The following is a 62,307-nucleotide window of genomic DNA, read 5'->3' on the forward strand; positions in this document are numbered from 1 at the left end:
AACCTAACCCTAACCCTAACCCTAACCCTAACCCTAACCCTAACCTCTACCTCAACCTTAACCTTTACCTTCACCTTCACCTTAACCCTAATGCTAACCCTAACCCTAACCCTAACCCTAACCTCTACCTCAACCTTAACCTTAACCTTAACCTTCACCTTAACCCTAATGCTAACCCTAACCCTAGCCCCTAACTCTAACCTCAAACCTAACCCTAACCATAACCCTAACCCTACCCTAATCCAAACCTCGACTTCTACCCTAACCCTTACCCTAACCTCAACCTCAACCTCAACCCTAAACCTAGTCCTAACACTAACCTCTACCCTAACGCTAACACTAACCTAAACCCTAACCCTAACCTCAACCTCAACCCTAAACCTAGTCCTAACATTAACCTCTACCCTAACCCAAACCTAAATCCAAACCCTAACCCGAAACCGAACCTCTACCTTAACCTTGTGAATTTTTTTTTTAAAGTGATTGAATGCCATTGTTGATCATTGTTATTCTTTTTACTTGGAAGAAATGGTTTTATCTGTGCTCATTTGGTAAAGTCCTACCCTCTCGGCCAAAGTGGAGGTAACCATCTGCATTTCACTGTCAGTTGTTGACCACCCAAAATCATCATTTTAAAATTCATTTCTGCTCCCCTCTTGACTTCTAACTAAACTGCCCCTTCCTGAAGACAATGTAGGATGACAAGTTTATACAGAAATATGAAATCAAGGTAGTGGTTGCAAGGTAGTGGTTGCAATTCTACGCTCACTTAGCACTGAATTAAATGGGACTGGTATCTAAGTAGCCATTGTTAGGTTACAATGTGGTAGCACCCTGAAACTGTCTTTATTTACAGTGGTGCCCCGCAAGACGAATGCCTCGCAAGACGGAAAACCCGCTAGACGAAAGGGTTTTCCGTTTTGGAGGTGCTTCGCAAAACGAATTTGCTATGGGCTTGCTTCGCAAGACGAAAATGTCTTGCGATTCCTGGGGTTTTTTTTCCCCTCCCCTTTTCCCCCAGCCCCTAAGCCGCTTAACAGCTGATCCACTAAGACGCTAATCCCTTAATAGCCGCTAATCCCTTAATAGCCGCTGTCAGAGCTGGCTCCTGGTCCCAGCTCACAAAGGACCAACGCTAGCCGGTAGTAAAGTATCAAAGTCTTTATTGAAGAATAGTTTCCATTTCCAAGCCTCAGCGTCCCAGCTCTACGTCTGGAGTCTAGACCGGCGAAGCTCCGTCTGAGTCTCCGCCCCCTGTACACCAGTTTAAGACTCTAATCTTACTCCACCTCTTCCTTCTCTCTCTCTTCCTCTGGGTCCTACTACCCCCCGGGGTCTCCTCCCTCCTGGACTCTTCCGACGCAGACGTTGACCCCTCTGACTCCTCCCCCTCTCTTCGGCGGGCTTTAGGACCTGGCTCCCTACCCGGGCTGCCCACCGTGCCGCCCTCCTGTACATTTGAACTTGGCGCGCGCGCGCGTTTAACTTTCCTGATGACCGTTTCCTCGCTCCCTGACGAGGGTGTGGTCACTCCTGCCTCACGTTCTCCCGCTGCCCGCGCGCCACCTGATCCCGATGCCTGGGACTCCTCCCCCCTACTGCACTCTGGGGGGGACGCTGGTCCGGATTTCCAGCTGCTACTCTCTGAGTCCCCTCTGGCCCCTTCTTCCCGAGGTGTCCCCCTGGGCACTCCCCTTGCCCTGACTATGGGGGCCCCTTTCTGTGAATCCTCCGAGTCACTGGAGAGACTCAGAGACCTCGGATTGCTGTCATCGCTGACATTTCCTTCAGACTCCTCCCCCTCGCTCTCCATTTCCTCCCTCTCCTGTGACTCTGCTCCTGAACCCCTGACATCCATCCCCCCCTCGAAGCCCCCCCTTCCCCCCTCCCCCTCCTCCGGCGGGGGTGCTGGGTGCTCCGTCGTTGTGGGGGTGAATGGCGGATACAGTTCGTCCCCCGTGGCGTGCATCCAGCCGGATAAGTCCGGCTCGTCCTCCTTGTCTTCGCCGACCTCGATCTCCTCTGCTTCCATCTCCGTGCCGCCATGCTCGAACCCAACGTCCTCCCCCAACACGTCCATGTCCATCTCGCCCTCGGTCCCCTCTGGGTCCGTTGCCTGCCAAGGACCCCCCAGCCACCTCCTGCTCCACCGCTCCTCTCCTCGATCGTCCCACCAAAACGAGCGGTCTGAGGCAAACCCCGAGGGCGAGCCCTCCGGGGAACGTGTTTCTATTGCCGGTTCCTCGTCCGAGGTGAACCCCTGGAATGTGCTGGTTGAAAGCGTGGGTGTGAAAAGCCAGTCGTCGAAATACTCGGCTGGCATGGGCCTGTGTGGGAACAAGGCATGAAACTCCTCCTTGAGAAGAGGCTCGTTCAGGGCATAGTCCGGCACCCAACGGTTGGCGCTGGCCGGGGTACCTTCACTGGCGAGAAAATATTCTACTCCCTCTTCCCCCCATCTCGAGTCTAAAATCTCTGTGACCTGGTTGATGGGCTCCCTTCTTGGCGACTCCCTCCTTGGGGGGGTCTCCCTATACGGGTCTGGTGCCGTGCCCTGCGCCTGAAATCGGTGAGGTGCTTTGTAGGGCGTGAGCACCGACCTATGGAATACTGGGTGCATTCTGGATCCCTCCGGAAGTGTCAACCGGAAGGCCACCGGATTGATCTGTGCCTCAACTTGGTAAGGTCCTAGCTGCTTATGTCCGAGTTTCTTCTTCGCTAATGATCTGGTCGGCACTGCGTGGGCCGCTAACCACACCCAGTCTCCCACCTGTATGTCCTCCCCGACCCTTCTGTGCTTGTCAGCCTGCAGTTTGTATGCGTGCTTTGCAAGCTCTAACTGCCTCCTAAGCTGTTCGTGAACCTCCTGCAATTCTGCCGCTAAGACTTCCGCTGCCTGTGGCTCCCCCTCCCCCAGTCTCTCTAATCCCGGGAAGGTTCTGGGATGCCTCCCGTTGTTGGCGAAGAACGGTGTCACCCCCGTGGACACGTGCTTCGTGTTGTTGTAGGCGAACTCAGCGAGCGGCAGGTAGTCCACCCATGTTGTCGGCTGCTGATTTGCATAGCATCTCAGGTACTGCTGCATGATGGCGTTGACGCGCTCCGCTTGTCCGTTGGTCTGCGGGTGTCTCGCCGACGCTAGGTTGATCTTGACGTTCAGGAAACCCATCAGCTTCTGCCAGAAGTTCGAAATGAACTGGCGCCCCCTGTCGGACAAGATAGACCGTGGCAGACCGTGCACCCTGAAGACGTGGTCTATGAACAGTTTGGCGGTCTGTTCTGCCGTGGCCACCTTCGCGCATGGAATGAAGTGGGCCATTTTAGTGAACATGTCCACCACCACTAGCACTGCCGTTTTACCCCTTGAGCTGGGTAAATCCGTGACAAAGTCCAGGGCCACCCTCTCCCACGGTTCGCTCGGGGTCTGCAGCGGTTCGAGCAGTCCCGCCGGAGGTTTGTGCACTGACTTGGCCCTTTGGCAGGTGTCGCACCTCGAGACGTACTCCGCGACTTCCCCCCTCATCTTGGGCCACCAAAAATCTCTGGCAACTAGTTCTGCCGTCTTCTCCTTGCCAAAGTGCCCGGCGGTGGGAGCGTCGTGCAACTGCTGCAGTACTTTCGCACGGAGGTCGTCTCCCGGCACATAGAGTGCTCCTCTGCGGATGAGCAATCCGTCCCGTATTTGGAACTCGTCGTCCTTCACCGTGCCCTTGTGCACCTCCTCCATCTTGGCTTGTGCGAAGGGGTCCTCCTGCAGTGCTCGACGGACCGCCTCCAGGTCCACGGTTGCTGAAGCGCACGCCCATGCTTTCGGAGCGAAAATGTGCTTGGCCGCTGCTGGTGCCGCCTCTTCGAGGTATTGCGGCTTTCTGGACAGTGCATCTGCCATGATGTTGTTGTCGCCTGGGATGTACTCTATCCTGAAGTCGAAATCCGCAAAGAACTCCGCCCATCTGATGTGCCGCTGGTTCAGGAACCTTGCCGTGCGCCAGTACTCCAGGTTCTTATGATCCGTGCGAACCTGCACTGTGTGTTTGGCTCCGATGAGGAAGTGCCGCCACGCCTTGAATGCTGCATGAATGGCCAGCAACTCCCTGTCCCAGATGGTGTAGTTCTGCTCTGACTTGCTGAGCTTCCTAGAGTAGAAGGCACACGGTCTCCAGTCCCCCTGCGGGTCCTGCTGCAACAGTACTGCGCCCACTGCTCTGTCTGAGGCGTCCGTTTCAACTCTCATCGGTCTGCCGGGATTCACATGTAGTAGCTGCTCTTCGGACGAGAAGAGACGCTTAAGGTTCTGGAAGGACTGCTCCGCTTGCTCCGTCCAGATGAATTTCTTCTTCTTGGAGCTGAGCGTGTCGGTAATGGCCGCTGTCTGCATCGCGAACCCCTTGATGAACTTGCGGTAAAAGTTGGCGAAACCCACAAACCGCTGGACCTCCTTCCGATTGCGCGGGCTCTTCCAGTCCAACACTGCGCGAACCTTGGCGCTGTCCATGGCGAGCCCCTTGTCCGACAACTTGTAGCCCAGGAAATCCACCTCCTTCCTGTCGAACTGGCACTTCTCCAGCTTGGCGTACAGCCGATGCTCCTGCAGTCTCTGCAGAACCTCCTTGACGTCTCTCTCGTGGGTCTCCTCTGATTCTGAGAATATCAGGATGTCGTCCAAGAAGCAGACGCATTTCTTGTAGAGGAGACCCGCCAGGACGTGATGCATGAAGGCTTGAAAACAGTGAGAGCCATTTTGTAATCCAAAAGGCATAACTCTGTATTCATAAGTGCCCAGGGGCGTGAACATGGCAGTCTTCCACTCGTCTCCCTCCCGTATGCGAATCAGGTTGTACGCCCCTCGCAGATCCAACTTAGTGAAAACGCGTCCCTTCCTCACCGTTGCGAGCAGGTCATCTATTTTGGGCATGGGAAAGGCCGTGGGCTTGGTCTTGGAATTTAAGAGCCTGAAATCAACTACAAGCCTCTTTTGGGGCGTGTCCTTTTTCTTCACAAAGAATACCGGACTGCCCCCCACTGCCTTCGACTCCCGGATGAAACCGCGCTTCAAGTTGAGGTCTATGAACTCCCTGAGTTCCTGCAGCTCGTCTTCAGACATGGAATACAGTTTCCCGGTTGGCAGCGTCGCCCCTGGCAGGAGGTCAATCTTGCAGTCATAGGGCCTGTGGGGAGGCAGCTTGTCTGCTTCCTTCTCGCAGAAAACCTCCAAAAACGCTGCGTACTTGCGTGGCACTGCTTGCAGCGTGCCTAATTGTAGCTGCGGGTCTTCCCCTCCCTCTTCCGGGCTAGGAAGGATGCAATGTTCCGCACAATAGGAGGAGCCGAAGGTCAGTTGGCGCTGGTACCACGCCAGTGCTGGGCTATGCCTGTGCAGCCAACTCATGCCCAAGACTACCGGCGTGTCTGACAGGTGGGTGACATTGAAGCTGATGACTTCTTGGTGATTTCCAATCTGCATCACCATTGGCTGCGTTTGTTGCACCACCTGCCCCCCTAACAAGTCTCTGCCATCCACCGTGACAACTTTCAGGGGCAGCGTGGCTGGTAGTAGCGGTATATTGTGCTGCTGAATGAAATCCAGTCCTATAAAGTCGGCGTTGCTGCCGGAGTCAATGGTGATCGGCACTTCCAGAGTGCGTCCATTGGGCAGCTGGAGAGACGCTGTAAGCTGCACCACTGGTTTGGGTGGGAGGGGGTCTGTGGGCTGCAAAATTGCTGGGGATTGCTTCATTGACTTGTCTGGCTGGACCCCAGTGCCTCTTCCTCCAGCCAGACTCCGTCGTTTAACTGTTGCGGTGTTCTCTGTTGAGTTGTCTCTGTGACTGTTGCCGAGGCTGCAGTGTGCTTGTGGAGCCTCTGGGGACACTCTTTCGCCATGTGCTGAGCACTGTCGCAGATGTAGCACTTCCTGTTCCCTCTAGGAGGCTTCGTTTTGACTGCTCCCGGGGTTAGGGCTCTGGTAGCTGACTGAGCCCTGGCACCTCCGATCTCCATCTGTTCTTCTCCCCCTCCCTGCGAGGGTGTGGAGTGCGCACGCGCTGCTTCTTTGGGAGAGAAGGGAGGTGCTCTGGCTGGTGCCCTTCCCCAACGTCCTTCTTCTCTGTTCCAAGGACGTTCCTCCAGATGCACCCCGATTTCCAGCGCCCTCTGGACTACTTGCTGGGTGCTCCTTGGTCTCTCCCCCCTTCCAATCTCCGCTTTTACATCTGCATTCAAGCCCTCCCAAAAGAGGTCTCTCACTGGCGCAGAATCTTTTTCCCATCCCAGTGCATGAACTAGTCCGAAAAAGCGTGCATGGTACTGCCTCACACTGGCTCTGCCTTGTTTAAGTCCGTGTATGTCTCTCCTGGCAATATCGATGTCTATCTTTGATAAAAAACACGAATCCATTGCTTTAATGAAAGCCTTCGCATCTTGGAGCGCCGGATCATTATCTCTCCATAAATTCCTCAGTCACGTTTTGGCCTCCCCATGCAAATGGGACAAGATAAACCCCACTTTCTCTCTCTCATCTCTAAAGCCTTTTCCTAGCAGATCCAGCGCAAACAGCAGGTCTGCTCTGAAGTTGGGGTACTGCTGTAAACTCCCGTCGAAATGAGATACAAGGCTGCCTCCCCTTCTCCCCAAGCCAATGCCCTCTGCTTTGGGTCCCGGTTGCCCCTGTTTAGAAAGCACGTCCAACCTGACTTGGAGATCCCGGCAGGCGTTAACCATTTCCTCCTCCCTTTTCCTGGATGCAAGTACCTCCGTGCTGAGTTGTGTCACAGCTTCTTGCAGGGCTGCTAGTTGCTCTTCCGTAGTCATCTTGCCTGAGTTTTGTGAGCTCTGGAAGCACCCCTCCTCTGCCCTCGCTGCGTCGACTCACGTGGCGAGGTTCTTGGTGCCAAAACTTTTGGAGACGGAGCTTACTGTCAGAGCTGGCTCCTGGTCCCAGCTCACAAAGGACCAACGCTAGCCGGTAGTAAAGTATCAAAGTCTTTATTGAAGAATAGTTTCCATTTCCAAGCCTCAGCGTCCCAGCTCTACGTCTGGAGTCTAGACCGGCGAAGCTCCGTCTGAGTCTCCGCCCCCTGTACACCAGTTTAAGACTCTAATCTTACTCCACCTCTTCCTTCTCTCTCTCTTCCTCTGGGTCCTACTACCCCCCGGGGTCTCCTCCCTCCTGGACTCTTCCGACGCAGACGTTGACCCCTCTGACTCCTCCCCCTCTCTTCGGCGGGCTTTAGGACCTGGCTCCCTACCCGGGCTGCCCACCGTGCCGCCCTCCTGTACATTTGAACTTGGCGCGCGCGCGCGTTTAACTTTCCTGATGACCGTTTCCTCGCTCCCTGACGAGGGTGTGGTCACTCCTGCCTCACGTTCTCCCGCTGCCTGCGCGCCACCTGATCCCGATGCCTGGGACTCCTCCCCCCTACTGCACTCTGGGGGGGACGCTGGTCCGGATTTCCAGCTGCTACTCTCTGAGTCCCCTCTGGCCCCTTCTTCCCGAGGTGTCCCCCTGGGCACTCCCCTTGCCCTGACTATGGGGGCCCCTTTCTGTGAATCCTCCGAGTCACTGGAGAGACTCAGAGACCTCGGATTGCTGTCATCGCTGACATTTCCTTCGGACTCCTCCCCCTCGCTCTCCATTTCCTCCCTCTCCTGTGACTCTGCTCCTGAACCCCTGACAGCCGCTAATAGCCGCTAAACCGCTAATGGGCTTGCTTCGCAAGACGAAAAAAACCGCAAGACGAAGAGACTCGCGGAACGGATTCTTTTCGTCTTGCGAGGCACCACTGTATTTTGGTGTAATAAAAGCATTGGCTTTCTTTGTCTCATTATGTTTTCCCTGTTTCCTTAAGCAAAGGGAAATTCCAGGGACAGCACTAAAGTGTTTGGTTTTCTTTGGATGAGAGCACCAGAGACTTACAGTGTCTTCGTCATATTTGCTTTATTTACAAACATGCAAATGGAGCATTAAGGGAAGCAAACAGCAGGCTTGCCTGCAGCTGATCCTGGGGGAGCCCAGGGCACAACTCCTTCTTTTCCCACTTTCAGCCAATTATTGCAAGAAACACAGCTCTCTTCTCTCCATCTGTCTTTCCTTTCTCTCCAGCAAACTACAAACTCATAATCCCCCCTCCAAAAACACACACAACCTGCACAGCATTGTTCTGAGATACCAGCCCTGCAGGTAGAACATCTGCAGCCATTACTGTGTGCTCAAATCTCACAGACATGTTAATCTGGTCTGTGACCGTTTAATAAAATTTGAGATTGAATCTCACAGACATCTTGCCTCTGAGCAAGGCCCAAGACCCCGTTCCCCAGTCAGTGCTCAGGCTATGAAATTAGCAAGCCCTATGGAGTGTTGGGTGGCCACTTCCACCTCAACAATAAAAGGACTGGAATCCGGCCCACACGCCGATTTAAACCAGCCCCCGTGGCAGTATATGTCCTGGGGTAAAATCCTAAAAAAAGCTCAAAAACTTTGGGGTAAAATTATTTAAAAACTTCAATCCTAAAAAACAACAACTTTGGTCAACCCTTACGTATGTTCAATTCATCAAATCTAGCCCTCTTTGAAAAAAGTTTGGGCACCCTGGGTTAGGGTGAGGGTTGGTGTTGAGTTTAGGGTTAGAGTTAGGGATATGGTTAGGGTTGAGGTTAGGGTTAGCGTTGGGGTTAGGGTTGAGGTTACAGTTAGTGTTTGGGTTGATCTTAGGGTTAAGGTTAGGGTTAAGGGTAGTGTGAGTATTAGGGCTGAAGTTACAGTTAGGGTTAGGGCTGGCCTTAAGTTTAGCGTTAGAGTTAGGGTTAGGGTTGAGATTATGGTTAGTGTTAAGGTTGAGTCTATGGTTAGAGTTAGAGTTAGAGTTAGAGTTGGTAGAGTTTTAGAGTTAGAGTTAGGGTTGAGCTTAGGGTTAGGGCTAGGGCTAGGGCTAAGGGTGAGGTTGAGGTTGAGGGTAGGGTTCGGGATCGGGTTAGAGTTAGGGTTTGGGTTAATGTTAGGGTTAGGATGAGGGTTAGGGTTAGGGTTGAGGTTGGGGTTAGGGTTAGGGTTTGATTTGAGGTTAGGGCTAGGGTTTGGGTTTGGGTTTGGGTTTGGGTTTGGGTTCGGGCTAGGGCTGGGGCTAGGGTTAGGGTTAGGGTTAGGGTTGAGGTTAGGGTAGAGGTTAGGGTTATGGTGAGGGTTAGGGTTAGGGTTAGGTTAAGGCTAAGGCTAAGGCTAAGACTAAGTTTAGGGTTAAGGTAGAGGTTAGGGTTAGGGTTAGGGTTAGGGTTAGGCTTAGGCTTAGGGTTTGTGTTTAGGTTAGCGTTAGGTTTGAGGTTAGAGTTAGGGGTTAGGGTTAGGGTTAAGTTTAAGGTTAGGGTTAGGGTTAGGGAAGAGGTTAGGGTAGAAGTCGAGGTTTGGATTCGGATAGGGATAGGTTTAGGTTTAGGTTAGGAAATGTCAAAGAAAACAACATGTAAAAAATACATTAATTACATATAATCTGTAGGGTTCTAGACCCCTCTGTGATTATTGGATTGAATTAGCTTCAAGAACAGATAAAAAGAAGTCCATGGTAACACATATTTGAACAATGGAACTCACTCCCACAGAAGGCTGTGACGGCCACTGGATGGCTTTAGGAGAGGACTGGGGAGGCTATCAATGCATAGCTGTCAACTTACAGATTTGAAAATAAAGGACCAGCAGCCTCGAAAATAAGGGATTAGCAGCCAAAATAAGGGATTTTGCTCCACTTATACATAAATCCGGCACTGATGGGGCCATACTGCTTTTGCTGCCACTGACTGTGTTTTTCAGGGGGTTGGACTAGATGATCCTAAGGGTCTACAACTCCGACCAAAGAAGAGTGGCAGACAAAACTGATGAACAACAAAGCTTACAGGCAGAATTAGAAACCAGGAAGAGGACCTGTTTAATAAAGAATGGGGAAAGTTTATAATTTAGTTGAAAAGCTATTGTAAAGAGTTACATACCTACATTGGTAGGATTGACAGAAAACTTGTAGTAAAAATTTGAACTATGGATGGACAAATGATTTATGAAAATAGAGTTATGAAAGGGATGCAGAGGGGGAAATCACTACATTAAGATGCTGCACTGGCTGGAGGTATGCTAAGCAGCACGTTGGGGCTGCCGTCGTCCTGGTGCGAGGAGTTCCATCGGAGAGTAGGAGGGAGGGACAGAGACTCTTGCCCACGCCACCCGCGTGCCCGGCATGAGGGGTTTGCGGCGTCCGCTGAAGCACCGCCCTTCTGCGTCCCTCCCCATCCCCTCCTCTTCCTCCTCCCTCAGACCGCCTCCTCAGCTGCCGCTGCCACCTCCGGATTCCCCTGGCAGCGCGGCGGAAGTCTCGCAAGAGGGGGCTGCCGGCCCGTCCGCTGCCACCCGTCTCCTCACTACGCGCCCCTGAGGGGGGAAAGGGAGAGATGGAGATGCGGCAGTTCGTGTGCATGCTCTCTCGAAGAGGAGGAGCCCGAGCCGCTACTTCCCTCCCAAGCTGGGAGAGCATGAAACCCGGGAAATTTAAGGGACATCGTCAATCCGGGACAGCAGCGGGAAACAGCGCTGGGATAAGGGAGTTTCCCGCCAAATAAGGGACGGTTGACAGCTATGTATCAATGGCTAGGACCCATGAGGTATATCATCTGCCACCAGAGCTGGAAACAGCAATGCTTCTGAGTGCCAGTCACCGGAAAGCACCGGAAGGGAGAGGACTCTTGTGCTCGGATCCTGCTTGCGGGTATCTTATCTGGCTGGCCACTGTGAGAACAGGATGCTGGACTAGATGGGCCATGGGCCGGATCCAGCAGGCTCTTCTTATGTTCTTAAGGAATTCTCTTCCTGGACACATGGGCGGAGCTTCAAGCTCCGTCGGGGGGGGGGAGAGCAGGTGGGGGCGTGGCGCGCATCCTGGGGGTGTGGCATGCCGCCTGCGGGGGCGGTGCGCTCCCCCCGCACCCCTGTTCCTCCGCCAGTGCCTGGACATATGAATGGAGGGAATATCCATACCTATGTCTGCTGATAGCAGAACTCTCAGATGTTTTTATTGCCAGTGCAAGCACATTGAATAGATTATATGTTCTCTTCTTTAAAGGTAAGGATTTCCATTATGATTTTCTTTTTTTTATCATTTTGTATAGGGTTTTTGATAATTTTATAATATAAAACATTACCATTTCAAACATTAAAATACAAGGTTCTTTTGAACCTTCGGACTTCCTTTCCTCCCTCCATGGGTTCCATGTTTGAGTTTAAATTTGCTGCATCTTTTACCATTATCCATCTATTATATAACTATAATTAGCATAAATAATTCCACATTACAAGTGTCAAGTGTCAATTCCTGCCAAAGATCTTAACTTTTTACTGTGGTCTTTTAAATAAATTACAAATTTGCTCCAGTCTTTAGAAAATACTCAATCTTCCTGGTTTTGGATGTTCCCCATCAGTTTCGCCATCTCTGCCTACTCCACCAGTTTCATCTGCCATTCTTCTTTCGTTGGTACCTCTCCTTCCTTCCATCTCTGGGCTAGTAGCATTCTCACTGCCGATGTTGCAGACATGATTTTCTTCTGAGATGTGTTTAAACAGCACTTGTAAAAGATCCTTGAGTGACCTAAATATTTATAGTTGCTTTGCCTTCCCCATGACATTATTATGAACATTTGTTATTTACAAGTCAGGGAAAGTGGCTTCCTTGATCTTCTGATCTTGTTTTCCCCATTTATGCTCCTTCAATGCCTCTGGTCTTATCATCTGCGCTGTGTGGGAAACAGTAATTTGTGATGACATTATCTAAGTGCCCTGCAGGCAAAAAGGGAGAAGAAAAGTTTCAAATCAGCAACTTGAAAGAAGAAAAAACAAAACAAAACAAGGAAAGGAAAAGAGAAATAGTTTAGGATAATGATGGAGTTTAATTCCTGAGTCATTACAGCATCTGAGAATGGAGACATAATCGGCCTCCATTAGAAATGGCAAATGCTGCTTGTTTGTGGGGCTGTAATAAGTTGTGACAGGAAGGGAATTATTATGCAGGTTATTTCAATGTTCATAGCCACCCGGCCACATTGTCCTTCGCAGCCCCTCTGCCTTGTTGGGATGCAGGAAAGGAGTTGCTCTTCGCAAAGAGAGAGACAAAAAGTCACCTGACATTCCATAAACTATTGAGTGCTAGCCTCTCCTTCTGATGTGGAAACCCGAGTTAATGAATTTGAATGGACAAATAATATAGATTAACACAAGTCAAATAGGGAGGCTGGTAAGTGATCTTTTATTGTGTTTTTAATGTCCTGATGGAAGCTGCCCAGAGTGGCTGGAGAGGCCCAGACAGATGGGCAGGGTATAAGTAATAAATTATTATTATTATTATTATTATTATTATTATTATTATTATTATTATTGACAAGCTGCAATTGAATGTTCTAGACAGTGATTCCCAATTAGCTAAGTAATGCTGCCCCCCTGTTTTTCGAAAGCCAAGCCAAGGACTCCCTACTTTTGAAGACTGTGATGTCTCTGTGGTAGCTTTTGTTCTGTGAAGGGTGCCACAGACCCCCCGGGGGGGGGTTATGTGGGCCCCCTGGAGTCTGTGGATCACCAGTAGGGATCCTCTGTTCTACAGAATGTGATTGCCTTAACTTTAGACTCTCCCAGATAAGCCACTTTGGAAGATGTAGGGAAGTGACCTGGAAGCAAATCACATTGAACACACCTCTGCATTAGCACATAGAGCATTTTAAAAGGTGGACTCGGGGCTGCCCATCACAATACAGAACACCGCAAGACACTCTGGATAAGTGCTTGCCAGAAGTCGATGGATGAAAGGAAGCAGAAATCATGTCAGTTTTGAGATTCAGACATGACTTATTCAGGAGCAAAGCGGACATTTGATCTGCAATTTGGGGCTGTGCTGAAAAAGTGCAGTGGGGCACAGAGATGGGGGCAGAATGGGAAGGCACCAGCACTTCAAGCAAAGGCTGCCAACTCTTAACTTGCCACCTTTGGGTCCCAGAAGTGCTGGGAAAGATTCACTACTTTTGGGGGATTGTGAGTTGTCTCCTGGGTAGATTTGTCAGATTGGCCCTCTGTACACCTGGTTGTCTATTAAGCCAAATGGGGCACTGCTCCCTGCCCCCCCCCCACAAGTTTTGTCGGCTTTCACCAGCCCCCGCCTGCCTGCCTTCTTACCTACCACCAATTCAGGGGGCAGCCCTTTCTCTCCTTCTCCTTAGTCTTAGCGTTGCCCCAATAAAACTCAGCATGGAAGAGGATGGGGACAAACCTAGAAGGGTCAGCTCTGCCTGTCTTTGGCTCCAGCACAACCAGTCACTGGCTCTGGCACCACCTACTGTTGGCCTCCCTTTGGCCCACTGCTACGGTACCTCCATTATATAGTGCATGGGTTGCCAACCTTCTTAGGCTTGTGGGCACATTAGGATATTTGAGTGAAGATGTTGGGTGACTTCTCTTTGCCTCCCTGGATCAGCCCCCGGCCTGGAAAAGGAGAGAATACATGCATACACATTTCCCTTTCCCAAGGAATCTGAGTACATGTTAGATCCAACAGAATGAACCTGAGCCTTGAAAAGCACATGGAGCTGAAAGAGGAAGTGGAAAAGAGGCCACTCTTCCAACTTCCGTTTCCAAGGAGGCAGAAGGTAGCCACCCTCACAACCTTATGAGCTGGGAGGCAATGAGTGGCTTTGTGGGTGCCGAGTGAAGGCCTGTAGGACCATGTTCCCCACATCTGCCCCCCTTGGGCAAATGACTAAGATTATGCCCGCTTTGCAAATGCAGTAATGCGCTCTCTGTTACATTTCAGCTCTCATTGCTGCTGCTCTCTGCAATGGGTTCAGAAGCGTCTTAGCATTTGGTTATCATGTTATTGATTATCTATCTCTCCATCATAAATACTAATCATTCTAATCTTCATGCGGTCAGCTCTGTTGCTTTCATTCAGGCAAAGTCAAAGAAGAGCGGCAACAGCAGTCTTGGGAAATCTCATGATTTGCAGAACTACAAAAACTCTTTAGGAGAGGAAACCCTCAAGTGGGAGGGGGAAACCTGCCAAATGTAGCCAAATGTGCACTGAACAGGCTTAGCGGCCACCGAATGTTGACGGAGGAAGAAGGAATGGAATGGAGTTTCCTGGAGGAGGGTTGTGACCATTCCACGCTGCAACATTTTGTTGAAGGTCCCTCTGATCCGTCTACACACACACACACACACACACACACACACTTCATTTATTGCTTTGACTCCAGGTTAGCTTTTCCAGAAACTAGAATCTAATTAATGCAATCTAATTAAGTAACTCCAGCTCCTTTCCATTTCTATTGTGGTATTAAAGGCTCTGCAGAGCTGGCTGGTGAAAGACCACGCAGCGAAGCTGAGTCAGCATTGATTCCTTCTACCTCACAGCCTTGTGTGATTCCAACGTTCATTTTCAGCATTTTAAATATCCATTTCTGTAAGTACAGAAATGGATTGTTCCATGATCCAGCATTCTTGCACGTGAGCGATTGGAATTTGGAGGGCCTTAACAGTGCAATGCATCTTTCTGCATTAACAAATTACATAAGGCCTGCTCTCTTGATTATTTCCAAATAAGAGCGCTTCCCAGATTCCCTAGAGAATCTTCCCCGGGCTGAGCTGACCAGAGACTTCGGGCTGCCACCTGCTGGTCCAGCTGGAGAATTTCTCACAATTTTCTGAGAACTTTTCCAATAATTTTCTTTTCTTGCCAGGGATGGATATGTGGTCACAGGGGATGCATATATATATATATATATATATATATATATATATATATATATGGTTTTCAGGCTAACATTTTACAGTCATATATCCAACATACAACATAGAAACAAGATTCCAGAGAATCTCTTGAACTTCCTCTTCCCCTTTGTGGGTCCTATTGTTAATAATTTCCTCCTGCATCTTTTATAATAATCCAAATCCTTTACATCTCCATTGTATCCAAAATTCACCATTAAACTACAAGTGCTATTCCAATCCTACTAACGACTTTAACTGTTTACAATGGTTTTTAAGTTATAAATTTTCCCCATTCCTTATTAAAACTTTGTTCTTCCTGATTTCTGATTCTTCCAGTCATTTTAGCCATTTTAGCATAATCCATCAACTTGATCTGCCATTCTTCTCTGGTCGGGACTTTATCTTCTTTCCATCTCTGGGCCAGTAACATCCGCACAGCTGTGGTCGCATACATAAATAGTCTTTTCTGCTCCCTTGGGATTTCAGCACCTAGAATTCCTAAAAGGAAGGCTTTGGGGGGGGGGGTTAGAAAAGGTTATTTTAAACATTTTTTTTCCAACTCATTATATATCATTTCCCAAAATTCTTTTACTACCTTACATTTCCACCACATATGATAAAAGGTTCCTTCTTTTTCCTTACATTTCCAGCATACATTTGACCCTGTTTTATACATTTTTGCTAATTTGCTTGGAGTTAAATACCAACATCACATCATTTTCATATAGTTTTCTTTCAACGTGTAACATGCTGTGAATTTTAAATCCCAATTCCGTAACTTCGCGCATGCTGTAAGTTGTATAATATACCCAAAATCTCTCGCCCAGTGTATCATGATTTGAGAAATTCTTATATATTTTAGCTTTATCATGCAGCAAGATTCTCCTGGGGAGGGGGATATTTTCCTAATGTGTGTTCCCAGCTCCTGCCCTGAAGTATGATCGGAATGGCTGATAGGTTTGCATTTACTGTCTGCACTGAGAAGGATGGAGCCACTCAGAAACGGTTGCACCCTAGAGAAAGTCACCCGCTGCTTTCCCAGATTTTTCTAGTCCTAAGCACCTGCTGCTGTGCTTTTTATTGATTTATCTCTTCCCTGTTTGAGTGTTTTGTTCTGGGTGCATTCTGCCATGCTGGATTCATCAAACTAAACCTAAAATCTAGTGTCTCTCCTCCTCCTCCACCTAAAAACCTTCCTGGCTTTGCAAGGGGTTGGACTAGATGACCCTTGGGAATCCCCTCCAACTACAATTCTATTACCATATTTCTTTCTGGGGTAGCATCCACACTAGCTGTTGTTTCCTGGAAACACAAACTTTTGTTCTTTCACTTTTTCTGCAGAAGAATCCAGATCTGCTCATAAAACAACCTATCATTCCAGATCCAGCCCTGGCCCTCTTGTCTATTTAAAGAGGAGGCTGGAATGACTGGATACATAAAAGCTTTGGGCACCAAATGCCTTGTGGCTGCACATATTGAAATCACTAAAAATTGGAAAGGGGCAACAGTGTTTATTCTGGCGACACTGGTACAATAGATTGTGGCAACTAGCTTGGGAAGACAAGCATCCTCTGACACTTAATATGTTAATATCTTCATTTGCTATGCAACTGAAAGTCACCAAGATTGTAGGCCTTTGTCTTCATCATTTTGGAGGGATGTCTTTTCTTACAAGTCTGGGCTGGATCGCTCTCTCTCTCTCTCTCTCTCTCTCCAAGTGGTGAGAAACATCAGTGGTTCTAGGCTTTCCCAGAGTTCACTTTTCTTGGAATGATGCTCAGCAGAGACTGTGGTGCCTTTAGAATAGATAGTTTTACTTATGCACAGCCTGAACATAAGATGCAGGTGCTCACAGCATTAATGCCCCAACAGATCTTCCTCCTTCATTCATCACAAGTTTGGATCTAGCACAGAGCAAGCAGGTCTCTGTGTCTCCAGCTTTCCATTCTGCTTTTCAGCTCTCTCTCACACACAGCTCTGGCTTTTGTTCTCCTGCCTTGCAGCTAGGTGAAGGGGCTGGAGGAAAGCCCACCCCTTAGCCTGGAGGGCCTCATCCCATAGTTGTACCTCTTGCAGCATGGCTCCTTCCTTGGGGTCCTGAGGAAGACACCTAAGTGGCCAACTCAGGTCACTGTCTTATGAATAAACTTGTCTGACAAGCTCAGCAATAGAATCCTTTATGAGACTCTAACTCTCATGGGTCTAAAACCCCAAGAATTAGAAGAGACTTGGGGCAGCATCCCAACTGACCCCGCCCCCCAACATACAACAGTATGGAGTATGGAATACTTTAATAATAACAATAGTAACAAACAATATAACACCATAAAACATATTATAGGGCAGATGAGATGAAAATGCCTGGGAAGCCCCCTGACACATGTATAATAGAGGGAGACATCAATATCCTTCTGGCTTTTAGGTGCATAATAACACTGAGCTGAAAATTGGTGGTGGGCTCAGTTCTCTGGAGTGGGCTGAGCAAGCAAAGCTTCCTAATGTCCTAAAGCTGGTGAGGAATTATCCATTTTTAAATACAGATGGCTCTCCTCTCTCAGCATAGCTGAAAGACAGGCTGTTAAAGATTCATCTGATTTTATCAGGTTTTTATTCCATCTTTGCCCTTTGGTTCCCCTGCCTGACTTGCATCTCTGTCCCTGGCTGCTTCCAGTCTGCCACACATGGGCCTAGCCAGAATTTATGTTGTGGGGGGCAGAGCCTCTGTTAGTTAACTATTTTTATTGATTTACGTGATGGGAAGCAGCTGCCCCCCCCAGCCCCCCTGGCTACATCGATGCTGCCACATACAAGGGCATTTCAGGTCACACAATTGTCATTGATTGGGGAAGTCTTGCATGACAAACCTAGTTTGTCTCCCCCCCCCCACAAAAATCAGACCTTTTTGAGATAAGGAAAGGGAAGGGGAAAGTAAAGTCATCTGACCCTTCCGCAAACCAATCAAAATGAATGCATTATCTAATCTCCCTGCAAACAAATCAGGATGAATGCTAGAAGAACCCTCTGTGAAAAGCATGAGGGAATGAGGGTCCCCCCTCCGAACCCCCTCCCTTTGGTGATCCACATGACTCTCTAGCAGCTTGTGTTTATTTTTTATATATATATAATATTTTTATTAAGACTTTTACATAGAAAGAAAAAGAAAAGAAAAATACAAAAATACAAAAAGAAAAAGAAAAACAGATAAAAACAATTCCATTTTCGTAATATTTATTGCATTTGCTTATTTCCCAGACTTCCCCATACCTCCCTTCACTGTATTCCAATCCAAATGATTAATCAGCAAATCCCTTCCCTCTATCTTATCTTAATCTTTATCTTAATATCTTAATGTATTAAACCTTTAGTTTTGCATCTTTTAACTTTCAAATTTTCCATACTCCTTCACCGCATTATTACTAATAACCTTTTAACCTTCATCCGATGTCATTCTAACATTCATTAATTTTATAATATTTCTGTAAATAGTCTTTAAATTTCTTCCAATCGTCTTCCACCGTCTCCTCTCCCTGGTCTCTGATTCTGCCAGTCATTTTTGCCAATTCCATGTAGTCCATCACCTTCATCTGCCATTCTTCCAGAGTGGGTAGTTCTTGCGTCTTCCAATACTGCGTGATGAGTGTGCTTGCTGCTGTTGTGGCATACATAAAGAAAGTTCTATCCTTCTTTAACACTAATTGGCCGACCATGCCCAGGAGAAAGGCCTCTGGTTTCTTCGGGAAGGTGTATTTAAACACCTTTTTCATTTCATTATAGATCATTTCCCAGAAGGTCTTAATCCTTGGGCACGTCCACCAAAGGTGAAAGAATGTACCTTCCGTTTCTTTACATTTCCAGCATTTATTATCGGGCAAATGATAAATTTTTGCTAGCTTGACTGGTGTCATGTACCACCTATATATCATTTTCATAATATTCTCTCTTAGGGCATTACATGCCGTAAATTTCATACCAGTGGTCCATAACTGTTCTCAGTCAGCCATCATTATGTTGTGTCCAACATCTTGTGCCCATTTAATCATAGCGGATTTTACTGTTTCATCCTGAGTATTCCATTTCAACAGCAAGTTATACATTCTTGACAGAATCTTAGTATTGGGTTCTAATAGTTCTGTTTCCAATTTTGATTTTTCCACCTAGAAGCCAATTTTTCTATCCAGTTTGTATGCCTCCATTATTTGATAATAATGAAGCCAATCTCGCACTTTGTTTTTTAGTTTTTCAAAACTCTGCAATTTTAATTTGTCTCCTTCCTGTTCCAAAATTTCCCAATATTTCGGCCAGTTGGCCTCCATATTGAGCTTTTTTAGGGCTTTCACTTCCATTGGTGACAACTACCTTGGGGTTTTGTTTTCTAGTAGGTCTTTATACCTTATCCAAACATTAAACAATGCTTTCCTGACAATATGGTTTTTAAACATTCTATGCACTTTAACCTTTTCATACCATAGATATGCATGCCAACCAAAAACATTATTGAATCCTTCTAGATCTAAAATGTCTGCGTTTTCAAGGAGCAGCCATTCTTTCAACCAGCAGAAAGCTGCTGATTCATAGTAAAGTTTTAGGTCTGGCAGGGCAAAGCCTCCTCTTTCCTTTGCATCGGTTAATATTTTAAATTTTATTCTTGGCTTTTTGCCCTGCCAGACAAATCTGGAGATGTCTTTCTGCCACTTCTTGAAACAATCCATTTTGTCAATAATTTGCAATGTCTGAAACAAAAACAACATTCTAGGCAATACATTCATTTTTATCACAGCAATACGACCTAGCAGTGAAAGCTTCAAATTAGACCAAATTTCTAAATCTTTTTTCACCTCCGTCCAACATTTATCATAATTGTCTTTAAATAAGTTCCCATTCTTAGCTGTCATATTAATCCCCAGGTACTTCACTTTCTTAACTACTATCAAGCCTGTCTCATTCTGAAACCTCTCTTTCTCAGTTTCTGTTAAATTCTTTTCCAAAACCTTTGTTTTTAACTTATTCAATTTGAATCCTGCTACTTGACCAAACTCCTGAATCAGTTTTAAAACTCTTCTTGTACTAGATTCTGGCTCCTGTAATGTCAAAACTAGGTCATCTGCAAATGCTCTTAGTTTGTATTGTTTGGCTCCAACCTGTATCCCTTTAACCAATTGGTCCTTTCTAATCATATTCAACAGAACCTCCAGGACCGATATAAAAAGCAATGGGGAAATTGGGCAACCTTGTCGTGTTCCTTTTTCTATTCTGAACTCCTCCGTCACATTATTGACAATTAGTCTAGCTTTTTGTTCAGAATAAATTGCACCTATACCATTTTCAAATTCTTGTCCTACCCCCATCCCCTGGAGATTCTTCTTCATAACTCCAAGAAATATTGTCAAAGGCTTTCTCCGCGTCCACAAAAATCAAAACAGCTTTAGTATTAATTTTCTCTTGTAGTAGTTCCAAAATATCAATTACATTTCTCACATTGTCAGATAAATGCCTACCCGGGAGAAAGCCTGCTTGGTCCTTATGAATCTCCTCTACTAAAACTTTCTTTAATCTTCTAGCCAAAATGTCTGCAAAGATTTTATAATCCACATTAAGGAGTGACTAGCAGCTTGTATTTAGAAAGGTAGTTGTTGCTGTTAATAAATGTATTTACATAGCCGCCAAGCGTCCCTTTTTTGGAGGGACAGTCCCTTATTCCAGCGCCATGTCCCGCTGCTGTCCCTTATTGATGGATGTCCCTTAAATGTCCCTTAAATGATGTCCCTTAAATTTCAAAGGAAGCAGCTCTTTCCCTGCCAGCCAGGGAGGAGGGAGGCTCCAACTGTGTTGCTTTGCTGTGTTGCTCACCCAATAAGAAGTCTAAGAACGACTGGGAGCTTGCATGCCTTGTGCTGATCAAATCGGCTGCATTGCCTGGGGACTCGCCTTTGCTCAGCGCTTCCCAGCAGAGAGGTGACGGTGGTTTTCCTTGAGGCTTTGTTTGGCTGCTGGCTGGGCTTTCTGCTTTGGCTCAGAGGGGCTCAGAAGTTGAACATACCTGTGCTAAGTGCTCAGATCGGAGTCGGATGGATACGTCATCGACGGCCCACTCACCCTTGCCGGCGAAAAGGTCTGTATGGAGTGGGGGCACATGGTGAGGGAAAAGGAAAGGAGATCTTGTGGGGGGGCTTTTGAATTTGTTTTGGAGGCTGCTTCGATTGACTTATGGGGGGAGAGGAGCTGGTTGACTAAAATGGTGGGTGACTGGCGATCTCGTGGCGAGGGGGGAGGCTGTGTGTGTGTGGCTAGTTAATGCAAGCTGAGGGGGGGGGTTGAATGCTGGACGGCATTTTGTTGTATGTGCTGCTGCAAACTTTGCAGTGCAAAGCCAGGCCGGGGAGCCATCTTAAGTTGAGGCTGCATAGGCCTTGTGGTGCATGTGATTCAGATTCTATTCAGTTGAACCTCTGGTTACAAAGTTGATTGGACAGTGTTCTCGAAGCTACCAGCATGAGTTTGACCAGACTGCAGGAGGACAGGAAGACTGGAGTGCCTGAAACAGGTGAGGCTGCAGGTCCCTTATTTTGGCTGCTGGTCCCTTATTTTCAAGACTGCTGGTCCCTTATTTTCAAGACTGCTGGTCCCTTATTTTCAAATCTATAAGTTGACAGCTATGGGTCAATTTATATTCCAGCTTTCTCCAAAGCTGAGATTCAAGGCTGCTTCCAATATTTAAAAACATAATTGTAAAGTACAAAGCAATAAAAACAATAGTTGAAATATACCAAAAGAAAAATTAGAACCAGCCCTTAATATCCCATTAATGCCCTGATTGCAACCCAGAATAGAAAGGTCTCAGCCTGCCAGATATAGGATAACAAAGAAGGAGCCAATCTAACCTCTCTTGGGGGGAAATTCCACAATATAAGAGAAGACACAGAAGAGCCTCCCTCTTGGGTCACCACCAACTGTGCTTCTGATTTGATGGGGATAGGGACTAGATTTAAAGCACAGTTGTGAGTGCGTTCTTAAAGCACTGCGTTTTGTCTTAATGTTACTCTCTTTGAAGCTTGGCTGTCACAGATATGAAACTCTATCCTTATGGACAAACTAACAGCCTTGCAATGAGAACACCCACTGGAAAATACACCACAAACCTTTATGAACGTGGCGTCCTTTTACTGTATACACACAAACTATTGAGCCCGGCTTCCACCCGCCATCATCCCATGGAACAGGGGGGAATGGCATTTTCATCTGACTGCTGAACCATATTTTTCTTGTGATGGCTCTGTACGCCAACTTGCTGTGGTTAATATTGTTTTCTCTCTTTCTTTTTCTTTTTCTTTTGTTGGTTTTTTATATCCATTTCGGCTATAACTGAAGAATTAAATATAAATTAGAAAAAAAGAGAAAAGTTACACTTGTCAAATTTCACGCTGCTGTGATACAGCCAAGTTAAAAGCACAGGAGGCTCTACAGGAAGCTATTGGTTCTAATATTATGAAAGACATCATTTTTAAAATGCATCCCTTCTCCCTGCAATTCTCCCCACCCATAATTACTTCCTAAATGCTATTAGGCTGCTTAATCAGATGCTCCCATTAGGAAGCAGAGACGTGATCCACTTTGCAGTCAGGCCAGGGTGAGCACCTCCAGAAGCTGATGGCCAATAATGGCAAGATAACAGCTGTCAAATTTCCCTTTCTGCATTTCCTCCTTATCTAGTTATTTCTTTCTCTTGGCTGCCCCAGCCCACACTTTGTGGTAGAACACAACGCCCTGGGAGGAAGAAACCCAGGCTCCCTTAAATTCTGAGAAAATTGTCTCCTTTTCAGCAAGGGAAAAGGTGCGCCAAATCTCTAGTCTTGAATCCCGGTAGAATCAGGGTCTGGTTCTGCTAAGGAGAAAAAGAACTTTGTGGCCTCAGCCTCTTTTCCACACCACAAGAGTAAGCCCAGATGCCAGTGTTTTTATAAATGGGGGGTTTTGATCCCATTTGCTGGGGGAAGAGGAGAAAACATTGCTTCTATTTGTGGCCCTCTGTCAGGTGTGGGAAACCTGACATTCTAGGCTTTGCAACACGCCTGCATGGTCCATTGCCATGCTAGCCAGTTGACAGGCTCCCAGCAGCAGATCAACGTGCTGAATTATCCCAAACATTTTAAATCATGACTGTAAACTTAGCTGGAACAAATTGCTAATAGCAACTTCCTCACCAAAGATTTGGGCTTTCTGAGGCCCCTGTTCATTTCTCTCACCTGTGCTCAAATGGATACAAAAGGTACACCTGCTCCTGGGAAGCGTCTGGGATGCAGTCACTTATTGGGCTGATAAACCAACGTAGGTTCCACGGCTGCCACTAGCAAGTACAAGCGGAGCCTTCTTTGTGTTGACACTGTGAAATGGCTTCCCCAAAGACAGCGGGTGGCTCCCATCTTTCAGACAGTAAATTAAAGCACTTTCATTTGCCTGGGCCTTTGGTGAGCAGCAATTAACTAATCAAGCACTTAGAATCATAGAATTGTGGAGTTGGAAGGGACCCCAAGGTCATTTAGTCCAACCCCCTGCAATGCAGAAATATCTGATAAAGCATCCAACCTCCAAGGAAGGAGAATCCGCAACTTCCTGAGGGAGACCATTCCACTGTTGAATAGCTCTTACTGTTAATCCCCCCCCCCGATGTTTAGTCAGAATCGCCTTTCTTGTAACTTTAAGCCATTGATTCAAGTCCTAACCTCCAGAGCAGCGGAAAGCAAGCTTGCTCCATCTTCCATGAGACAGCCCTTGAGATACTTGACAATGGCTCTCATATTTCCTCTCAGTCTTCTCTTTTCAGGTTAAACATACCCAGCTCCATCAACCGTTCTTCATAAGCCTTGGTTTCCAGACTCTTGATCACCTTGGTCTCTCTCCTCTGCACATCTTCCAGCTCGTCAACATCCTTCATAAATTGTGCTGCCCAGAAGTGGACACAGAATTCCAGGTGTGGTCTGATCCAGGCAAAATAGTGGGACTATGACCTCCCTTGAACTGGACACTATACTTCTGTTAATGTAGTCCAGAATAGCCTTCACTTCTTTGCTCCTGCATCACACTGTTGATTCATGTTAAGCTAAGCCTGTGGTCCACCAAGACCCCAAGATCCTTTTCACGTGTACTGCTAGTAAGCCAGGTATCTCTCATCTTACATTTTCATGCTTAACCTTGCTAAGCTTTGGTGAAAACTCATCTAGTCTCCCTGCAAACTAATCAGGATGAATCTACAATATACTGTATTTTGGAAAGTGGTATGTCTTTTTCTCCATTTGTTTGCTATGCATTCAGGTACCTCTCAGGATATCATTGCCAAGCTTGGCCCAAGCATTCCTGAGGTGGGAGCAGTGGTCGTCATTGGCATTTGGATGCAGACACCATTTTGATTCACAATGGCAGACCAAAATGTGAATTTAGCACGACTTCACCCATTTTTTGGCAATAGGTTCATCCGCCTCTTGTGATATTGTCCCAAAACTTGGCAGAAACTTCCAAAGCTTTATTACTGTTTGGACACGGCATCAAGATAGTGGACCAAAACATGACTTCACCCATTTTATAGCTTAAGTTCATCTGCTTCTTGAGATACTGTTATCAACTTTGACACGAGGGTTCACAAGGTGAAGGCAGTAGACTTTGTCACCATTTGGACTCTGGGCACCATTTTGAAACAAGATGTAGACTGAATATGACTTTGGCATGATTTCACCCAATTTTTGGTGTGACATGTCTGAACTCACAAATTACCCTATCCATTCAAAAATCACTTTTCTTTTTGTTTGTTTCAAAAAATCCCTGGATGGCACAGGGCACTCCCCACTCAAGAGGCCATCTGGAATCACTGGACGGCTCCAGTTTCCTCCTTCCAAATGAAACAACCTTGGAGGGTGCTGTGCTTCTAGAATTCCCAATACTCTAAGAGCTGGGGTGAGCATAACAGCATCTGTCCATTTGTGGACACGCATTTGTGGACACTTGCTGACAAGTTGCTGGAGCCAGTTTAACTCTGTGCAGTGCCAGTAATAAGAGCTGACAACGTGTGAAGTGTCAGAATTTGTGCCAGGCTAAGTGCTGGGCAGGAGGCAGAGGGCCAAGTATCAAAGCCCAGAGGTAAGAGGTAAAGCGCCCTTGCCAGGAATATGGAAGGCCAAAATGCCATTTAAGCACAGGGTTGTGGCTAACTAAGAGGAAGACTAAGAGGAAGAACTCAGTTTTGTATTTCAGAACCAATTACCGATTTAGGAAGGTGGAGAGAGAGAAAAGGGATTCTGTGGACCTAGCTAAGCATCTTCCTCTGCGGTTGTTTCTTCTCCAGGCTGGACCAACCTGGCATCTACAACATTTTCTCATAGATTTTGTTTTCCATAGCGCTGACCATCTTTGTTGTCCTCCTCAAAATTCATTCCAATTTGCCCATGTGGTTTTTAGAACTGTGACACTCTCAACAGGACATAGTTCTCCAGAAGAGAGCGGACTAGTGCAAAATAAAGTGGAAATCTTATTTTTATGTGATGTAGAAACTATTGTTCCTGCAATGCATCCCAGAATCCCGTCAGGACTTTTTGCAGCTCCATCACAGATCATGCTGCTGACTTATGTTCAGCCTGTGATCAGCAGCAAGCCTCCTCACATGTGCAAATACCATGCTGGGTATCCCCCCCCCCATCTGTTAATCTGGACCCTGCTAGGTCTCAGGAACAGTCACAGCCATCAAATGACAAAGCAGCCATGACAGTCCAAGAAGGATCACAAGTCCAGCTGTGTACTACATTTGTGCAGGCTGCTTGGAACTTTTTGCTGACTCTCAGTAACAGCCAAGAGAAACATCGGCACCTTTGATAATGAAAACTAAGGATAAACAGAATATCCTACCATCAGATAAATGAGTTACTTAAAAAAAACCATGAAGATCAACAACTTTATGATGGATGTTGAATTCCTAATCCAGGGACTCTGATCTGTTTAATTCTGAATTTTAAATTGTTGTAATCCACCCTGGGAGGTGCTCGTGAAGAGCAGGCAATAAATTATTATTAAATTAATAATAGTAACAACAACAACGATGATGTATGAATTTAAACTATAATTAGACCGCCAAAGAAACATCATCCAATATCTATACAATCATTTTTTTGTAAAATTTTTGCATGAAGATATTTTGTTTAGTCATTTACTATGCATTTTCACTGTCATTTTGTCGCTGATTTTTATGTGGTGTATTTAGCTTAACAATAAATTGCCCAGATAAATAAATAATGCAGAAATGTGCATAGACTATTGCTGCTATTCATTTATCTTTACAATTCCCCTCAGCCCAGCTTCTACCTGGGCTACCATTAGTTGTAAGATCTCTTTGAGGCTCCAATACTTTGGCCACCTCATGAGAAGAGAAGACTCACTGGAAAAGACCCTGATGTTGGGAAAGATGGAGGGCACAAGGAGAAGAGGACGACAGAGGACGAGATGGTGGGACAGTGTTCTCGAAGCTACCAGCATGAGTTTGACCAAACTGTGGGAGGTAGTGGAAGACAGAAGTGCCTGGCGTGCTCTGGTCCAGGGGGTCACGAAGAGTCGGACACGACTGAACGACTAAACAACAACAACTCTCTTGCATTTTCCTGCTTGCAGCTACCCAAAGGTTTGCACCAAGAGCAATTCCACACAGCCCTTCTCTCCCTCCCCCCCTCCCCTCTCTCTCTCTCTCTCTCTCTTTCTCTCTCTCTGCTCAAGGGCAGCCCCAGCAGCCTGGCACATAATAAATGAAGGCTGTCCTTCCTCATCAGTGCAGCAAGCCTGGAAAGTGCATTTTGGGGGAAATCATTGCAGGCTTTCAGTTGTCTGCATCTGGGCTGCAGAACTGTACTATTTTGGAGCGGCAGCCCTGCGTGAGCTGTAGAAGCTAAAAAACCCTTCATGCTTGTGATGGCATGGGGAGTGGGGACAAGGCTTTAAAAACAGGAATGAATTCAACCCAGCTTGCGTTTAACCTACACAATTAATACCTTTCGAGACAATGACAGAAATGAAATGCAGCCATCTTTCAAAATGTGATACAGATCTCCAGGTGGGTAATATGTGCCAAAATGCATTTAAAAACTGACCTGAAAATGTGGAGAATTGTGTTTAGGAATTGTGTCTCTTTTCCTGTTTTTTTCAATAAAACCTAAGAAGACCACCTGGATCAGGCCATTGGCCCATGTGGGCCAGTTTTCACAGTGACCAGATCCCCCAGAACCAGGGGGCGGCAAGCTTCACCACGCCTGGGCCAGTTCACTCCGGTGACGATCCCACGCCCGCCATTTCTGGCATCTGCATCTGCACAGATGCAATATTCAGCACCCTGGAAGTGAGTCCCTGTGCCACACTGTGCTGATTTAGCGCAGCGCGCGGGGACTCGCCAAGCGGGCGGCTCGGTTGGCGGGGCGGCTCGTGGGGGGCAGCCGGTTAAACAACCCCTGTGGGCCACTTGTGGCCCATGGGCCTTAGGCTGCCAACCCCCGCCCAGGACTTTGCCCTTCCGTAGTTTCCAGTGTTTCTGGAAGCATTTCTGCTTCCAAGTGTGGAGGCAGAGCAGAGCCCCTGTGGCCAGGAGAGAGGCAGCACTTCTGAAATGTGGGAAACGTAATCCTCCATGTGGTCAGAGCCCCTGACGCTTCCAGTAATTGTGTACGTTTTGATCAAGAAACAAGCCGCAATCAAGAGGAGCTGCCTATTTTAGTTCAACTTGTAAAGGAAATAACTTAAAGGGCCGAAACCTGTTTTTAGGCAGGGGAGGGAACAGTATCAGAAAGAATTTCTGCTCCACAGAAGCTGCTAAGTACAAGCCTTGTTGTGCAGTGACCCCTGGAGCCAGCAGGCTCTGCGCTAGAAGCTGCTTTTAACCTCCCTGGCCCCCAGTCGATGGCTGCAGAGGGCTCAGGCGTCAAAAGGAATTTAAGCAACCCAGAAATCCAGGCAGGCTTGAAATAAACCCTTAAAATGTAACAAACCTGCCTTTTGTTTTTATTCTGCAAATGAAAAATGACATCCTCCCTCTCCTCCCTCTGGTGTCCTAGATGAGCAGCTGGTTAATCACATGGGGTTAATGAAAACCAAGGATTTCTTAACATGCTCAGCTGTTGACACCAAATCCTCAGAACTTCTGCTTGAATTATTTAGAATGCATGAGGTGTTCATTTATTTCAATGGGTCTCCTCTGAGTAGGACTAGCATTAAAACCAGCATTGGATGTAACAGTATGATTCTTTGATGGGGAGAGTAACAGGAAACATATTGTGTGGAGCTGGTGTAGTCCAAACCAGGTTGGCTTCCTCTGCTCTATATACGCTGTTCAATGATGCTGTTTTGCTACCAACACCTTTGTGGAAACCTGTATTAGCAGTTAAGGTTCAGCAGACAACATAACCAATGTGAAACGTATCAGGAGAGACTGAAGCCACAGAAAGCCAGTCTCAAGGGATCTAAGATGTCCAACATTTCAGGGATTCTCTAGCTGAGATTCCTGCATTGCAAGGGGTTGGACTAGATGACCCTTGGGTCCCTTCCAACTCTGTGATTCTATGATTCTTTGAACACTTACTGAGCATCCACAAAAGCTAAAGAGAGATGGGGCAGCCAGCCAACACCTTCTCAGGTTGGGCTTGAGCTGTTGTTATGCGTTTTCTAAGCAGGAGGAAATGTGTTCTTCATCAGTCCAATCCAGAGAGCAAAGAAGAGGAGGTTATGCTGGTAAATAAAACCCTGATGCAGTCAAGAGCTCAATATGCACCAGAGAATTCAATTTAGAGAGCAAGACTATCAGTCTTGGGCCATCAGGAAGGCTTGGGCACAGCACACTAAGGCAGGACTGACAGCCTGAATTAAGCCAAGCACTAGCCAGATGTCAGCTTCCTCCAACAGATAATTCAATTCAGTCCTATCAAAATCAGGCCCTCAGGGTCTGGTATTTATGTTTGTCTTTGGAACTCATTTGGAAAACTTCAAGGAAAAGAGGTCTTCGAATCCAGTGCTGCTCAGACCTGTGAATTTACCTTCTGGCTCTGATGCATGAAAAAAGAGCCTTCACATTTTTTCAAATTATGTGACTTTGGTAAAGGCGAATGGGTCCTTCAGAGGCTACAGACTTGATGACTGTTCACTTGTTGAACTGGATTTGTGTGTGTGGAGGGGTGGAGAGAAGGGGATTGTGCCTGCTGTCCCATTCCTGATGTGATCAGCTCCCGCCCGGGAACCAATGTCCCCACTGTGGAAGGACGTGTGGGTCCAGAATTGGCCTCCACAGTCACTTACGGACTCATTGTTAAAACCGTGTTTATGGAAGACAATCTTACTCGGCTACGAGTGATCGCTAAAAAAGAAGAAGAGTTCTGGACTATAACTCCCACCAGCCCCAACCAGCATGACCAATGGTCAGGAATGCTGGGAGTTGCAGTCCAAAACATCTGGAATGCACCTGTTCCTGGCTCTCCTTCTTGGGTGCAGAACTCAAACCACCATTGAAGGCTTTGAAAGTTTTATTGATGAAATCAGTACACTGTCCCCACATGGGTCTACAGGTTACAAGCAGGTAAAGCACAGCATAATGCCAAGATACCTGGCTGGGCCTAGCTAAGACATTGATCTGACCTTTGACATGTGTGCTGTGCTCTCCTTTTGCAGCGTGGGGTGGGCATGGCTTATTCCCATGGCCAATGTCCCAACCCTCAGGATGGGGAAGCCAACGGGAACTCCTCCACAGAAGGGGGACATGCATGGTCTGCTCACTAGAACATAACAACATCAGAAAAGCCTGCTGGATCAGGCCAATGGCCCATCTCACAGTGGCTATCAAGATGCCCCAAGGGGAAACCAGGGAGCAGGATTCCAGCCCAAGAGTCCAACTGCGGATTCTGAGCAGTCATTGTGACCAGTAGCCATCCATGGCCCTCTCCTCCATGGATTTGTCTAATTGTCTTTTAAAGCCATCTTGGTTGGTGGCCATTCCTGCCTCCAGGCAGATCCATAGTTTAACTCTGCGCTGTGTGAAGAAGGGCTTTCTTTTTTTCCTGCATCTCCCAACATTCAGCTTCACTGGATGTCCACAAGTTGTTAGGAAGAACAACTTTTCTCTATCCACTTTCTCAGTGCCAGACATCATGTTATAATCTTCTATCGTGTCACATCATACTCACCTTTTCTCTAAACTGTCACCCCCATCCTTCTCCTTGTTGAAAAATCCTGGGGATCCTTTGGATTTCAGTTTGGTAACTTTAAATATGACCTTTGAGGAGAGATTCCCACCTTTAAAACTTGCTACCAGCATCTTAAACCAGGGATGGGCAACCCTTTTCAGCCAGGGGGTTGCATTCCCTTTTGGATGGGGCCAGAGGCAAAAGTGAACAAAGCAGTTATTTTTAACAAAATGGGTATACCACCTGATTGCAAGAAAACCACTAACTGGATTACAAAGGTAGGCTAGGTTCTACACTCCTCTGCATTTGCCATCCAGACAAGAAAAGGTATTGTCAGAGATCAATGACACCTCCTAGCTAGGCAAAAACAGTCTCAGAGGGAGTTAAGCAAGGACAGGGAGCAGGGAAGCCAGTCCTAGAAAGCCAAATTGTGTCCCTGGGCCAGAGGTTCCCAATCCCTGTGTTAAACATTAGGCAGTCTAAAGTTGTATTTTAACACATTTGGCTTGGCTCTGATTTTGTAGGTGCCCCCATGTTTGGCAAGAAATATCAGCTGGGCAATTGGAGAAAGCAACAACCACTCCTTGATAGGAGAACATAAGAAGAACCTGCAGGATGAGGCCCATGGCCCATCGAGTCCAGCATCCTGTTCTCACAGTAGCCAATCAGATGCTCCAATGGGAAACCCACCAGCAGGATCCAAGCACAAGAGCCTTCTCCCTTCCTGTGCTTTCCAGCATCTGGCACTTAGAAGCATTTACTGCCTCCAACTGTGGAAGCAGAGCAGAGTCATCGTGGTTTCCACCTTCAGTAGCCCTCCTCTGTCCGTTTGTCTACTTCTCCTTCAAAGCCGTTTCGGCTGGTGGCTATCACTGCTCCCTGTGGGACCAACGAGCAGATAGTAGTTTGAAAACCCCTGTTTTCCTGATTGACCATCAGAAGCCTATTTGGGGAACGGCAGAGGAAAGTTCCTGTCATTTCATATTAGCTGACATCAGGACAGCGTGGGCACCCAGAAGAAATGCCGTGTGTTGTGTGGCCTTGAAAGAGGCAGCAAAAGCCCTTCAGATTGTTTAGACTTGAAAACAGCCTTGCATCCTCATGGTTTTAGAGTGTTTGGTGGATTTCAAACTAAACAACCACCAGACTAGACAATGTTCTAGTCATTTGCTGTGCCCTGCTGCTCCCACCTGACTCAGGTGAACCACCTGCCCCTATTTGCCAGGGACAACCACCGTTTCCTGCCGCCTGTCCTGGGGAAATGACAGTCCCTATTTTAGTTTTGAGGAGATGTCACATTATTTTTTTGTCAGTGTGAGTTTTTATTCATTTATTTATTTCTTAAAATTCATATGCCACTTGATTGTAAAGAAAAAAACCCAAAGTGGTTTACAAAAAGAATAAAACAATAAAATTATTGGTAAGAAGAATTAAAACAGCCATTAAAAATATTCAAAAAATTAAAACCAGCAATAAACTTAGAACATATCTCCATTCTAGATATCTGGGTAGGCTTATATAAGCAAAAATATTTTTAGCAGACACCGAAAAGAGTTCAAGTGATACCTGGATTTTAGGACTTTACCTGGGCCTATGTACCTAGACTACACAGAGAGGGAGAAGACCCTCTGGGTACAAGTCTGTTTATCCCGCAAACAGCTGCTGAGTTGGGTTAAGTTCTAATATTAGCCATCTATAGCCTTGGGCAAGAAGGGGCCCCATTAGCCATCTGCTAGGCTCATCCTCTGCTCAAGTCCGTAAACCTCTTCCATTAAGTTAGTATTTACATTAAAAGCCATGTGGGCCTGGATAGGAGGTCCGTGTGCACGTAGAAGAGTAGTTAGTAATTTGATAATTATTATTTGCATAGGTAACATTTGCTATCTATAGAAATGCATAGTAAGGATTTAATCTGCCACCTAAAAGGTAGATCTGCATCTGGCAAACGCTGATCAAGCGATATTCCTGTGTTGTGTCAAGAATACAGTGCGCTAGGGGAGGGGTCAGGTGAAGAATCATAGAATCATAGAATCATAGAGTTGGAAGAGACCACAAGGGCCATCGAGTCCAACCCCCTGGCAAGCAGGAAACACCATCAGAGCACTCCTGACATATGGTTGTCAAGCCTCTGCTTAAAGTCCAAAGAAGGAGACTCCACCACAAGCCTGTCTGGAATTATTTTGGGGTGCAAGTGCACACATAAGAGACCTGCTGGCTTATCTCAGCTGATTAGATGAAAAGCACTAAATTGCTTAAGTGACTAGAACATGATTAAATCAGGAAACCAAGCCATAGAAGGGGACTGTTAAGCTCTGTTTGTGCTGATTTTATACATTTCCACCAACTGGAGGGAACTGACTGGTGGGACATTGTTGTACAACAGTATAAAATGTGTCTTGTATTTCTAACAGGCACTCAGGCTGGATCTACGTAGATCTAGAAAAACGCTAAGAAAAACCGGTTACAGTATATAGCTCTCAATGCAAATTTCCATTGATTGCTGTACAGCACCCCCTGGTGTCATATTTTTATAACACATTTTTAACATTATAATTGACCTGTGTAGCTCAGTCTTTGCAAAGAGATCCCACTGAGTCATCTTGATATTGCAACATCAAAATAAACTGCTTTTTCAATTCCTTCCTTCCTTCCTTCCTTCCTTCCTTCCTTCCTTCCTTCCTTCCTTTTGCCTTCTCATTAATGGCTAAAAGGAGTGAGGGTACAGTGGCGGAGAGTTCCACCAGTTACACAAGCAAGGCATCTGCCTGATGTTCATAGGCAAGGAGTTCCAAAATGTAGGAGCTGCTGCATGAGAAGATTGCAGAATGGGTGTAATGTGGCACCCATAATAGTGCCAGTTCTGCAGATTTAAGTGTTTGAGTAGGTGCATATGGGGAAAGGCAATCTTTCAGGTAAACTGGCCCCAAGTTGTTAAGGGCTTTCTATAGCAACATAGAACTACAATGCGCTCTATGTGGGGCTACCTTGGAAGGTGACCCAGAAACTACAACTGATCCAGAATGTGGCAGCCAGACTGGCGACTGGGAGTGGCCACCGGGACCATATAACACCGGTCCTGAAAGTCCTACATTGGCTCCCAGTACGTTTCCGAGCACAATTCAAAGTGTTGGTGCTGACCTTGAAAGCCCTAAATGGCCTCGGCCCAGTACACCTGAAGGAGTGTCTACACCCCATTGTTCAGCCCGGACACTGAGGTCCAGCGCTGAGGGCCTTCTGGCGGTTCCCTCACTGCAAGAAGCCAAGTTACAGGGAACCAGGCAGAGGGCCTTCTCGGTAGTGGTGCCAGCTCTTTGGAACGCCCTCCCATCAGATGTAAAGGAGATAAACAACTACCTGACTTTTAGAAGACATCTGAAGGCAACCCTGTTTAGTGAAGTTTTTAATGTGTGATGTTTTATTGTGGTTTTAATATTCTGTTGGGAGCTGCCCAGAGTGGCTGGGGAAACCCAGCCAGATGGGCAGGGTATAAATGATAATAATAATTAACAACAACAGCAGCAGCAATTGTAATAGTAACACCTTGAAATTGGCCCGGTAGCAAATTGGCAGGCACAGGCATTACATGCTGCCAAGGCCTCCCTCCTGTCAGCAATCCTGCAGCTTCTGGCTCAAGTACAAGCCCCACCCACAGTGCATTGCAGTAATCCAGTCTCAAAGTCTCCAGTGCATGGACTACTGTGGCCAGGCCTTCCCATTTGCTGGCCAGTGTTCTCCTCGAAAGGAAATGTGTCCTGCTGTTGCCGCTGGAGCTTCTCACGGCTCCATCTTCCTGCTCCCCAAACACTTCCTCTTTCAATCACTGGCTCCTTATCCCTGTCACTTGCTGAGCCCCATAATAAACCCTGCCTGTTCCATTGTGACATTTCCACATGCTGAGCAGTTTCTGGCTGCTGTGGAGCAGTCAGTGCTTGGCCGCTGTTGGGCCGGATCCCTCTAAGTTGTAAAAATGTGCAGGGTGGATATTTCTCACTCTGTTGTTGGCAGTACCCCAACTCAGTCCTGGCACGCTCAGCTGCCTCTCTTTGCTTGCATTTTCAATTTTCTTTCCATGAAAGTGTCATCTATCACTGGCAACCTTTCCACTGGCCATTAATTTTTACCAGCTGCCAGATTGACGGGACTCCAGCTCCTGCTCCTTGGTTCCTAACTTAAAGGGGTGGGCAGAATTGCAAATAGCTCCTGGTATTAGTGATGTTAAATGAAAAAGAAAGTGGTAAAGAGAGGGGGAGGGAGGGAGGAGGAAACGAATTCAATAGTGCAGAGTTCATGGGGCTTATACATTTGCCTTCCCTGAATTGTTTTGCATTGCATTTGACTAGTGCCTCTCATACCCTTCATGTTATGTACTGAAGTTCTCACCCTGGGCCAGCAGGGGGATACTTTTCACTCAGGTCCACATATGCAAATAAGGGATCGAAAGTGACGTTCAGTGATTGGATAGTTACAGAAAATGGTTACTGTTGCGTTGTAGTGGAGCTCTATATAAGCAGGCTGGCTGAAGCCTTCAGTTCAGTTCTACTCTGGCCTGTGAATAAACAGGAGCTGTTTGAAGAATCGCTGTGTCGTCTGATATGTTCACCCACAACTTAACACTTCAAGCATCCCAGTTTTCCAGGGACAGCCCCAGAATTACGAAAGCAAGCCATGGGATGTCGAGGGGGCCTGACACACACCTTAAAACTCCCCCCCCCCATGGTGCTCCTGTTTGGACTTGACATACTGCATAGGCCAGTGGGACTTGCTGCCAGGCAGGCCAGGGGTTAAGAACACATACTGTGTGAATATTGCGGGGGGGGGGGAGCAGAAGGAAATAACCTGAATTACGGATTCTGAGTTTTGCTGCATTGCTGCTGGCTGCTTGCTTTCTCCAAATGCCATTTCCATGTTCATTCAAACAATACTTTGGCCCACTTGTGCTTTTTCAATATAGTTATCTCTCTTTTCCCCTCCAGCATTGTTTATAATTTATATATCTGTGGTGCATGGGATTTCAAGCAGCTTGCAGACTATTTCTTGGAACTCATTGAGATATAGTTTGCCTTGCAAATGGAAAGGCAGGCTAAACAAATCTGAAATTTAATTGCTTTCAGAGCTGTCAGCTAGACTGATTTTGCAGTGAATTATCAAGAGCAATAAATTGCATTTTGTGGGCCAGGCTAGCCGTATACGCTGCTGTTTTCATTTCTTAACCCATTAGTTGGCTTGATTCTACCTAGAACAGTCTTCCTGGGCAGAATACTCTTACTTGTCATGCAAGATTACCAATAAAGACTGCCAACATTTTTTGTTTGCTTGCTTGTTTCCAGATCAGGTCGCCAGGTTAGTCTGTTACAGCAAAGGTAACCAAGCGTTTTGTGGCTTGGGGGGGGGGGACGTGGGAGAGGGCCTCCTCGGTGGTGGCTGCTCCCAGACAACTTTGGAACTCCCTCCCTGGAGAAGCCAGACTGGCTCCCTCCTTGCTATTCTTCTGCCGGCAAGTGGAAACCTTTCTCTTCCAACATGCCTTTGGGAAAGGGATGGTACTGTGATGTTTTATTGTTATTGTCTGTGTTTAAGGGATTTTTAAATATGCTTTCAATTCTATGAATGTTTAATTACATTTTAATGATTATCCTTGCTATGTTTTTAGCTTGTTCTGTTTCATCTATGTAAGCTGCCTTGACTCCTGGACTGGGGGGAAAGCAGGACAACAGCAACAACAACTAGGGCTGCCTGAAAGCCAGGCTATCTTGAAGACAAACTAGGAGCAGAGGGCTGAGGGATGTTGCCCTAGTAATAGTCCAGGCTAAAGGGAAAGCATTGTTAGTTGTCTTAGTAAGGCAAGGTGCATGGGGCGTTAGGGGAGGGTTTGTACCTCTGGCGGGGGACATGTCATGCACCTTCTGGGGTAGTTTGTCCACCTTTGCACTCATCTCTCACCTTTGGCTCCTGGAAGCTGTCAGTATTGTTTGAATTAACATGGAACACTTACTTTTAGGGTTAATGGATACACAACTGGAAAAGGACTCCAACTCTGAAAGGTGAATGTCCGTGGCTCAGTGGTAGGTGCCTGTTTTGCACTCAGCAGGCTCCAGGTTCGATTCCTGGCCTCTCCAAATGAGGCTGGCAAAGACTAATGTCTGAAAGCATTGAATGAGAGCCAGCCTGACAGATAGTGCTGAGCTCAGTGAAGCAAGAGTCTGATTCTCTATAAGGCTGCCTGTGCTCCAGGGTCTGCAGCTACATCTGCTTCCAACCTACTGCAAAAAGCACTCATTCCCCACAGCCCCAGTGCAGGTATCACGCCCCCCCCCCCTTGGGAGCATGCTCCAGGTTGTATTTTCCACCATATGCCACTTTTGCTGAAGGTGTGAGTAAGCCATTTGGCAAGAGCACAACAGTCCATGGGAGACGCTGACCACTTTCTCTCCTGGCTCAAAGGAATAAATATTTCAGTAATTAAAAGTGGGCTCTGCAACCAAATGTTGCAGTGTGTTTTTCCATTTTCTCTTCTCCCCCCCCCCCCCGCCTTCTTCTGTCACCACTGAGCATACATGGTCCTCATGGGCCTGCTTTTGTGAGTCTGCCTCCCCTGAAGCTTTCTTTTCTAAAGATTTTCTGTCCTTCAGCAAAGCCCTGGGGGCTCCCCCAAGTCCACTGATGTTTCCCTATTGTACATATAGGCATTTATAGTTGGAGAACTGAACATATGGCCAGGGTTGGGAATCTTTTTCAACCAAAGGGCCACATTCCTTCATGGGCAGCCTTCTCGGGGCCAGTGCCAGATGCAAAAGTGGGCAGAACAATAGATCTGAGTCTTTCCTTTGTGCAATTGCTTGCATTCTTGCCACGCAAAAGTCACCCCCTCTGCATCTCCTTCCAGGCAAGGAAGAGCCCAAGGACACATTGCATCCAGGCAAAAGCGCTCCAGGAGGCTCTAGCCTTTGGTGGGGGGAGATGCTGCCTGGGGAGGATCGAAAGAGCCAAAAAGAGACCTGAGGGCTGCATTTGACTCTGATGTTCTCCACATGCCAGATGGTATGAGCATCGCTGCTGGCAGCCCTTTCCTCTAAAAGAGGGCCAGTCAATGCTGAAGAAGGGAGAGGGGTGTTTATGGGTTCCTGGCCCCTCACAGGCTCTGATCTGTTTGGCTCCAGCAAGGTGAATGGACCATGTGTCTCCACACCATGCCCTGGTGCAAGAATGCAGAATATAAGGAAGTGGCGAGAACCTTATGCTAATCTTTGTTCCCCCCACCCCCTTCTAGGTTATTCACCACCCACCATCTTGTAATATGCCACCACCACCCCTCGTTCCTTGTTTAAATCCAGGGATTGGTAACTCATGGCCTGCAAGATGTTGCTGGACTTCGTCATCTTTGACCATTGGCCATCATGGCTGATGGGAGCTGGAGTCCAACAGCATCTGGAGGTCCACAGGTGTGTCCAAAGCTTCCGTTCTCTTTGCAATAAAGAATCATAGAGTTGGAAGGTTCACCTAGTCCAACCCCCTGCAATTCAGGAATCATAGCTGAAGAATCCCTGGCAGAGGAAGGAGCGCTTACCACCTTCTGAGGGTTTCTGTTTCCATGTCAAACAGCTCTGACCATCAGAAAATTCTTCCTAATGTTTAGCCAGAATCTCCTTCCTTGTCTTTTGAATCTATTGGTTTGGGTCCCACCCTCTGGAGCAACAGAAGACAAGCTGGCTCCGTCTTCCATGACAGCCCTTCAGGTATTTGGAGACAGCTATCATGTCTTCTGTTTTCTCTTTCAGCCTTGCATATACCGTTGTAACAAATTTCATGCTAAATGATCACCAGCAGATCCTAACAGATTATCCTTTGAGTTGTTTTTGTGTCTTCATTTTTACATGCGGAATTTTCATGGACATTCAGGGTACAGTCTGATTATTTATATTCATTCTAATTTTGCAAGATAAGCAACCTAACTGGAGCCATTTTGTCTTCTGGATTTGGCAGTCAGCCTGGCGATTAAAATTACATGGCTCCAGGTTTGTCATCACCATATCATTATCACTGCTCCGTTGCATAATCAGTTGTATGGTGGAGCCTGGTCACGATGCAGTGCTAAGTTCTGCACACCTTCCTGTGCAATGACTAGATGACCATTCCCATCAGCGCCTGAAGATTCATTGAGCTCGTTCAACAGGGGTCAGAGCAACACTGCAGATGTCCATCTGCGCATGTATCCACTGCATGAGTGCAAGTTGGCTTTGTGCCTGGATCTGCCTTGGCTGGATTGTGTCTGTAAGTCTGAGTCTGGTCTATGCATTTAGTGAATAGAGTGTTTTTGTGCCTAAGAATACATGATTGCTTCTAGTTTCAGGGAGAGGGGGTGTCTAGCAAAACAAGGGACTGTTCTTATGCAGCTTAGTAGGTGCCCCCAAAGCAGCTGCAGCACCATGGATAGTTCTGTCATGGGCTGGCCAAGTCAGGATTACAATGACTCAAGGGATGGATCCAGTGGGTTGGGGGGAGCCTGAGGGGTGGGGAGGGTGGGAATCCAAGGAAGGTTTCTGAATCTACTCCCTCACTCCAATCTTCTTTGTGGTGTGTCCCTCCTGTCCTTCAGCCCCTGCCAGACTTTCCAGATGGGGATGAGCTGTGCACCAATAAGTTTCCCAGTGCAGCCAGAGGTTGGCTACAGCTGTGTCAGCCCAGAAGGGGAAAGTTTGCCCAGCACTGGATCAACTTCTGAGGCCTCAAGCTAGTTAGGTCACTCACCTTTGTGTAGCACTGAATAGGATTAGCATTGTGTGATTGCCTGAATTGCCTTAATCTGTTTATGTAGTGCAGTACCCTAAATAACTCCTGCCAACCTAGCAGTTCGAAAGCACGTCAAAGTGCAAGTAGATAAATAGGTACCGCTCCGGTGGGAAGGTAAATGGCGTTTCCGTGCACTGCTCTGGTTCGCTGGCAACATGACCCGGAAGCTGTACGCCGGCTCCCTCGGCCAATAAAGCGAGATGAGCGCCGCAACCCCAGAGTCAGTCACGACTGGACCTAATGGTCAGGGGTCCCTTTAACTTTTACCTTACCCTAAATATAAAAACCTTTTGGGGGGAAATGTTGCCTTGCATTTTTTCCTTCAGGAGCCAGAAGCCAGGACAAGCTCTGAGTGAGCAACAAAGGCTGGAGGTGTGTTTTGTCTTGAAGCATCCCTGCATCCCTCCCAAGTCTATCCTGGTGGGGATGCCATTATCTCTGCATCCGGCAGACACAGAGCTGGAGGTTGCAGAAGCACCAGGTTCAAGTTCAGGCCTCTGAACTGTCTGATGGTGATCAAGGAAACACTGTCCCTGGGGCCATCAGACAGGAACCCCCCAGAAGAACCTCCTGGACCACTAGGGTCCAAAGAACCAGAGCCCAGATCCTCAGAGATTCCTTGCCCCGAGCCTGAGGAACCAGATGCCTCCCACTGCACATGGCCAGCCCAGCATGCGACAGAGGAGGTGTGTCCATCTTCAGGTCAGAGGGTTTGCCCTTTAAGGTTCTGAAGTTCCCCATGAGGGGGTGGGGCCTGGAGGAGGCAGTCTGGAGACAGAGGCTTGCAAGCTTTCAGTCCACTGACAACCTTTACAAGAGCACATTGCTCGCTGGGCGCTATCTGAGGTCCTGCAACTTCTGAGCTGCCTCCAGTCTGGCCTCTTTCTCTGTGGGCTCTGGCATTCCACAAGAACATGGCCGGCTGAAGAGTGTGAGTCCTTCAAGGGCTAACCCCTTTGCCTGGAAACAAACAACCCGCGTGGCCTCCACAATGAACATTTGGGCAGGCGCAGTGCAGCAGAGGGCACGTCCTTCTTCAGGGAAAGCATTTATGAAGGTACTGGCTCAGGCTCCACAGGCAACTGGCAACCAGCCTCAGGTTCAGTATCAGAAGCTTAGGTCCAGTTCATCATCTGGTGGTTCTGAACCTCTGGACCCTGCCAGTCTATCCACGCTTGACTCTCAGTTCCTGGCCGCAGCCATGACAGGATATTGGATTTCTTGGAGTTATGACCTGCCTTCCCTCTGTTTATTTTCAATGATGGAGTTTGCTCATCACCCAAAGTATGAGGGTGGGAAGGAATCTGGATGCAAAGGTGGCCTTCCTTTCCAACAACCCTGAGCAATGCAGGAAGACACGGGGGCCAGAAGGGAGCATCAAGCAGAAGTCCTAAACCATCTAGGAGAACTGTCCAACAGGATGTGGACAGCAAGAACAGGAGCTGAGTCAGGAGATCTGGACCAGCAAGAGAGCTGCCCAACAGTGTCTGGGTAGCAAAGCTGAGCGACAACCTGCCTATCTGAGTCAACCCATGACTGGTGACTTGCATGAACTCAGTCATGCTTTATCACATTGTTCCTGAGCTTCTAAAACTGTTGCTTATCAGCTGAGTTGTGCATTTGATTCTACTAATAAATGCTGACAGTTCATCAGCCTTCCAACTTCTCTAGGCATATTTGTCAACCCTTGTTCTTGTTACAATCAATTTGAATTTATTGCCATGAGAAAGGGCATGACACCAGCTTAGATGTCTTTAAAAGGGGATTAGACAAAGTCATGGGAGATTAGTCTATCCGTGGTTGTTAGTCTTGATGAATTTCTGAAAGTGTCATGTTCAGAGGCTTGGTTTGTTTGTTTATTTCCTATAAACTGCACAATAAAATATTTTTATTATTTATTAAATTTGCATACCGCCCTTCATCTGAAGATCACAGGACAGTTCACAAAGTACATAACATAATAAGAACAAAACAGAAAACAAAACCCCCAATATGCTAAGATGGTGAACATCACACACCCATAAAACAGCACAAAAATGCGTAACATCAGGATAGTAATGCGGACTGAGCTATACATAGTTTTACATTATATGCTATTTGAATTATGTCATTAAGTCTATGTTTTATGTGGGCAGCTATACAGGGGGCAAAGTGGTTCCCTCAGGTAAGCTGGTCTCAAGCTGTTCAGAGTTCTATAGACTAAGAGTAAGACCTTGAATTTAGCTCAGTAGCATAGAGGCAGCATGTGGAGATCCTTAAACAAAGGTGTCATATATTGCTGATGGGAAGCACATTAGGCACTCAACTGCAGCTTCTGGACCAAACACAAGGAAAGCCCTCCCTGCAGAACATTGAAGCATTGGTACCTCTAATTTTGAGGTACCAATGCCTGGATCACAGTCGTCAAGCTACCCCAGTCCAGAAATGGCTGCAGTTGTGTCACCAAACAAAGATGCCAGCTGTCAGGAAGCAGCTGTGGCCGAGGGCTGTGGCCTTTCTCTCTGCGGGCTTCCCAGGAGTATTTGTCTGGCCACTGTAGGGAGCAGGATGCTGGATGATATGGGTCCATTGGTCCCTTATGTCCCTTCAAAACGCCACCCTTCCTCTCTGCCTGCACTCAGGTGACATTTCAGCCCAGTGACCTTGAAAAGCAGCTGTCAGCATTCCAGCAACAGAAGGCTGCCTTCATTCTAAATGAAAAGACTCCTTTGCTTCAGAATGCAACAGTGGGTCACATCCGCTGGGATTTACCAGCAAAAGTGATTGTTCTAGTTTGGCTCTGTCTTTTCCTTTCCTTCCAGGTCTGTCAACCCGAGGTCTTGGGTGTACATGTAACAACTGCAGCGACAACAATGTTGGGTTCGTATCACAAGGAAGTCTGCATCGCATCAGACCAGAAGTCTGCCTCCCAACTTCCCCTCGTTCTGACTGTCACCTCCTTGCACCCTTTGCGTTTAAAATAAAGTCTCTTGGCAGGAGATCATGGACTGCTCCTCACGCTTCATTTATCCATCTTCCATGCCCTCCTGCACAGGAAAAGAGCCGCCGTTTCTGTGCCATGTTTTTAATCTTCATCTCACCTTTTCTATTATATCATGGCCAAAGACTAAATGGCTCTCCAGTCCTTCACTTGAGTTATTGGGTGCATAATGGGAACTCTTGAGGAAGGACTCAGCATGAAGGATGGGCTATTAGAGGAGAAGTGGTTCTGCTCTTGCTTGTCCCCTGGATGCTTTTCTGACTCATTCTAATAACTGGCAAAATTGTGTTTCAGTGACGTTATTCATGTCCATGTGATAGCTGTTCCAAAGATCTTTAAGAGAAGATAAAAAATTTATGGCTTTGTTTTAAAGGAGCAGTGAGAATTGTTTATAAGACATGTAGAAATACAATCCAGGCCATGGTGTGGTGTGGTGGTACACGATGAATCAGCCATGCTGAAGCTCAGCAAACCCAGACAAGGCTGGTGCCCATTGCTGTGATAGACTCATGAGTAGGAAGGATTCCCAAGGGTCATCATCCAACCCCTGCAAAGCAGGAATCACAGCTCAAGAATCCCTGACAGGTGGCCCTCCAACCACTGCTTGAATACCTCCACCACCTTCCGAGGGAGTCCATTCCACTGCTGAATGGCTGTAACTGCCACAAAGTTATCCCTAATGTTTGGCCGGACTCGTCCTCCTTGCAATTTGAATCCAGTCCTACCCTCCAGAGTAGAAGAAAACAAACTTGCTCCATCTCCCATGTGACAGCCCTGCAGATATTTGAAGATGGCTGTCATATCACCTCTGATGCTTTAGTTGAGATTTCTACAGTGCAGGGGGTGGACTGGATGACCCGCCAAATCTAGTTCTGTGATTCTTCTCTTCGCCAGCTAAAATGTACCCAGTTCCCTCAACCCTTCCTCATAAGGCGTGGTTTATTAATTATAATCAGCTTTTTATGAGAAAAGATGTCACTAAGAGTTAGACAAATACAAAATTAAACTGACACCAAGATAATTTGAAACCAAGACAACTCCAGAAATTCATGGGGAGGAAATCAGCATTGCTTTGTGGCAAGTGTTTCATGAGGGCAAATATTATACCACCACCACCCCCGAGCCTATTTGGGGGGTGCCTGGTGGGAGCCTCTTTGTACAAGTGGAAGCAAGGGTTTCACAAAAGCAGCACCATTAGCATATAAACCGAATGATTTTTTTAAAATTAAGGAATGGGTCTCCAAATGCATAGTCAGGTTAAAGGTTGGTCTCAGGAGTTCTTTAAAAGTTGAAGACTACTGCAGTGCGGCTCTTGTTGTGTTCTTAGTGTAATTATTCACTGGTGCAATAATTTTAATAAATCGAGTTACAAATTTAATTTAAATTTTGGCTGCTGTTGTGTTGTACCTATTTTACTTAAATTATTTATTTTTTGGGTTGGATATAGTAATTGTCTGTGATATTATTTGCACACACACACACTGAGAAACAGAATGGATGGAAGTTGGTCTGAAATTTTACTAAATGCAGCAATTGAATGTACTAAAGAAATCAAATAGAGATTTTTCTAGGCTAGCGGTTTCCTTGACGTGCTGATTTTCAACGTGCAGCAAGTTGTTTTTTAAAAAACCACACGCGGTGCAGCATTCAAAAGTGTGCTTCCTCCCTCTGCCAACAGTTTCAAATGGCAGCCCCCCAAAGACATTTGCTTGTAAGTTTTGCCAAAAGCGTAGGTTACTCCTTAGTATAATTTCATGGAAGCATGTACAGAGCATGTACAGAGAAATTAAAATTAAACCATACAATTAAAGCACTCTTGTACCATTCTAACAGCCATGGTTCCCCCCAGAGAATCTGAGAATGGTGCATGCTCTAGTTATCTCCCGCCTGGACTACTGCAATGCACTCTATGTGGGGCTACCTTTGAAGGTGACCCAGAAACTACAACTGATCCAGAATGTGGCAGCCAGACTGGCGACTGGGAGTGGCCACTGGGACCATATAACACCGGTCCTGAAAGTCCTACATTGGCTCCCAGTACATTTCCGAGCACAATTCAAAGTGTTGGTGCTGACCTTGAAAGCCCTAAATGGCCTCGGCCCAATATACCTGAAGGAGTGTCTACACCCCATTGTTCAGCCCGGACACTGAGGTCCAGCGCTGAGGGCCTTCTGGCGGTTCCCTCACTGCGAGAGGCCAAGTTACAGGGAACCAGGCAGAGGGCCTTCTCGGTAGTGGCGCCCGCCCTGTGGAATGCCCTCCCATCAGATGTCAAAGAGAAAAACAACTACCATCTGAAGGCAGTTCTGTTTAGGGAAGCTTTTAATGTTTAATAGGTTATTGTATTTTAGTGTTCTGGTGGACGCGACCAGAGTGGCTGGGGAAACCCAGCCAGATGGGCGGAGTACAAATAATACATTATTATTATTATTATTATTATTATTATTATTATCACTGGGAATTATAGCTCCTTTCGCAAGCTACAGTTTTCGAAATTCTTTGGGGAAAGCCACAACTGCTAAAATGGTATAATGAGGGGTTTAAATGTATTGTGCTTGTGGGTGTGAGCTCTGTTTGGACTTTGCATTGTATTGCTGATGTACAAAGTCTATCTGCACTTTATGGTTCAGCAGATGAGCATGGGAAATTAATCAACTGTGGTTTTTAATTTTGTTTTTAATGGCACAAGGGAGTAATGGTGTCAAACTACAGCATAATTGAATTTGTTTTGTTTTTTTCTAAGCTGAAAGTGCTTATTCTAGAACACTTCAAAACAATTTGAAACATTGTGCCCAAACTTTTTTGTGCCATCACCCCCTTGGTTCCATGAACTCATCCCCTGTGCCCCCTGCCCTATGAAAAGCATTATGCAGAAGGGCAGTTTGCACAACCCACAAAGGAAGGTAATAGCACAATAAATTTCAAAACCATAACAATCAATTGCACATTTCTTCAGAAGCCAATTAAACCTATTTAGTTTGATTAATTCTTTAAAAAAATTAATGAACTTTTTTCAGACATCTTTATTGAAAGTTCAAAAAGTACACCCTTATATGAGCACTAATCATGATCAGACGTAAATAAAAGAGAGAAAAAGAGAAACAGCCCCCGTGTAGAAAGGAAAATAAAGGGGGGAGGGGAGGAAACCCAAAATTATACTTTACAAAGTTGTTATTGTACACCACCAGATATTAACCTATTACACTATTTGTAAGAATGGATTCCAAATATCATTGAATTTGCGTTTATATGCAACATTGACGTCTTTAGCATTTGCGCCGCCGGGGGTGCAAAGATTCGCCCAGCGCCCCCAAATTTATTTTAGCCACCCCCAAAGGTATCAAAGGTGCCGCTGACCCCACTGCCATGAAGCAGCTCAATACAATACGTAACATAATATGTTAATATGTAAGAGTTAATTTCGCTTGCACTGCACCGTTGAGGATGACAAGCGCTGCCATTGAGAATGACAAGCACTGCTGTTGTAAATGACAAGCTAATGCTTGTCTTTGGTAAATGAGCACACAAAGTTGAAAGTCCTTTAGTGAAACAGTAGGTATACATTTCAGTAATACCTAGGTATATATGTATTTTGTTTTTCTGGCTTGATCAAAATTATTTATTATTTCATAACAGGTAGATAGTTAAGAGCTTTGGCAGCTTCAGCAGCGGGCCTGGCGCCCCCCAGAATTTGGCGCCCGGGTGCCCCGCACCCCTTGCACCCCCGGGTAAAGGCCGCCCTGATATGCAAGTTGTTCTTACGTGGCGAGTTTGTGTAAGTCTTCAATCCAATTGTAGAAGGGAGCTGCATTTTTATTTTTCCAATTCTTCAGTATCCGTCTTTTTGCTGTGGTCGGGGCACGGAGAGTCCACTCATATTGTCCTTCTGTAGGGTTCCATGTGCTTGAAAATGTAAGGTTGTTCCATACAGTTCTGTTGATGGTTACAGTTACCTTCTGCCAAAAATATGTCAGTGGAGGACAATGAAATAACGTGTTTTAGAGAAGTATTATCCCTATTGCATTTCCAACAGTTAAATACCTTAGATAGCCCTTTTTTAAACAAACGTAATGGGGTCCAGTATATTCTTAGTATTATTTTTCGTCGTCTGAGCCTCCATCTATGGACCACCATCTATGGATAGCTGTCTGCCTCGGAGGGAGAGGCTCACTTCATTGGCTCCGTGGGACCAGCTGTGATGGGGCTCCTCTCAGAACTGGCTTGCAGCAGAGGGAGAGCTCAGCTAAGAAGGCTCCCTACTTTTCTCAGTGATCATTCCCTCCTTATCTAGTAATCCTTTGGCAAATACAAAACCATTTCCCTATCCCTCCCAGGGTGCTGAATTCTAATAAACTCGAGGTGTCCCCCACCCAACCCCACCCCACCCCACCCCAACAGCCGCAATTTATCACCAAAGCTTTGAGTATGGAACCATTTAACAGCTTTAGAACACCAACAATTCCAGCTTATTTATTAAAATGTATTATCAACCTAGCATGGTGGAAACTATAAAACAGCCCAGAGACAAGAGAATTCCACCAGCTCATGATGGAAATCAGAGGGAAATGTCCAAATGCGCTGTAGAAAGGCAGGTAATCTAAACAGAGAGAAAACAAGTGAAAAAGTAAGAGGAATAGCCTTGGAATCAAAGATTTCAGTGCAGATAGAGCTCATATCTGGGCCATGCCATTTCCCCCCTGCTAGAACAGGAACATAGGAAGATCCTGTCTGTCAGGGATTTTCAGCTGTGATTCCTGCAATGCAGGGGTTAGAGTAGAGGTCCCTTCCAACTCTACAGTTCGATGATTCTATGAATCAGGCCATTGGTCCCTTTAGTTCAGTATAGTCAGCACTGGGAGCAGTTAATTTGTGGACCTTCAGACATTACTCAGCACAGTCCAAGGCCAGGGATAATGGGAGGGATGGCCCCCACCCCGGGTGAAATAGCTGATATAACTAACTGGCAGTGGCACGGGGGGGGGGGGGGGGAGCAAGAACATGTGCCCCCGGAGGCAGGTTAAGGGCAAATAGCACCTTGCCCTGATGACAACGTGTGACGGGGCAAGAGAAGAGAGGAGCACCATGGTCACAACACATGCTCAGTGACTCCCACTGTTTCAGCCCTCAGCTGGTTTCCCTCGCCAGCCCCTCCATAGGCAGAGGTGGGCCTTTCTATGGCCACACGCGTCTTCTAACACAACAAATGGCTATACAATTTGGAGAAAACATGTGTCCGGTTAGGCCCTGGATAGGCAAGTCCAGATGATGTTGGAATACAACTCCTTGGCCATTGGCCTTGCTGCCTGCAGCTGTTGGGAGAGCACCATGTTGGCTACCCAGCCTTTAGGCTTTTGTCTTTTCCCAGCCACCAAAGATTTGTATGCTCAGTCCAGTCACCTTCCGTGGCAGAAAATCTCAAAGGCTGGGGTGAAACTAGGCTTTAGTTCACCCAGGTCAAAGACCCAGTTTGGCACACCCACCCATGCACATTTGTGTACACGCATGCACAGGCCGGGGGCCTCAATGGTGGCCCTCTGGAGGCTTTACCCGGGGCAGAAAAGCTGGCAAGCCCCCTCACCCCACCCCGTAACTACGACTCTGCTCAAAGGCAGGAGAGCTGCATTGTTGGGGCAAAGAAGAAATTATGGTGGACCAAATCGGAGCTTTAAATTATGGGAAATGATGCAGAGGGGAAAGCAGCCTTCTGCACTGGAGTTGCATTGCTCTCGTTTGTTTGGGGTTTTTTAAATGGAAGTTTGGGAGATCAGTTATAGCACTTTGGGCATAGCATTTAGTTATGCATGATTCTTTGCTCAGCTATCATTCAGTGCATTAGTACCACAGAGACGTTTAGCATTAAGATACCCATCTGAATCCTAAGCATCAACATGGGACCACTCTGCTTGGGAAGCACACCAAAAGAAAACCGCATGGGCTGTCTTTCAGTTTCCTGCAGGTAATCAAGCGTAGCTCTCTGGGACATTTTCTCCTTCTATTGGAAGACACACAGAGGGATGGAGAGAGGCGAAGAGGAGGGCTGCAATGCCCCTGTCAAATCCCACTACGTATTCCTAATCGGCAATTTCATTTCCTTGCATATTTTGCAAGTGGAGTCATTCCCCCTAGTTTTCCATTCCACCTCTCGCCCATAGGAACATAGCAAGCTGCCTTATATGGACTCAGACCTTTGGTCCATCTAGTTCAGTATAGGCTACACTGGCTGGCAGCACCCCTCCAGGATATAAGCCCCATATGGAGATGCCTGGAATCATCTGCTTGCATGGCAGACGCTCTCTCATTGAGCTCTGGTCCTTACCCAACAGTCACTAACAATCCATGGCCACTGAGCATGCTCATTCCTCTTTTCTGGTGCCCCATTTCTGCAAACCTTGCGGTCTCCCCTCAGGCTTGCTGCTGATGCCTCCTTTCATTCCTCGGTATCCCCAAGTTGGCTACATAACCTTTGGCACTCAGCCCCTGAGTACCGTTGCCTTGCAGATCATGAGGACTAGTTCCTCTTTAAACAAAAACCAAAGGGCACGCGCTACCACCTTGGGATGGATCTGATCCCTCATATATTCCTCACTTTGCACGTTTCAATAATTCACCATTATAAACACACAGACATGTCAAAACCAAGAAGAAAACTCTTCCATGAATCCTTACTGGGCTGTTCTTGTTCTCCAAGGAGGTAACTTTGCCGCGCGTCGCTTGGCATCCAGCCTTTTACCACCACTTGAGGGACAGATCCCTAATGAAATATTTAGAAGAGGGATGTTTGGAGGCACAAAGCAGGAAACGCTTCCTTCGCTGAAATGGGCTGCGCTGAGTTATGAAACATTGAGCGGGCTCTTGTCAAATGCAGCTATTTTGAAAGAGAGAGGCTTCACACATGATTGCTGCACAGCAGAAGGACAATTTAATACATGGTTTCATGCTCCACGCTTGGGTGGAGAGTTTATGGCTTTTGGAATAAAGTCAGTAAAGGATGCTGGAATGGATCTGTATTTAAAGACTCTGGAGCCCAAGAATGGGGGGGGGGGTTAGAGTCAATCCATCCCTCTGTTACTGACAGGCCTGGGACAAAAAGGCAGGTTGCAAGGGAGATTGAAGACCAAAATGCTGGTGGTGAAGAGGGAGAATCTGAGTGCTCAAATAATAGGGAATTCATTTATTTTATTTCATAAGATTTATACATACAGTGCATGATTGTAGAAAACAACTACAAGAAGAAACAAACCTCAAAGCAATTAAAAGATAAAACCACAAAATTATCACTAAGAAAAATGAACAATAATTTAAAACATTTAAAAAGTTAAAATAACAATAGACTAAAAAACAGATTAAAACTTGCATTGACTTTCCAAGCATCTAAACAAGAATGTTTTTGGTGGGCACCAAAAAGAGTATAGCGGAGGCACCTGACTGATATCAATAGGCAGGGAGTTCCACAGTGTAGACACCCTCACACAAAAAGAGTGATTGCTCTCTCTAAGGACAAGTTACCCATACTGAGGAAAGGTAGCAAATCTGGGACCTTTTATATGACAGGGTGCACGTTGGTTCTTTGGTATCACCTGACTTCCCAGGCCAAGAGGATGAAGTGCTGTTGTGCAAATGTCCCAACGAAAACTGCCTGCAGTTCCTTCTCCAACCAACAGAGAATTGGTGAATGATTGGCAGGACTTCTGGTTCCAGCATCCACTGAACACCCACTTGGAAGAAAAATATCTATCCAGTACCTAAAAACTAATGGAGCCAGTGTCAGGAGAGGGTCACTGGGGCGCCGCCACCAAGAAGGCCCTTACTCCACTTGTTGCCTGATCAGCTTAAGAAAGCGAGGGCACCAGTGAGAGCTTTAGAACAGAGGTTGGACAGTCACCTGTCAGGGATTCTTCAGCTGAGATTCCTGCACTGCAGGGGGTCAGACTAGATGACCCTTGGAGTCCCTTTCAACTCCACAATTCTATAATTCAGATAGATACCCGGATGAACAGCCATCCTGTGAACAGATGTGTGAATGAACTTACCATATTTCTTTGGTTTATTTCTGTAGATCAGGCATGTCCATCTTGAAGTAGGCTGTGATCTACGATCCAATATAAAAACTGGCAGTGATCTACCCCCCCAGGGATGGGTGCCGGGTGGGCGCTGGCTGCTTCCCCCGCCATGGCAGGGGTGGTTGCAAACAGCCTGCTTCCCCTGAGCTCAGGAGGAGGTGGTGGCTGCTGCTCAGGCCCGTCTCCAGCGGAGGGGGTGTGACAATTGACCAAAATTCATCCCAGGATCGACTGGTCGATCGCGATGGATGCCTTGGACATGTCTGCTGTAGATCATAGCATAAGTATAAAGATTGACATAACTTAAGAGTTTCCATCATGAATCTTTCTTGGCCTTGGTACAAGCCTGATACCAGTCTCCTCTCAAAAATGGTCCTGAAGACATTCAGGGAGACATCCTGAGTTCCTCACACCTTGTAAAGGTCAGCAAATGCAAATTTTGTTGCCAAGTAGAGTATATTCAAACTTCTAAATGGGGTCCATCAAGGTCAAGGTCAAGGTAATGGTCAGGCAGATTGAAGACAGCCAATTCAGGCTCAGCCCACTAGGATGACTTGCTTTCAAGCTCTCAATTTGCAATATGGACAAGGTGAGAAATGGGCAGGAAACTCTGGGTAGCTCAGTCTGTAGAGCATGAGACTCTTAAATTCAGGCTTGTGGGTTTGAGCCCAGTGTTGGGCAGAAGATTCCTGCCTTGCCGGGGGTTGGACAAGATGATGCTTGTGGTCCCTTCCAACTCTACAGCTCTATGATTCTATGAAATACAGGAATTGTTCATCTCGCGGCCCCTCCTTTCCCCACTAAGATGCCATAGCAATAAATATTTTTAAAAACCCAGATTTTCAGTAGTTGGTTATCATGGCTCTGCCAGCTTTAACAAGGACCTTCATTCAGTGCTCACAAGGAATGAACACACACAGAGTTAAGGAGAGGTATACTCTTCTTGCCCCCACTTCCATTTCTTAACTTACTATTAGAGTGTCAGCTGGCAAAATTATCACCCTCGCGGTGTATAGGCATTGAAAATAGGAATATCCAACCCTCCAGATGCTGTTGGACCCTCCTAGTCCCATCTCCCTCAGGGATACTGGGAGCTGCAGTCCACTGGTCTCTGCAGGCGGCCAAGCTGGCCAAGCTTCTGCTGCGGTAAAGAAAGGCAAGGCTGCTGCTTCTCCAGCCCAGCTGCAGATCGACCACATTCTGCAAGTGCTGAATTAAATCTTTAAAATTCAGATGGCTGAGCAGCTGCCAAAGGGGGATGCTTGAGAAGAACATTGTGGAAGTAGGGCTAGCTGCAAAGAAAGCTCAAGTGAGCATCTCCTATGTGAAATGTACGTGCTCTGATCTGTACGTGGCACCACTGAACTGTAACAAGCTGAATGATTTATGGGGAATGCAGACTAATTCTGAGCGGCATGGAAATCCCAAAGGCCAATAAATAATGAATGCAAGCAATTCTTCAGTTATTAGTTAGTTGACTGCTTGACTTGTTACCAGGAGCTGATGAGGAAATAGAGGTGTGGACAGAAGCGATTCACTGTCTCCTCCTCTCCAGTTCCAGAAAATATGCCTAGGAGGTGGGCTGGAGCAGCCACCTTGGGGAGCAGAATCTTGTGGGGTGGTGCCCCTGTGGGTGCCCCACCTGCCCCCGCTCAGGCTTTGACGGGGTTTGGGGGGACCTACCTGTCTTTCCTCAGGTGGTGAATGGGTGGGTGACTTGGAGGGTTGATTTCTCCTGCCTTTCCAGAATATGCTGGGGCCATGCTGTCACTACCCACTCCCCTGCCAAAGCTGGCACTAGACCAGGAATAGTCAACATGACAACATGGCCAACCATCAGGGAAGATGGGAGTTGGAGTCCACACTATCTGGAGACCCCCACTGCCCCATGGTGCCCCAAGAGAGGGCTGCTATTGGCACTCCCTCCATTGCATTTAGTGGGGGGATGTTTCCATCTCCCCCACTCCCTGCCCTTGGAAGCCTTATAGGCAGCTGCTGCAGAGAAGGCCTGTGAGCAGCATCAGGAGAAGGCTATTTTTGTGTGTTGTGCTATTTATAGTATTGTGACATGCCACCCCCAATCTCTGCCAAGTGATAGCAAGATTCCAGGGAGGTCCAGGCACTCAGGGTTGTGCTTCCATTGGAAAACCGAGACTCAGGTGTCTTTAAGAAATACGGTTCATTTTACATATAGTTACACCTAAAGTGTAAATGGAGGGGGTGAAGGGTGGTGAACATCACACCCCTAGAGCGAGCCTGGGCCCAAAGCAGCAGCCAGTCATGGCCCCCGCTCACAGTGCTGTTTCCTCCAGCCAGCGCTGCATGGAGTTCTGCCTTCTTCTCCTTCTTCCCAGCAGCCTTTGCAGAAAACAACTCTTCCGCTTCCAGCATCGCCCCCCTCCCCTGTCACTTTGGCAACCTCCATTTCAAAAGCCTCCTGCAAAAGCCACTTTTTCCTGTGGGACCTCATGGCCCCTGTAATCCTGGCAGCCTTCCCTTTCTTGTCGGATGCTGAATGTCTCTGGTCTCAGTTGTTTTTGTTCTTAGATGCCACCTCCCTAAATCCAGCGCCTGAGGATTCTGGCTTGACTTCAACTTCCACATTTACCCCTTTCAGAAATTATGAGGAGGACCTAGCACCCAGGAATTTTCAGGGATCTTTGTCCACTGCAAAGTCATAACAGGAACGGCAAACCTGCAGCTGTGTTGCTAGTCCCATGGACCACATTGGCAAGGGTTGATGGGAGCTGGAGTCTGACAACATACAGAACGCCACTGGTTCCTCATCCCTGCTTCAGAAAGGCACTGCTGGCTGCCTTCTGCTTTTCCTTGTGGATTGCATTGTTTTCTGGGTGGTGCAGTGTCTCAGACCTCTGCAGAGCTGCAGAATGCCAAGCAGACCTGAGGCCTGGTGTCAGGAAGACTCCTCTGCTGGCCCATAGAAAGAATGTTTGGCACCTGAGCCCAGGAGAACCAGACTCTGCAGCTGTGTCCTCTCTCCAGTCACCTCAATGCCCTGTAAGCCCTCTGTGGTCTGTTTCCCCAGGTCAGACAGGCTGAACCTTGGGCTGTGGTTAGAGCTGCTGCTTCAGCAAGGAGGCCGCTCAGACTAGGAACTTATATAGGAGCTGAACTCCACCTTTTCCTGGCTCTCCAGCAACGCTGGACCCGCACATGTGCTTCCATGTAGCCTTTATGGCTCCATCAAAGCATCTTCTGGCTAGGAAGCTGTAAATAAAAATGTTGCCAGAAGCAGCAGGAGCTGCAGTCACCGTGACTATGATGAGCATGCAATGGAGACAGCAAAATGAGAGTGAGTGGTAGGAATGCAGATTCCAGGAATACTAATACTAATAATAATGCATTATTTCTGTGCCACCCATCTGACTGGCTTGCCCCAGCCACTCTTTCCCCATCAAGAGCTCTGCTTCAAGTCCAAAAGCAAGTTTCCCCGAAGAACTGCTGGAGCAGCTCCGACTACAACTGGTGGGCTGTGTTCAATTTGGTGAGTTGTAAATTGCATAGAACAGCTATTTATTTTATTGGCCCTTTCAGAATTCTGAAAAGAAACAGTCAGACAAAAAAAAAAGAAAATCATTAAGTATCAGAAAGGAGCAATGAGGAAGTTCTCCTCTAATGGAAAATGCTTTAAAGTATGTTACAAATTTAATCAGTGGTTTTATTCACTGTGTACTCAAGTCAAAGGAAAGATGAGAAGAAATGCCCAGACCATATCCACCCACGTAAAAATGTAATAGCATTAGAAAATACTGCCAGTTCTTTCCACCCAAGGATCAATTTCCGGTGGATTTGGGCAAAGTATATAACAAAAATGGCACAGCTTTCTGTGCAGAGACTAGTGTCTGAACAGACAAGTGTTCTGACTGATATTGATCTCCACACTACAGCTCCCAATGGTGAGAAAAAGGCACTTTGCACATGTTCAGAGACATTTCTTTCTTTCTAATGAGTTTATACATTTCCGGAGCATTGCTGCAGCACTAAAACAAATCACAGGAATAAACCCTGTTTCCAATTAACCTCATTGGACTAGAAGGCATTGGGTGATGGAGGAGGGTTTTGAGCGGGGGCTCCCTGGGATCAGCCCTCAGCACCTCGTTTCCTGAGCCGCCCCGCAGTCTCGCTCCAGGAGCAGCCGACCGAGCTCCGTGTTCTAAGGATGCCAGCCTTCTGCCCACCAGGCCTCTAAACCTTGGTCCTCAGCCTGAGCAACTTGGGTCTGGTATTGTGATTTTCATAACCTGCCAGTTTCCTCTGGATCTGGGAAGGATGCAGTTAATCACTAAAAACACTTATTTAGTCTGATATCTGACAAACACACAATTACATGTGCCTGTGTGTCCATCCAATGGCTCTTCCTGACATATTTATGGTGCTTTCATCCTGATCTGCTTGCACAAAGTTTACACAGAGTTTTGGAAAAGAAGAAAGCTAATATTTATTATAGGGAACATTTTTGAAGTTAATTTTAATTATTTTAAAAAGTTGTTGTTTGTTGTTAACTTTTTTCCATTGATAATTTTAATCTTTCATGTAAACCTCTTAAGAGATTTTACTACAAGGAGTGATAGATATTTTTTGTTAAATGTAGTTTCTTGGGTTCATTTTTCCTTATATATGCATATTGTGTTTGTTATTTTGCAAACAGTTAGTGACTATTGAGTATCAAGCAATGCATAAAAATATGAAATAAATGAATAAAATGAATTATCAACAAAATATTAAAACATGTCAACATCTATGTTGGCCTAGATAGGCTTGTCTAAGGAAAAATGTTTTAAGCTAGCATCGGTATTTTGCTTCTTTAATAGAATACAATGCAACATCAAACAAAACTACAGTGTGATGCATTTAAAAACAATAAAATGGCCACAAATAAACAAACAAAAACACAGCAGCACATTTTGAAGCATGTTTGCTTTTATTTATGACCCCTTCCACATTCAGCCTCTCTTACCAAGGCCCCGCTCAATTCACAACTAATGCATTCTAAAACATCTGGAGAGCAGCAAGCAGAGGGTGGCAGCTTCCGCATTATTTCAGAAATGGCTGTGATGTGCTGGGAAAGGCAACCCAAATGACCAAGGAACTGAAGCCACTGGGCTCATTCTACTGAAAACGTTTGTATTACTGTCACTCTGCTGCCACCTCCTGACCAACTGCTCCACCTGAACCATAGCAGGGTTGCCATATGTCCTCTTTTCCCCGATACACCCTCTTTTTCACTGGGTGCATAAAATGAGAGTCATCATAGCTATACATAGTTAAAAGCAAACGTGTCCTCTTTTTTGCTCTTCAAAATATGGCGACCCTAATTACCAGGTTCCAGAGGCACCAGGTGCTGCACCTAACCAGGGTCTGTACTTTCTTGTGGAAAATGAAGCGGGGTGCAGGGCTTCACAGCATTAACACTCCAAGGGTCTGGGGAATGGCTCATATCCTTGCCTTTGTTGGTTTAACAGCTCAGCCATTATCAGGCTGGCTTGGCTATTTCAGCAATTGAATCTCTGCTTGATCTGTGGATTCAGGAGGCTAGATTAAATTCTAACCCTTTACTGGTTTCAGGAACTAGGGGAGTCTGACCCACCTGCAAACTCATAATACTACACCCTCCCAAGAGAGACACATCTGTCCCAGGTGAGGAAACAAAACACAGCTTCCTTGCAGAAAAATAACAGGTAGTCTAGCAAAAACATTAGAACACACATCATCATGAATGATAAGAAAGTACAACCACACCTTTAACCCAATACCAGCACAGTAACAGCTTATTCTTTTCATGCAAATTTCCATCCCATCACTGTAACTTCAGGCCTTCCTCTTCCCACAGCACAGAGCAGCTTTCAAACACACATACATACAGTGGTACCTTGGTTCTCAAACTTAATCTGTTCCAGAAGTCCGTTCCAAAACCAACGCGTTCCAAAACCAAGGCACACTTTCCCATAGAAAGTAATGCCAAACGGATCAATCCGTTCCAGACTTTTAAAAGACTTTTAAAAACAACCCCTAAAAGAGCATTTTAGCATGAATTTTACTATCAAACAAGACCATTGATCCATAAAATGAAAGCAATAATCAATGTTCTGTACTATATAATAAATAAGACAGTATCAGGCCAAATATCACCTCAGAACACTGCAATTGGCAACAGAAGTCTTTAATTACGATGGGGGTGGGACTCAAATGAGCTGTGCAAGGGTAAAAACAGGAGGAAAAAAGCCTTAATTATGATGGGGGCACTTAAATTAGCTGCACAAGGGTAAAAACAGGATGAAAAAAGCCATAATTACAATGCAGAGGACTCAAATGAGATGCGCAACAGTGAAAACAGAAGCTCAGGAGCACATTTGGTTTCCGCAGCAAAGTTCAAAAACCAGAACACCTACTTCCGGGTTTGCAGCGTTCAAGTTCTGAGTTGTTTGGGAACTAAGCTGTTCAAAAACTGAGGTACCACTGTAGTTGTCAGAACAATTCCTTAAAAACCATTAAGTGGATCGCATCATCATCAACATTAAATAAAAACAAGTCAACAGCATTTCAAAAAAACAAACAAAAAACACACACTAGAAAACAATGGCAAAACTTCCAGGAAGGATCCACACAGTCCCCAAAGGCAGAACCCCGCCCCCCTCCAGGCCATGCAGTTCCAACCCCGACAGTTCTGCATGACACCACGGCATCATAGGAGGGGACAGGAATGTCTTCATCCTCTGGCCAGCAGTGACCCCCCAAGTCTTTAATGGAGGTCTCTCTTCATCATCCTCATTTTATTTGTAGGCTGCCTTTCCATAGTGAAAACAATGCTCAAGGCGACTTGCAGCATGACAAAATTTACATAATTACCAACTTAACAATGCCATAAACAATAAATAAAGTACATCAAAAAATACACAACTTAATGGAAAACAATTTCCACATAAATCATAAAATCTAAAACTAAAAAATACAACATTAATATCAATAACACTTTAAACTACATAGATAACAAATAAAAACAATTTAAAATAAAAACATTTTTTAAGGATCCATCTCTGTCGAGCAGCAGCAGCAGCAGTCCTTTATGGAGCCCTCCAGGCCCCGCCCCAAGCCAGGGGGAGAGAGGCAGGGCAGGGCCCTTCAGGCTCTCAGCAGGTCAGTCCTGGTCAGCAATGCATAGTCCCCAATACAGTTTCCCTTCTGCTGCCGCAGATCCTTCTAATTCAGGTGTAGGAAACCTTTATCCATCTGACGCAGCATTCCTTCTTGACCTTTGAGGGGTTACATGCTGGTTTGGGGTGGGGCCAGAAGCAAGGCGGGTGGGGCAGTGGGTGTACATCTTACCTTTGAACAGAAGTGTACACTGCCGCCACAAAATGTATTTGGTTTCTACAGTATACACCCATCTCCCCACTACAGTTTGGGCAGGTGAAAGATGGGACCTGGCCATGTGGTCTGGAGGGGTCTGAAGATGCCAGGGCAGGATTGCTCCATGATCTAGGAGGCAAACCGAGGCAGTGGAATGCAAGGGGTGCCTCCGTGAGCAGGCGCCCTTCACCACCGCTGGAGAAACGAGGAGAAGCGACTGCAGTGGCTTCTGGATTCTGGCGAGAACTCATGAGAGCCATGAGAAATCTTGCTTGAACCTGGACCTCACCTGGAGTGCTGTGTCCAGTTCTGGGCACCACAGTTCAAGAAGGACACTGACAAACTGGAACGTGTCCAGAGGAGGGCAACCAAAATGGTCAAAGGCCTGGAAACGATGCCTTATGAGGAACGACTAAGGGAGCTGGGCATGTTTAGCTTGGAGAAGAGGAGGTTAAGGGGTGATATGATAGCCATGTTCAAATATATGAAGGGATGTCACATGGAGGAGGGAGAAAGGTTGTTTTCTGCTGCTCCAGAGAAGCGGACACGGAGCAATGGATCCAAACTACAAGAAAGAAGATTCCACCTAAACATTAGGAAGAACTTCCTGACAGTAAGAGCTGTTCAACAGTGGAATTTGCTGCCAAGGAGTGTGGTGGAGTCTCCTTCTTTGGAGGTCTTTAAGCAGAGGCTTGACAACCATATGTCAGGAGTGCTCTGATGGTGTTTCCTGCTTGGCAGGGGGTTGGACTCGATGGCCCTTGTGGTCTCTTCCAACTCTATGATTCTATTCTATGATTCTATGATTCTGGAAGCCACTGTTGCATGACCCTGGTAAGTGAGGCTTTGGGGGCAGCGAGGGGGCTTCTTCCTTTCTTTGGCAATCACTCGTAGCCGAGTGTCTTCCATGATCACAGTCTTAACTGTGAGTCTGTAAGTGATTGTGGAGACCAATTCTGGATCCACACGTCCTTCCACAGCGGGGACATAGGTTTCCGGGCAGGGTTTGCCAAACGTGCCTTCCTCTTAGCATGTTTTCCCTTTTCATCCTGAGTTCAAGTGTCTTCAAAGTCCACGACGCCTTTGGTAAAGGCTGTTCTCCAATTGGAGCACTTGCAGGCCAGTGTTTCCCAGTTGTCAGTGTTTATACTACATTTTTTTTAGATTTGCTTTGAGAGAGCCTTTAAACCTCTTTTATTTAAAAGCATTACGCTTTCCATTTTTAAGTTTGGAATAGAATAGTTGCTTGGAATATGATAATCAGGCATCCGCACAACATGACAAAGTTGATGTCGAAGAATCATTGCTTCGACACTGGTGATCTCTGCCTCTTCCAGTACACTGGCATTAGTTCGCCGGTCTTCCCAAGTGATGTGTAAAAATTTTCAGAGACACAGTTGATGGTGTCTTTTGAGGAGCTGAGGGTGGAGTTTGTCCATGTTTCACAAGTGAGGGGGGCATGCAGTGTGTATGAGGGGCAGCACCTTTCCATATCATCTTGATAGGGAAGTGTGCCTGGTTGCCCCTGTGCCAGGGATCAAACATTGAGCGCTTTATGCATATGCAAACAAAGCAGATGCACCACCTACCACTAAGGGGCAGGTCTTTTGGCACCTCCCTCATTACAAGTATTTTATACTCACTAGAGGACAGAATGAACTTGTATAAAGGCTCATTTTCCACTTGAAGGGGAAGAATGGATAAATACAGCAGCAGGCTGTGTTCCTTTCCCCCAGCACCTTTTGCAGTTCAGGAAGGAAAATATAAAGCTGGCAGAAGGTGCCTCCAAGGGCTACTTCATAGTAGGAAAAAATTGATAGTTTTTTTTCTCTGTCCCCCTCCATCTCTCAGCTGAAGAGCAGGATAAAAATGTTGGGATTCGCAGGATGATGAGTAAGTCTGCAGGCTTCAACGGGCTGATGCAATACTCTGTGAAGTGCTGGGTCAGAGTGACTCAGCGGGGATGTGATTGGCTATCACCTGTTTTAAAAGGAAAGCCTGTTCAACAGTAATTGTGGTGGTTGTGCTGTGGTATGGTGGTGCTGTGGTGGAGAGTATTTGTTTGCCTTAAGGAGCAGGTACTCTGTATGGACTGTTTTTGTAAATACCTGTATATAGCTCACATTTAAAAGACTTCACTGGAAAAACCTGGGACTCAGAGCGTTTCTGCTAAAAGCATCGCAAGGAATTCGCGACAGGGTTATGGGCCCAGCACGCTTCTGCTGTGCCCGAGTACAGGTGGCAGTTATCTAGCCGTGGGTGCTGGAGGTGAGCTGCAGGGATGGAGCAGTCCAGAACTGGCGTGTTGCTGGAGAAGCTGATGGCCACGAACTACAGCACCTGGTTGGTCCGCATGCAACACTTCCTCAAGCGTGAGGGCATGTGGAAGGTGGTGGAAACTACACCGCAGCCCCCTGAGTGGGATGAGGACGATGAAGAAAAGCTGGCACTAGCAGAGGCCCAGCTAGAAAAAGATGAGAAAGCTTTGGCTACGATCATTCTTGGAGTGGACGACAGCCAGCTAGTCTACGTAGCTGATAAGGTGACGGCAAGTGAGGCGTGGAATGCGCTCAAGGCTGTCCATGTGCGAGAGACAGCTGGCTCACCGATAACACTGACCAGGAGACTGTATCGGTGTCGGAAGAAACCGGGGGACTCCCTGGTGAACCACCTAAAATTCCTAACAGGCTGTTTCCAGGAGCTAGCCTTAAGCGGGAGGCCTGTGGGGGAAGAGGACAAAGTCTTTATAGTCCTGAGTTCCCTTGATGACAGCTATGATATGCTGGTCAGTTCCCTCGAGTCTGTAGAGACTGATAAGCTGACTCTGGAATACGTTACTGGACGGTTGTATGCAGAGGAGGACAGGCATGCAGAGCGAAAGATGACCTCAGCCCAGCTTTTGGAGCATCCCAGAGGGAACAACAGCCGCGAAGAGCAGAGGTGTCGGGAGCCGGAGAAACAGCCAGGAGGAGCTGCTGCAGACCAGCCGGTGGTCAACAAAGTAAAAAAGTGTTTTTGCTGCAAGTCCAGTGGACATCTGCTGTGGGACTGCCCGAGAAAACAACAAAAACAGCAGAAGCACAGGAGGCAGCAGAGAGAGTCTACTGCTTGGGTGTCTGCAGATGGTCAAGAAAATGAAGAGCTGTGGGTTCTGGACAGTGGAGTTTGAACCTTTTGTAAAAGAAAAGGATTGCTAACTGATGCTAGGGCTTCAAACAAAAAATATGTAAGTCTTGCTACGGGCCAGAAAGCTAATGTGGTTTGTGAGGGGGAGGTTGTGTTCCCACAGCTGGGACACACATTCAGGAATGTGTTGTGTGTGCCTAGTTTGCAAAACAATCTCCTGAGCATTCCTGACTTGGCAAAAGCAGGCTTTGAAGTAAACTTTGTGGGAGATCAGTGCCAGATAAAGCAAAATGGGCCAGTGTTGGCAAATGCTAACCTTAGAACTAATATGTATGTACTGCAGTGTGAGTCTAAGGTTGCGAATGTGCAAAATGTCCCAACCCATGATATGTGTATTCATCTCCTGCACAGGCGTCTGGCTCATGCTAGCTTTAAGGTGCTAAACAAAACATTGGAGTTGTGTGGGGGGATGAAAAACATTAAAAGTTGTGATAATTACTTAGACTGCAATATCTGCAAGGAGGTTAAAAGCAGGGCTTGCCCAGTAGCAAGAGCAAGCCAGAGAGAAACCAAAAAACCACTGGAGTTGATTCATGCTGATGTAACTGGTCCTTTTCCACCAAGTGTCTCCCATAACAAGTACTGTTTGATCATAGTGGATGACTATTCTAGATTTGGCTGGGTCTATCCATTAAAGCAAAAGTCTGACGTTGCCCAAACTTTGAAGTTCTGGGTAAGAAGGGTAGAAAGGCAACTTGGCAAAAAGGTGTGCTCTATTCAGACAGACAGGGGAGGAGAGTTTATAGCAAGCTCCCTAAGAAACTGGTTGCGTTCCCAAGGGATTAAACATAGACTTACCAATGTGGCAACGCCTCAGGAGAACGGAGTAGCAGAGCGTAGGGGAGGTGTCTTGCAGACACAAATGAAAGCATTGTTAGCAGATGCAAATCTTCCAATTAAGTACTGGGCTGAGAGTATTAAGACCGCGAATTATATTGGGAATCACTTGTGGTCAAGGGTACTAGATGACATACCCTATAAAATTCTCTATAACAAAAGTCCCAGTTTGCAACATTTGAGAATCTTTGGAACAAAGGCGTGGGTTGACATACCTGTAAAGAACCGAAGAAAAGGTGGGGAAAGGGCACAGCAGTTGCTATTTCTTGGGTATGAAAGTGGTACGAAAGCCTACAGGTTTGAAGATGATAAAAATCTTTTGAGTTATAGTCGGTCAGCCAGCTTTAATGAGCAAAGAAATTGGCCCAAGATACATGCAAACCTGCTGCCAGAAAAAGTTTTACTGCCGAGCATACCTGATAAGGCAGCTGAAACAAAGCTAAGAATTGGCAGGTCTCCAAGAGAAACTGAAAGGGAGGAGGTAAAGACTGAGCATTTTTCTCCAGCTGCTAGCATGGAGCAGGGGAGAGAAGAAAGTGCAACAGGGACAGGAGGATATAGATCTACAGAGTCAATCCACCCCAAAAGCAGTCCTGAAGGTAGCCCAGGGGGTGAGATTAATGAACCAAGGAGGTCTACAAGAAGTAATAAAGGTCAACCTCCAGACCGTTATGGGTTCCCAGCCACCATAAACCAGGTTTGTGTAACTGAGCCAGAAAACTTTGAAGAAGTGCAAGAGTTACCTACTCTAGAGAAAGAGGCATGGTTAAAGGCAATGCAGGCAGAGTATAACTCTCTGCTAAACAACAATGTGTTTGTACCTACAGAATTGCCTGAAGGTAAAAAGCCCATAAGCTGTAAGTGGGTTTTTAAAGTGAAAAAGCTAGCTGATGGTAGTTGTCAGAGGAAAGCCAGGTTGGTTGCAAGGGGCTTTACACAAAGAAAAATGATACATTATGATGAAGTGTTTGCCCCAACAGCAAAGGCTGAAACAGTAAAATCAGTTTTAGCAATGGCAAGTCTGAGAGGGTTAAAAGTTAATCATTTTGATGTTGCCTCAGCATATTTAAATGCTCCTATCGACGCCGAGGTGTATTTACAGCAAATACCAGGTTATGCGCTGGA

The 62,307-nt window shown here is 46.5% G+C and overlaps 1 long non-coding RNA gene across 1 annotated transcript; it reads left to right on the plus strand.

The window, feature by feature from the left end:
* Positions 1 to 20,788: 20,788 nt before the first annotated feature.
* On the plus strand, positions 20,789 to 38,436 carry LOC310657939. Its single transcript, XR_014502019.1, has 3 exons — positions 20,789 to 20,888; positions 35,963 to 36,005; positions 37,740 to 38,436. It is a non-coding gene; the product is annotated as an uncharacterized lncRNA (long non-coding RNA).
* Positions 38,437 to 62,307: the final 23,871 nt, after the last annotated feature.

The sequence above is a fragment of the Podarcis tiliguerta genome (genome assembly GCF_965153285.1).
Source record: "Podarcis tiliguerta genome assembly, chromosome: 9".
Classification (NCBI taxonomy): Eukaryota; Metazoa; Chordata; class Lepidosauria; order Squamata; family Lacertidae; genus Podarcis; species Podarcis tiliguerta.